Genomic DNA, 60,948 nt, shown 5'->3' on the forward strand with positions numbered 1-60,948 from the left:
ATACAAACATAAAAATTCAATAAAAAGTAAAATAAAACAAGCAATAATGACAGGAAGCACCACTCACATACTACTACAAGTGCACACCGCCACACACCAATATACACATACTACACAAACAACAGAGAGCAGGTGGTGTGTGATGTCAGCAGGGTGAAAACCTACTGCTATAAATAACACATGAGAATATAAAAGTAGCAGAAAATCAATACAAAATAAAGTTTATTATGCAAATGGAACGACAAACACCAAAGACTATTAAATATCACAAAAAAATGTCATAAAATAATGCAAAGGAATGCACGCAATGGTATCATAGCCCAACCCTTCTCCCTCCTATATGGGTCAAACAATAAATAGGATCTGACTACAATACACTACCGAGGACGTATGTTCTTAGGTTGAAAATGGACACATTGGCTAGTGACCCCCTGACAGAGACTTAAGCGGGCTTTACACGCTGCGACATCGCTAATGCGAACTCGTTGGGGTCACGGAATTCGTGACGCACATCCGGCCGCATTAGCGATGCCGTTGCGTGTAACACCGATAAGCGATTTTGCATCGTTGCAAAAACGTGCAAAATCGCTAATCGGTGACACGGGGGTCCATTCTCAAATCTCGTTACTGCAGCAGTAACGAGGTTGTTCCTCGTTCCTGCGGCAGCACACATCGCTGCGTGTGACGCCGCAGGAACGAGGAAGCTCCCCTTACCTGCCTCCCGGCCGCTATGAGGAAGGAAGGAGGTGGGCGGGATGTTACGTCCCGCTCAGCTCCGCCCCTCCGCTGCTATTGGGCGGCGGTTCAGTGACGTCGCTGTGACGCCGCACGGACCGCCCCCTTAGAAAGGAGGCGGTTCGCCCGTCACAGCGACGTCGCCGGACAGGTATGTATGTGTGACCGGTCTGGGCGATGTTGTGCGGCACGGGCAGCGATTTGCCCGTGTCGCGCAACAGATAGGGGCGGCTACCCACACTAGCGATATCGGGACTGATATCGCAGTGTGTAAAGTAGTCTTTAGTATTATGAGTGATTTTCAGCCCCCTTCTATGTGGTTCACGTGTTTTGTCCAAGTGTCACTTATAGTGTTTTTTATTGCACTTTATGTATGCTGTTGGAGGATACACCCTGTTTTACTATGTTATGCAATGTATATTGATTTTACCTGTTATTTTCCCTTATTGCTGGAATGTCTTTTACTGATGGGTGCAGGAAAGTGTGAGAAATAGTAAGGCCCCTTTCACACGTCAGTGATTCTGGGACGTTTGTGCTTTTTTTTAAACGTACCAGAATCACTGACATACGCAGACCCATTATAATGAATGGGTCTGCTCACACGTCAGTGATTTTTCACTGCACGTGTCTCCGTGCGGCGTACCCGCGTGTGCGTGATTGCCGCACGGAGACATGTCCATTTTTTTCTGGCATCACTGATGTCCCACGGACCACGCAGTGGTGTGGTCCGTGAGACACGTGCCAGAAAAAAACGTGCTTTTAAAATAATAAACATTTTTACTCACCAGTCCCCAGAGTTACCGGTATTCGGGTCTGTGAGGAATATGATGAGGAATATGACATTCATACATGTCAGTAAGCTGTCACTGTTCATTTACCCACTCCTATGGCAAGGTGACCAAATCCAGTCAAGACTAAGGAAGCCAGAGCAGCCCCCTGCTGTCAAGGGTATTCGGCCAGGAAGATGGGCGGGCAACTACAAGTTTTCAAACAGCTTCAATCAAGAATCTCAGACTTTGAGGCTCCTGTGTAAGAGCTACAGTATTAGGGAGCATTTCGCTCCCACATATAGACAGGTATATTTCTGGCTTCACGACGGCGAGACGTACTTCATACATATTTTATATTAATAGTATGACATGCAAATCAGCTCAAAATTAATAACTCTCTGAGGGAAGCCCACAGACTTATCATGTTTCCTATCCATAGATAGATCAATCATAACTAGAAATATGATGGTCATAGCTTCCACGTGGGACACTCAGGGGCGGAGGTATGGGGAAAACTGCCAATTCATAACTTTCTGAAACGTAAAGACGCATCCCATGTTCAGCCCTATCTTAGCTCACAAGTTGGGATGGGACATGGGAGGTACATAGCGTCATAAAAATCAGAGTGGAAATTTTGTGTGTGTTCTTCTCTGAAAGGTCATGTGCGGTACACATGTGAAGATTCCAGAAAAACAGTGGCTCCACAGTGCCTCCCCTGTGCTGAGTCAGCACCAAAGCCTAGTCATTAGGAACAAAAAAAGGTAACTGATTTATCTGTATCTACTTGCAACCATAACTTATCTGTAACTGTACTTCTGACATAACTGTAAATCCCATCTTGTATATAGTGTATTATCTAGTGTGCCTTTAAGGCAATTAAATATATAATTTAAACCAGGGTGGATTGATTTAAATCACGCCGATTTAAATCATGATTTAAATCACGATTTAAATCAAAAGATTTTTTTCTATTTAAATCGGATCGATTTAAATCATGATTTTAATCATGATTTAAATCACTGATTTAAATCAAAAGGTTTTTTTTTTAATATAAATCACGATTAAAATGAGAAGTGAGAGCAGTGTGCATGTGCGCCCATAGTTACACGGACGAAACTAGGGGCAACGATTTAACGCCAGGGTGAGGGGGGGGACCCCAAAGTAAGTAAAAATCTTTTTTGTTTTACTATATGGCAATAGGTAGGTGTTTAAAAGCAGCATGTCTTAATTGTATAAACTATTAATAGCCTCCACATTTTGTTCATACTGCCCCTTTAATTCCACACTTCTAGCTTGGTTTCAGTTTTGGTTTAGTTTCTTTTTCCCTGCATTCAGTTGACATGCCCAAACTTGTTGGATAGTCAGCAGTACTTGGCTCAGGCTGTAGTAACATCAGCAGTGCTTGGCTCAGGCTGTAGTAACAATCAAACTTCATAAGTGATCTGTGTGAGCCATGGCAGCAGGTCGTAAGAGAGACCCTATTTGGGTTCATTTTGTTGAGATGCCAGCAGCAGATCTTGGAAAGAAAGGTGCAAGAGCAAAGTGCAAATACTGTCAAAAGGATATCCAAGGACTTGTTTGCCGTTTGAAATCACATTATGAAAACTGCAACCAGAAGGGAAATGAAGATGTTGATAGTGATACAACTAATGTCAATGAACCCCCACAGCTTCTTATGCACCAGGAGCCTAGTACTAGTGGTAAGTCTGGCAATTAATTTACAACCTATTTTTTTAACAGACATTTTACTGGGATGGTTAAAGTCTATGAAAAGAAAAATTTCTAGCACTGGTAGTTCTGGAGTATAGAATTTAAATTTATGTTAAGGCAATATTTCACAAAAAATTAACGCTAAAGGACATGTGCACCTTTATTTTTTTAAGGTGCACATGTCCCCCCCCGCAGCGCTCTTACCTCCGATCCCCGCAGCGCTGAGATCCGTGGCTTCGTTTTGACCGTCCGCCTCCCGTCCTCCGGTTGCGCCCTACTCGCAGTGATCCAGCGGCGTGACGTCAGCGGGCCACACGCTCCATTGAAATGAATGGAGGCGTGCTCGCGGACGGGCAGAACGAAGCCACGGATCCCCGCAGCGCTGACATCGGAGGTAAGAGAGCTGCGGGGGGAGGACATGTGCACACTGTGACTGGCTGCACCTTAAAAAATAAAGGTGCACATGTCCTTTAAGTAAAAATAAAGTGTGTATACGCTTATTTTTTTTTTATTGTAGGCTGCAATTCACTTTTGAAGTCTGCCAAATTGACCATTTTAAAAAAAATCATTTTTAAAACTTTTGTGACATAATTTTTTTCAGTTGCTGAGGCTCTGATATTAGTTACCAGTATTACAGCAACCTCACCGGAAAACTTGAGTAGCATAACTTTTGAGACAGCCCTTATAGGACGAGGACCATTACATTGTTCAAAAAGTTTGTTTCAATATTTTCGTTATATTTCTTCAAATACGCAGTCTATTTATATTTTTAATTTCTGTGCTTTCAGGGTCAAATATGGCTTGTGCTGCACGTGACAATCAATATCTGGGTACAACTTCAACAAAGCAGCCCAAAAAAAAACTTTGCGTGCAACAAAGTGTAGAAAAATTCATCTTAAAGACTACGACGAGCCAGAAAGAACATTTTGATGAATTAATTGCTAAATTCATATTTGCAACCAATTCTTCTTTCCGACTAGTTGAGCACCCATTGTTTGTACAAATGATCGAAGGAATTAGACCAGGCTACAAACCACCAAGTAGATTTGATATCTCAGGAAAACATCTTCAGGCTGTATGCGACATAGAAAGAGCGGCTTGTACAAAATATTTGAAAGACAAGGTTGTTAACATGAGCTTGGATGGTTGGAGCAACATCCACAACGACCCCATAATTTGCACTTGTGTCACAACAGAAGATGGTGAAACTTACCTTACAGACACAATCGACACATGAAAGATACTGCAACCATAGCTGATGCCACAGAAGTTTGGAAAGATTTAGAAGGTTCTCTAGATCTCTTGAACCTCTCAAACAATGTAAAGGTTGCAATACAGCACCGTAAGGACCAAGCATTAAAAGAAGAACACTATTTAGCCAATATCTTGCATCCCATCTACAGAGGGAAAAAATTATCTGAGGCGGAAATCAACTCTGCAATGGAGTGGCTCGCCAATACTAACCATGACATTGTGGCAACTGTGCTGAAATTGAAGTGTGAATCTGCACCATTTCAAAAATACATGTTTGCAGATAACGTCGTTAATTAACTAAAACCACTGGACTGGTGGAAGTCGCAATCACTTGTTCTTCCAGCAAAGATAATAAATCTAGCTACTCAGCTACTGACTGCATCGGCTTCATCCGCAGGAGTAGAGAGATTGTTTTCTTCATTTGGTTTTGTGCACACAACAGTCCGAAACCGCTTAGGAACTGCTAAAGCAGGACAACTGGTTTTCCTATTAAAAGTCCTAAATAAACAGTAGGCTTAGGGTACCTTCACACTTAGCGATGCAGCAGCGATCCGACCAGCGATCTGACCTGGTCAGGATCGCTGCTGCATCGCTACATGGTCGCTGGTGAGCTGTCAAACAGGCAGATCTCACCAGCGACCAGTGAACAGCCCCCAGCCAGCAGCGACGTGCAAGCGACGTTGCGCTTGCACGGAGCCGCCGTCTGGAAGCTGCGGAGACTGGTAACTAAGGTAAACATCGGGTATGGTTACCCGATGTTTACATTAGTTACCAGTGTGAGCAGGGAGCAGGGAGCCGCGCACACTGAGCGCTGGCTCCTTGCTCTCCTAGCTACAGTACACATCGGGTTAATTAACCCGATGTGTAATGCAGCTACATGTGCAGAGAGCAGGGAGCCGCGCACACTGCTTAGCGCTGGCTCCTTGCTCTCCTAGCTGCTGTACACATCGGGTTAATTAACCCGATGTGTACAGCAGCTACATGTGCAGAGAGCCGGAGCCGGCAGCACAGGCAGCGTGAGAGCTGCAGAGGCTGGTAACTAAGGTAAATATCGGGTAACCACCTTGGTTACCCGATGTTTATCTTGGATACAGCTTACCTCAGCTGTCAGCTCCTGCTCCCTGCTCGCTTCATTTGTCGCTCTCTTGCTGTCACACACAGCGATCTGTGTGTCACAGCAGGAGAACGGCTTTGAAGAAAACGAACCAGGGCTGTGTGTAACGAGCAGCGATCTCGCAGCAGGGGCCAGATCGCTGCTCAGTGTCACACACAGCGAGATCGCTAATGAGGTCACTGCTGCGTCACAAAAAGCGTGACTCAGCAGCGATCTCGGCAGTGAGCTCGCTGTGTGTGAAGCACCCCTTAAAGCCAAGGACTGATGTATTCACTGAAGATGTTTGCTTACTTCAAACGTTAGAGATAGGCTATTGTTAAAAAGTACTTACTCTCTGTAGTTCAATTCTGAGTGTTTAATAGTGCAAATAAAAATTATTAGGTTTCATAATCAACTGTTTTAATATTTTTATTTGTGTAAAACAATTAGATTTGCAAAAAGACAAAGTTTTGCTTGTGTACAACTTGATTAAAAAATCTGATTTAAATCAAATGATTTAAATCAAAAAAATCTGATTTAAATCAAAAAAATCTGATTTTTTTGATTTTTTTAAAAAAATCAAGATTTTTATCCACCCTGATTTAAAACTTTGGCTGTTCTTTTATCTCGATCCCCATGTCCGTGAGTTTGGTTTAACATTACACGCTACCTGAGCTGGTTTCTGGCCCGATATAGTCCTGTTAACAGACCAGGCCTATAGCTAACAAAGAACTTGTGGTATAGTATAGTACTGTACTGTACTGGCAGAATCCTGTTCCACTGGGGCTAGTGGAAAGGTTCTGGCCGCCAATCGGAGTTGTGAGAAAGCTGGGTGCCGCACCAGAGTTTGTGCGCCCTGCTCTGTCTTCCTCCCCATGCCTATGGGGACAGGAAGTGTCAGTGTTACATTGCGCCAAGCGGACCTTACATACCCCTTGGGGGTGCGGAATATCATGTGTTAGCAGAAGTGACTAGGTCGTATCGCGGGGCTCCGATGTATTAGAGACATCAAGGTGGGGTGCTGTTTTGTCACAGATTGAGAGGTCCACGACTGAACGGAGGGACGTCTCTGTGACTCCACCAGCTCGGTTCGTGACAGGGTCAATCACAGTACCAGGTACAGCCGATACAAATGTTCACTCTATAAGGCCTGGGTTTCAAATAAATGTGGAACAGTAGCACAGAAGGCATGTACTGCCCCATGTTACAGGATGAAAAGCTGCCATAGACTTTCCTGGGCAGAAGAACTAAGGTCTGTTTGTGATTGGCATGAGAATCCATCACCGAGGAAAATGAAGACGTTTGCCATGTGACTGTACAAAGTAGTGTTGCGAGGGTATAGCAAAGAAAAGATGAATGATGTCAGAGCTTTTGATGGCAATGTGTGAGTGGTGCCACCTGAAGGAGCGTGCACGTGAAACCAGGCGAAGGGCAAAACGTGAAACTCACAAGTCCAGTGATTCTTGCAGGAGTAATGAGTGTTGCCACCATAACCTGCTGAAGAAATGACACCAAGAGTAGCCACTTCCCCCAGGGATGTATCTGTGGCGCCCTGGCCTAGCCAGGTTGTCACAGATAGCATACAAACACCCCCCCACCCCCACTAGACAAGGACATCAGCCAAACAAAAACCCTTGTTGCCTCCCTCCAGTGTCTGATGTCCACACCAGGTGGGGCGGAGCTAAGCGGTTGGCTCCACCCACCGAGGAGTTCACAGGCCTGGAGGCGGGAAAAGTGACAGTTCAGTTGAGGAGTTTGAGGAGAGAGGAGTAAACACTGGGGTGTCTGGGTTTGTGGCCCAGGCACTAACAGCAAGGTTGGCAGATGGTGGTGGCCGTCTGCAGGAGTGGTGGAGCAACGCGGAACCGTAGGACCGGGGACGGGCGACGGCCCGCCGGTACCGACCAGGGAGCAAAGTGAAGCCAGCACACACAGGCAGGGCCATCGGACCCCGACAAGGCTTGGAGCCGCCGACAATAGTCAGATCCGAATGTGACTGGAACCCCAGGGGTTTCACAACAGCAAACGTCCCGATTGAAGGCAACCGCCCACACCGTGAGGGTATACAGCTACCGCCTAAGGCTAGAGACCCAAGGGCCAGCGTCTGCGGGCAAATGGGCTCCTCCGGTACCCATACACCGGGGAGCGGACTACCGTTGGGAATCCATAGTAGTCAGAAAGAGAACATTAAGGTGCAGGGAAAGACAGCCACCATCACCTGTCCGGGGAGAAGCACTGCAGCCGGCTGCGGGACCCGTCCATCCAGCCGTTTGTTTTACCGAGGACTTTGTACCTTTTTTGCTGAGTGAGTACAGCCGTGCCATCCGGCACCACGCCGCGCTGTCCCTGCAACCCTGCACCTCACCGACCCTGCCTCCCCATCACAACATCACCGGGCCCCGGGACCACGACCCCTACCCACGGAGGGGGAAAACAACATCCCAGCTGCTCCCTACCATCGCTCCCGGGATCCCCGTCACCAGCAGCAGTGGTGCCCATCTTCACCACGACCCGTGGGTGGTGTCACGGACTAAATCCCCCAAACCAACCACCCCTTTCACTCACGGGCAAGGAGCGCCGCTCGAGTCCCCGGTTCCGGCCCACCGCTTGAGCCACCGAGCAGCCATCGCAGCAGCGCCGGACCCGAGCGTTAGTGAGAGCGCAGCAGCGACGGCGTCCTCCCCGCCCGCAACATATCCGGCATGTAGCTGTGGAGTAGCGTGGCGCCCCTGAGGCTCTGGTCGCCACAGGGTACTGCACCTCAATTAAGGTGCGGTATCTATCTCAGGTAAGGGGGGGTTAATCACCAGTGTTCCACATTCACATACTGCATACAGCTTAGAAGCCTTCACACAGGGTTGGATGGCTCAAGGTAGGCAGGGGGTGGCCATCATGATCATGGGACTTCCCCGGTCACTGAAGCCAGCCACCTGGGGGGGGCGGGTTCCATTTGGGGGTAGAAATAGGCACCACACACTCACATCAGGAGCAGACCCGTCAGGACCATAGTTCTGGCAAGACATCTCTGGAAAACTTGGACTTTACGAGGCCCGGGGCTTGGAGCGGGAGCTCTGCCAGGGTACCTAACTGCGGAGGGGGACACCCTAGAAATAGGACTCTCTCTCCTTCTCTCATCAAACACCGGTGGTGGCCCCTTACCGGATCTGTGATTGACCTGACCTTGACCATCACGGCAGTGACCAGTGTGACCGGGCTGGCAGCTGAAGTTGTGAGTAAACTACACCCTAAATCCGTAGAGACTGTGTTTGCTCATCCTTACCGATGCCAATGCCCAGCGCTTAGGCGCCAACTGCCATTACCTTCCCTCTTCATCCACCCGGGGCTCGCTCCGCCCGTGGGGAGCGACACCATCCCAGCTACCTTAACACCTGCCCCGGCGAGGAATTCTGCAGAGGCGGCTACTACTGGCCACATGCCACAGGTGGCGCCGCAACAAACTCTCCCAAATACTCTGCTACCCCCACCATTTACTGTACGCCTCGGAGCAACGGAACCGAGCAAGGCCACCCCGTGACATCGCCTGACCCGACCTGAAACGGCCCAGCAACGAGTAGGTTAACCTCCTGCCCCGTGGGGCGCTACAGTAGCATTGACTGATAAGTCGAGTGGCTAGTGAGTGAGTACACCCCAAACTGAAAATGGGCAAATTGTGCCCAATTAGCCATTTTCCCTCCCCGGTGTCATGTGACTCATTACAAGGACTCATTTATGAGTTATGTTTTTACTCATTACTTATGACTCATTGTCATGTTACAAGGTCTCCAGTGTCAATGGGAATTTGGTGTTCTCGATCACACACTCTCTCATACTGGTCACTTGGAGTTCAGCATGGCTCCTCATGGCAAAGAATTCTCTGGGGATCTGAAAAGAAGAATTGTTGCTCTACATAAAGATGGCCGAGGCTGTAAGAAGATTGCGTAAAGTGTTACCATAACAAGAATATACTGGGTATAATAAAATTTAAAAATGGTGAGGTAACAGCATAGAATAAAGAAGAAAAGAAAGAGAGAAAGAGAGAAAGAAAGAAAAAGAAAGAAAGAAAGAAAGAAAAGGTCAATGATGAAGGTAAGGACAGAGGCAAATACTTGGGAGATGTTGGAAAAGGTATCAAGTCGTAACACGCATTACATGGAAAATACCTCAAGACATTTTAGTCATATGTATCACTGAGATGGATGGATGGATAGATAGTCACAGGGGTGTAAATGGGAGTCCACTGGGCCCCAGGGCAATTTTTTTTACCTGGCCTTTCTCCTCCACCACCGTCACCAGCTTTTTTTTGCTTGGATTTTCCATTGATGCTGACAGAGTGTATATATGTTCCTACTCCTTCAAATACTATATATATATTGAGTCTACATACATTAATAATGCCCCCTCTCTGCCTCCATATTTTAATACTGCTCCCTTTGTGCTTCAATATATTATAAAAATGCTCTTTGGGCCTCTGTATATACTCCCCCCTCTCTGTTTCTACATATTAATACCTGTCTCCGTTTTGCCTCCATACATTAATAATTTCCCCCTTTGTGTCTACATATATTAATAATTTCCCCCTTTGTGCCTCATATATTGATAAATGCCCCCTTCGTGCCTCATATATTGATAAATGCCCCCTTTGTGTCTCTATATATTACTAATGCCATCCCTCTGCCTCCGTATATGAATTATTGTCTCCTTTTCACCTTTATATATTAATAATTTCCCCCTTTCTGACTACATATATTAATAAATGCCCCCTTTTTGCCTTCATGTACTAATAAATGCCCCCTTTTTGCCTTCATGTACTGATAAATGCCCCCTTTTTGCCTTCATGTACTGATAAGTGCCCCCTTTTTGCCTTCATGTACTGATAAATGCCCCCTTTTTGCCTTCATGTACTGATAAATGCCCCCTTTCTGTCTCTATATATTACTAATGCCATCTCTCTGCCTCCGTATATAAATTATTGTCTCCTTTGTGCCTCCATAAACTATGAAAAAACTCGCCAAACGCCGATTCCATAAATCGTGATGGGGCTTTGTTTTTTATTTCCAGAACCTGTAGCCTGTGCATTCGGCATGATGAAGTGATGTCTTTACGCCACCTGTTGTCTTCCATGTCCAAAGCAGCTTGTAACTTACCAAAGTAAGTGGTGGGGCAGGGAGCCAGTGGCTTTCTGCTCCTCCACAGATTTTGATGGTGTATAAGTTCTAAAAACACAGAGAGTTGTGTATCCTTCTCCTCCGGCCAGGTTGCATATGCATAGGGTGCACCACTGGATGGTCCGATAGGGGGCAATAGTAGGTTCTCACACTCCTTACATTACACTCCACCTGCTCTCTGGTATTACAGCATTTACTTTAAAGTGAACCTGTCATCAGAAATTTAGCTATAAAGCTAAAAGTTCCCCCCTCTGCAGCTCCTGGGCTGCATTCTAGGAAGCTTCCTATAGTTTTTGTGGCCCCTTTTATACCAAAATAAACACTTTATAAACTTGTACCTTTTCTTATGCAAATTTCGTAAATCTTCCATGGGAGCGGGCTGCCTGGGGTACGTTGCTGTCCTCCTGCCGATTACGCCGCCCCCGAACGCTGAATTTCAAAGCTCAGGACGCCGCCCCTGGGTGCCCATGGTCCCGCGCATGCGCTGTTCCACTGTAGCGGTGCCGTGCACTGTGTGCACGTGTGACCGCTGGTGACGCTTTGCGTCGCTGTGAGTGTCATGCTCTCCTGCTCCGTCCGCTCCTCCCATCTATTTCCTGCTGCTGAGCAGGATGGGAAGGAGGTGATGTCCGGTCATCGGGCCAGCGAGCGCTTGCGCATAACGCTGGAGTAATAGGGGAAAGTGCGGTCACGAGGTTATGGGCGGCACTTGCTGATGACACTCACAGCGCCGCCCATAACCTCGTGCCCACGCAAAGCATCACCAGCGGTCACACGTGCACACAGTGCACGGCACCGCTACAGTGGAACAGCGCATGCGCGAGACCACAGGCACCCAGGGGCGGCATCCTGAGGTTTGAAATTCAGCGTTCGGGGGCGGCGTAATCGGCAGGAGGACAGCAACGGACCCCAGGCAGCCCGCCCCCATGGAAGATTTACGAAATTTGCATAAGAAAAGGTACACGTTTATAAAGTGTTTATTTTGGTATAAAAGGGGCCACAAGAAGTATAGGAAGCTTCCTAGAATGCAGCCCAGGAGCTGCAGAGGGGGAAACTTTTAGCTTTATAGCTAAATTTCTGATGACAGGTTCACTTTAATAGGAGTGACATGTAGAAAGTTGTGCAACCAGACACAACCTCCACCAAAACTGCAGTCCTATGCCTGGTGAAGGGGACACTTCGTGGTCCCATCAGTCGGCTGAATGAAGTTACATGTCAACTATATCACGCTGTGAACGCTATCAAAAGCATCTACGACAGAATAGCTGTCTTATGCTCATCTCGCCTCCCCAAAAATGGTGTAAGAAGTGACCAAAATATCATATATAGCCTAATATTGTAGCAGTGAAGATGACAGCCCATCCTGCAGAAAACAAGTCCTAACAAAGCTAGAAAAATGAAACACAATTATACGCCTTTTTATTTTGCATAAGTAGGATAATTCACCTTGAACTTCATTTTGCAAATCACCTAAAGACATAAATAAAAAAAGGTGAGTAACTTATTTATCATGCACTGATTTTGAGTTTACAGCCTCTACAGGGGCGGCCATATTAGTGGTGCACCTCCCCGGAGGTTGGAGGGACCATTTCTACCTCCAAAGCAGGTGCAACTGTGCATTTTGTTGAGCTATTGGTGTGCAAAGGGCCCATATATTGTTCTCGCACAGGGGCCCTTTTATGTCTGTGTCCGCCAGTGCCAGGGGCGGGCATATGATTGGTGCAGCCGAGGCCCAAGAGTTTAGGTGGCCCATTTCTATCTCCAAAGCTGGAGGGATTGTGCTTGTTGATGAGCTCTTGGGCTACAAAGGGCCCATATATTGTTCTTGCACAGGGGTCCTTTTATGTCTGTGTCCACCAGTGCCAGGGGCGAACATATCATTGGTGCAGCCGAGGCCCAAGAGTTTAGGTGGCCCATTTCTATCTCCAAAGCTGGAGGAATTGTGCTTGTTGATGAGCTCTTGGGCTACAAAGGCCCCTATATTGTTCTTGTATAGGGGCCCTTTTATGTCTGTGTCCACCAGTGCCAGGGGCGGACACATCATTGGTGCAGCCGAGGCCCAAGAGTTTAGGTGGCCCATTTCTATCTCCAAAGCTGGAGGAACTGTGCTTGTTGATGAGCTGTTGGGCTACAAAGGGCCCATATATTGTTCTTGCACCGGGGCCCTTTTCTGTCTGCGTCTGCCAGTGACCGCATCTTTAGACCTAGAAAGGGTTTTCTGCTCTCATGGGGTATAAATCGTATTACGGAGATATTTTCTTCTTGGTTTATCCTTTATGGTGCACAGATCCATTCACATTCGACACATCTTCTGCTGCTTTGCTGACCCCTTCAAAGACTGGTCCACTGGGGAAAAAAAAAATCACACGTTTCCGACACTATGAAATGTTCATTACGTAAAAATAGTGCAATGTCACAAAAAAAGTAAGACATTTTCGAAGGAAATACTTCTAATTTTTGGATTCTACCCACATTGTTCCATTCTCTCCCACTAGGTGTCATGAGATGCCCATATTCTCCAGCAGGACAATTAGAGCCGCCGAGTGCATTCCTTTAGTGGGGTGGGCATCCAGGGAGTGGAATATCCCCCCTCGGAATAACTCATACATTCTCTCTATACAGCTGTTTTCCACTGCTTTTGGCATCATCCTCACTTCGGGGTTTGGGATAGTAAGAAGCTCCCATTCTATAATTGACCTATTAACACTCTCTGTGGAAACATAAAGGTGGTCCTACGTTCCCCACCCTACTATTTGCTCCTGCCTCCTTCGTACACACCCTGTTCCTGCCAGCCCTTTTTTTTTTCTTCCAGTCCTGTTGTTACGGGTTCTCTTTTTTTTGGGGTGGGGGGATAAATTTTGGTCTTAACTTCAGACTGACATCTCGGAGACAAGAGAAGGAGGCAGACTTAGAAGATCGGGAGGACTAGATTGTAGGGTCTTCTTATATTGTCCCACAAACCTACAGAGGAAGAAAATAAGTCGGGAAAAATAGAAACGTGAAAAAAATACTGTGAACATGTTCAGCTGGATGAAGAAGAATGAAAAGAACAAGAAGACCCCAGAAGTCATTCATACGGTCACTGAGGGTCTCAAGGACCTGTATAAGAAGAAGCTGAAACCAGTAGAAGATTACTACAGGTTCCATGACTTCCATTCTCCGGCTCTGGAAGATGCAGACTTTGCCAACAAGCCCATGGTGTTGGTCATGGGGCAATACTCCACCGGGAAGACCACCTTCATTAAGTATCTCCTGGAGCAGGACATCCCAGGGAGTCGGATTGGACCCGAGCCCACCACCGACTCTTTTATTGCCGTCATGCACGGCGAAACAGAGGGGGTCATCCCGGGGAACGCGCTGATGGTGGACCCCAATAAACCCTTCCGCAAGCTCAACCCTTTTGGGAACACTTTTCTGAATAGGTAAGTGAATGAGATAAAAGCCCCTGCAACTGGGGAGCGAGGACCTGATTACAGGGGCAATTCCTTAATCCTGGGAACACAAGTTACAGGGGAAAATTTGGGAGAAATTGTGAATTTAGCTTGGAAAATCTACTAGAAATGTGATTCTGCTGTAGCTGTTAAGGGTCTTGTCCAACATTAGCAAAACATGGCTGCTTTCCTACAAGTATAGTGCCACACCTGTCCACAGGTTGTGCCTGGTACTGCATCTCAGTCTCTTAAGCTTTGATTGATCTGAGCTACAAGGCGGCACAGAACCCATACACAGGAGTGGTGCCAATCTTGGCCAAAAGCAAACATTTTTTTCTAATCCTGGACAGCCAGTTTAAAGGGGGTCTTCCAATATCTAATATGCCATATGATTGGTGGTCATCTGATCCCTGGGATATCCGCCACTCCTGAAAATGAAGGCGTGGCGGCCGGGGAGCACAGGGGGGAAATACCACTAAATCAATGCTATGGCACCTTCATTCCCAGGATCTAAAGGATCCCTAATCATAACACTGGAACATGCTGTCACTTTTTAGAAATGGGAATATCCCTATAATGAAATGAGTTTTCCTAGTCATCATTTTTATCCTTTACCTTACCTATCCTCACCTCGCCGCCACTATCCCTGGTTTTCATTGACAGGCTGCAGCGGTGATGTCATGACTGCAGTGCATATGATGGCTGCAGCATATGATGGCTGCAGTCAGTCACTGGGCTCAGTAGTGATTCAGACATAGTCAACGCCTGAGCCCTGTGATTGGCTGGCAGTGGTCAAGTGTGCTGTAGTCATAATGTCACCGCTGCAGCTTGTCAAGAAAGTCTGACGGCAGCGACAGGGAGGAGGTGCTGGAGGTGCGAAGACTAACAAAAACTCTTTTTATTATTTCTACGAGTCTTATCAATAAATGTAATAATTTATGAAGGTTAGACGGCTGCCACTGGGCAACGAGATCTATACAGTAGAGGTGCCGATGGATAATATTAATCTGTCACCATTTCATAGGAAAAAATTGTCTGCCAGTTCCAAAAAGTGTGATTAATTTTTAATTTAATTTACTTAACTTTTTACATTTTTCATAATTTAATTCTATAATTGAAGACAGTCAGATGATGAGGGTTATGATGAGGAGTTGTAAAGGGAGTGTTTTAGCCCACACTGACACACTGACATAGCCTTAAAGGGGATTAGCCCCTAAAAAAAAAAAAATCACATATTTAGGGGCTGATTCATCATTGCTTCGCGCCTTTTTTTTTGCTTAATTTTGCACCTGTTTCTTTGTTTATGCCTGTTTAATTTTTTTTATTTGTGCCTTTTTTAATATCATTTTTTTTATATTTTTTTTATTTTAGTTCCCCAGTTTGGGCAGGGTTCATGCTTTTCAGATATTTCCGGCTGATTTATTGTTTGCAATTTTTTTTTAGCACCTTGTGCTACAGTCTCCCTCCCTCCCTGGAGTAATTCTATGCACTTCAGGAATTTTCACTCAATTTTTGAGGACTTTTTGGACTAATAAGTTCCAAAAAAAGGTTGAAGACAAAAAATAGCGATCATCTCATCATTTTAATTTTGGTAAAATTCATGAATCCCTTGCGCCATTTTGGCACAAAAACGGCAAACAATACAAAACAAAAGAAACAAAAAAAACCCCAAACATACAACTGTAGAACAGCTTAGCTAATGTTAAATCAGATATGCTAATTAGTGTGCTCGGTGCACTCTTGGTGCGCCCAGGAGGATCAGGGCATTGCTTCGCCCACTGGTTTTGCATGTTCCCACCTTCCTTACTGGCTGGCTTGCTGTCTGCAGAGGTTGCTCAGGCAAGTCCTGTCAATCACCAGTGAGAGAGGCGGGGTCATACAAAACCTGTGGGCGGGATAATGCACTGAGCCTCTTGGCCACACCCAGGGTGCACCGAGCACCCCAATTACCATATTTGATTAAATTAATTTCTGCAGTGATTACAACAATAAAGGTATGATATATGCCCTACAAGGCTCAGTGCTTACTTTAAATTGTCTAGGCTCCCTTTAAAGGGAATATGTCACCAGGTTTTTGCTCCCCCATCTGAGAGCAGCATAATGTAGAGACAGAGACCCTGATTCCATCGATGTGTCACTTACTGAGCTGTTTGTTGGAATTTTGATAAAATCAATGTTTTCTCTGCTGTTATACAGAGCTCATGAATATGCTGGACTACCTGCAGCACGCCAAGTAGTCCTATAATGATAATCTACTGCTGATTAAACAGTGATTTTATCAAAACTACACTAAGCAGCTCAGTAAGTGACACATCGCTGGAATCGGGATCTCTGCCCCTACATTATGCTGCTCTCAGATTAGGTGATAAAACCTGGTGACAGATTCCCTTTAAGAGGAATATCCCTGACCCCTCCTTCACATATTGGACATTTCCTAGTTGACAGGATCTGGAATATTATTAGCATTTCACTGTTTATGTTTGATGGGAATGGTTTCCTTACACGTATGTGCCCAGAGTGGTTTATAAACATCGGTTCCTAATGTAAGTTTACTGACGTGTTCAGTCTAAAAGGTTATTTGGAAAAAAAAAAAAAGGTACAAGGGCCAATAATATATTGATGATTTGAATGGGGCTGTGCAATACCGGACATGGCCATGAGTGGCGCTGTTTTCAAATAGCTTTAAATTTCTGATTATAAACTGGTGTTTCTTGCATCCAAGGAAGGGTCTAATACCTAATCTTTCTTGGAGTCTTCATACCAGATATCTTTGTTTTTACATTACTTCTTTTTGCTTCTTTTGGACAGGTTCATGTGTGCCCATCTGCCCAACAAAGTCTTGGAAAGCATCAGCCTTATTGACACTCCAGGCATCTTGTCTGGGGCCAAGCAGCGGGTGAGCCGAGGTGAGTGTAATACCCAAGACAGATAAAATGATTCCTAAGGTCACAATAACTTCATGATGGATCCAATACAGTCATGGCCGATAGTGTTGGCGCCCTTGAAATTGTCCCAGAAAATTATGTATTTCTCCCAGAACATTACTGCAATTACACATGATTTGTTATACACATGTTTATTTTCTTGGTATGTATTTGAGCAACACAAAAAAAAGAGGAAAAAGAGCAAATTTGACAATTTCACACAAAACTCCAAAAATAGGCAAAATTGCTGGCACCCTAAACTTAATATCTGGTTGCACACTCTTTAGAATAAATAATTGCAATCAGTCGCTTCCTATAACCATCCACAAGCTTCTTCCTCCTCTCACCTGGAATTTTGGACTCTTCTTTATAAACTCCTCCATGTATCTCATATCTGAAGGCGTCTTCTCTTCTCCCAACAGCAATTTTAGGATCTCTTCACAGGTGTCAATAGGATGTAGATCCGGGCTCATTGCTGCCTCTTCAGATCTCTCCAGCGCTTTGTTTCCATCCATTTCTGGGGGCTTCTTGAAGTAGGTTTGGGGTTATTGTTCTGCCAATGACCTAGGGCACAAACCCAGCTTTCTGACACTGGGCAATACATTGTGACCCCAAATTGTCAGGTAATCTTCAGATTTCATGATGCCTTACACACAGTCAAGGCCCCCAAGGCAGGAGGCAGCAAAAGAACCCCAAAACATCTTTGAGCCTCCACCATATTTGACTGTAGGTACTGTGCTCTTTTCTTTGAAGGCCTCATTCCATTTTCAGTAATCAGTAGAATAATAGGCTTTACCAAAAAGCTCTAACTTAGTTCCATCTCTCCACAAAATGCTTTCCCGAAAACATTTTGGCTTATGTACATTTTGACAAGCTGCAGACGTAGCTTTTTATGTCTCTGAGTCAGCAGTGGGGTCCTCCTGGGTCTCCTGCATAGCATTTAATTTAATTCAGATGTGGACGGATATTCTGACACGGATGCCCCGGAGTCTGCAGGACAGCTTGAATTTCTTTGCAACTTGATTGGGGCGACTTATCCACCTATCGGACTCTCCTGTGTTTCAACCTTTTTTTCCTGTCGTCCACATCCAGGGAGATTAGCTAAAGTGCAATGGGTTGTAAACTTTTTGATCATGTAGCACACCATGGAAAACGTAAAATCAAGATCCCTGTAACTTGTAACCTTGAGATTGTTGATATTGTTTAACAATTTTGGTTCTCAAGTCCTCAGACAGTTCTCTTCTCCTCTTTCTGTTCTCCATGCTTAGTGTGGCACACACAGACACACAATGCAAAGATTGAATGCACTTCTCCCCTTTTTATCTGGTTTCAGGTGTGATTTTCATATTGCCCACATCTGTCACATGCCACAGATGAGTTTGAACGAGCATCACATGCTTGAAACAAAGTTGTTTATCCATAATTTTAGAAATATGCCAAAAATTTTGACTGGCCCATTTTAGGGGTTTTGTTTGAAATTATGTCCAATTTGCCTTTTTTCTCTATTTTTTTTGTGTAGCTCCAATACACACAGATGAAATAAACATATGTATAACAAAACATGTGTAACTACAATAATATTCTGGGAGAAATACTTCTTTTTGTGGAACAATTTCAAGGGTGCCAACACTTCGGTCATGAATGTACATGGAATATAACCCAGGATCATATAATGTATACCTCCACTGACCATGGCCAGGTGCCATCCTTGCCAGAAAATATTTGAAATATTTTACATTGCAGCCAAGAAACATGACAAACGGCACGTCTCATCTCATCTCAGGGCTAATCCAACCATAAATTGAATCATCCCATTAACTCTGCCCGTTGCGAAAACCTGTGCTCTCTTAAGTCAAGCAAACCCAACTCATAAATTAATGGGCACCAAACTGCGAATGAGAGCTTGCACAGTATTGCCCTTGTCTGGATCACTTGACCTTTAGTTATTGATTGCATAACTAATATGCAATATGGTAAAAGAAAAGGTTTTAGCAGGTGGAAGAAGTTGACTTTTAGGCCAGTAGGAGCTCCTAAAATACAGATTCCAGAACTCATACAAAGCCTGCAAGTCCTGATCCTTCTGCATATTTACAGAGAGAGCCTGTGAGTCCTGATTCCTCCAACCACTCATCGAGAAAGCCTGTGAGTCCTGATTCCCCCAACCCACTCATTGAGAAAGCCTGTGAGTCCTGATTCTCCCTCCTACTTACAAAGAAAGCCTGTGAGTCCTGATTCTCCCTCCTACTTATAAAGAAAGCCTGTAAGTCCTGATTCTCCCTTCTACTTATAAAGAAAGCCTGTGAGTCCTGATTCTCCCTCCTACTTATAAAGAAAGCCTGTGAGTCCTGATTCTCCCTCCTACTTATAAAGAAAGCCTGTGAGTCCTGATTCTCCCTCCTACTTATAAAGAAAGCCTGTGAGTCCTGATTCTCCCTCCTACTTATAAAGAAAGCCTGTGAGTCCTGATTCTCCCGCCTACTTTATAAAGGAAGCCTGTGAGTCCTGATTCTCCCTCCTACTTATAAAGAAAGCCTGTGAGTCCTGATTATCCCTCCCACTTAGAAATAAAGCCTATGATTCCTGATTCTCCCAGCTACTTATAAAGGAAGCTTGTGAGTCCTGATTCTCCCACCTACTTATAAAGGAAGCTTGTGAGTCCTGATTCTCCCACCTACTTATAAAGAAAGCTTGTGAGTCCTGATTATCCCTCCTACTTATAAAGAAAGCCTGTGAGTCCTGATTATCCCTCCTACTTAAAAAGAAAGCCTGTAAGTCCTGATTATCCCTCCTACTTAAAAAGAAAGCCTGTAAGTCCTGATTATCCCTCCTACTTAAAAAGAAAGCCTGTGAGTCTTGATTATCCCTCCCACTTAGAAATAAAGCCTGTGAGTCCTGATTCTCTCACCTACTTATAAAGAAAGCCTGTGAGTTCTGACTCTTTCTTCTACTTAGAAATAAAGCCTGTGAGTCCTCATTTTTCCAACTACCTATAAAGGAAGCCTGTGAGTCCTGATTCTCCTTCCTATTTATAAAGAAAGCTTGTGAGTCCTGATTCTCCCACCTACTTATAAAGAAAGCCTGTGAGTCCTGATTCTCCTGCCTACTTATAAAGAAAGCCTGTGAGTCCCTTCTATATTAGTGGACAGGTAAAGCAAGACCCATTAGCTTTCTTTATGATTGAGCAAAGGAAGCAGGACTCACAGGCTTTCTGTCAATGAGCGGTGGAAACAGGTTTTTTCCTACGAGTGGTTTGGAGAAAAAAAGGACTCACAAGCTTGCTATATGACTGGGGACGAACAAGACAGACTTTTTCAATAAGTGGGAAGGGTAATTTGGACTCACAAGCTTTCTTAATGAGTCCTACAGGAGTGAAATTTTTTAACATGATTCAACAAAAAATAAATAAAAATTAAAAATGGGTCCTCACGCTCAGCACCTCACCCTAATCATATGCTGCCTCTAGATAGGGGAATTGATAAGGAGTTTAAGCATTGACCCATAGGTATCGGCAGCATTTTCTTCTCCCTAAAGTCATCTATAGACCTTAATGAATTGATGCTAAATTTGCAACCTGCGACTAGGAAATAGGTAACTTTTAGGAACGCTGTCCACTGAGCCGGATCAGACGTAGTCCAGGATGTCCCATCCTGTGTATTTGGGGAAGGGAAGGGCAGAGGGCAGCAGGAATCTGCAGCCATTAACTGATCTAAACATAATCCGCTATTGTTTATGGAAATATCCCTTCTCTCTAGGAGCGGCTACAGCTACGCTCCTGGCTCTGTGCCTACTGGCTCCAGTATATAAACACCCAGTAATGGGAGCCTAAAAACCAGCCATGCCCTGGAGATATCATAGATAATAAGTTACCTCTATATGATGGCTGGGAAATGTGTGTCCAAGTGGTGCCATGATGAATTGTACCATAAGGCAAGTCATAGAGTGGCAACAATTATACAATATGTCCATTATGCTGATTGGAGGGTGTCCCGCTGGTCTATCAGGGGCAGTTGACCCATTGCTGTGAGTGTTGGCCCTGTGATTGGCGAGTAATGCAGCCAGCAGCTGCTTTGACATCTTGGTTGGTGCGGCTGCGCCAAAGGTCCCTATGCAGAGCGCAGCAGTCAAGATAGGTTTGTCATCGGCTTCTGCAATTTTCATAGGGAGCAACCAAGTTGACAAAGCTCACAATATGATGAAGTGAGCTTTGTCGTTCGAGTTCCTGCTTATGCAGGAGACAAACTCAACTTGGCTGCTGCGCTCTGCATTGGCAGCAGCAGAGATTTCAACGGCTGCACATTGCTCTTCCGTAGTCCCCTGCCTCCCCTTTCAATTGTAATTTTCTGACATGAGAGACAGAGAGCTGTCCAAAGGTTAAAAAAGTGGACCTTGTATAAACCCCCCCCCCCCCCCACTAGCAATATAATAAACTTTATTCTTTACATACTCTTTCTAACCCTAAACATAGGACTAGGGTTAGGGAAAATGGTAGGGTCAGGTTTAGGGCTAGGAGAATATAATCGTTACACAAAACAAACAAAAATGTAAAAAAAATTTAAAAAAAACAAAAACAGAAAAAGACATACCAATGTGTTTAGCTAAAATACAAAGCATGTGCTTCGGGGATGCTATACTGAACTGGTAGAAAGAACTGTCACGGGGACCGAATGATGGATGACAGGACCAGGATACCTAAGATGATAATCAGCTGTCCCTCAGCTCAGAGGTACGCTTGATGGTAGCGAGGTCTGAGTCACCAGCATGTCCCTGACTCCTGTCCAAGCCCTAATGTAATTCCTTTCCCCCACCTCCACTCCAGGGGTGAGCCGGGACCGTAAACACAAACCCCACAACGAGACACGGACAGGGGAAAACAAGAACTCGTACACACAACGAGAAGATCATGACAGGAACTTGGAGAGGACAGAAAGTCCACAGATTAGGGGGTTTCAAATACATGCCTAACCATGGGTGCTGGTAACCCACACTATGACGCTGCTGCCCGGTCCTCAAGTGGTCAACTATAATCAGTGTGGAAGCCCAACCGCAAGTGTTCCACTTTCCTGCAGTGCCCCCACAGGTGAAATGAAGCATATGGTTCTCATTTAAGTCAATAGACTGTCACCATAATGCACAGACATAACAGGTCCTCCAGAGTATGAGACAATCTTTGCACCAGCTCTCTTGCCTGGAGGGTGACTCGGGACTAGAATATATATATGATGGTCCTTTGTGACTGCTGACTAATGTATTTTATGTATAACGGTGCATTCACACTGCCTTTAGTGGTCCTGTCGGGATTTATGTCCAAACCCCTCGCAAAATGAGATTCAGACGTAAACGCCGACAGGGCAGTTAACTATGATGGTGCAGATAGAGTCAGTGTGTGCTCGGTTGGGCATCACAGAATCATAGAATGGTAGAGTTGGAAGGGACCTCAAGGGCCATTGAGCCCAACCCCCTGCGAGTGCAGGCTTTTCTAAATCATCCCAGCTATATGTTTATCCAGTTTACAGGCGTCTACGCCTGTTGGAGGCGGACACCCAGACGTAGTAGACTTTCTCTGGGGTTTCGCCTCCGGTAGGAGTATATGCCCGAAAATGGTGCATGACAGAGCACACAATGACTCCATCTGCTCCATTATAGTCAAAGGCCCCGTTGGCGCATATATTTGAATCCCGTTTTGTGGGGGGGTTCAGACGTAGACCCCGACGGGATCACTGAATGGGAGACAAAACGCAGTGTGAAAGCGCCCTTAGGAGGACAGTTTGACACTGTACGACTATGGGCAGGGCATCCTGGCACTGTTATACAATGGGAGGGTCTGAATTTTGGAACTATCGCACATTTTTTGTTAATACCTACGAGGGCAGCCTGATCCTAGCAGATGATAGTAGGGTGTTTGGCGCTATTACACATTGTTTTACATTACATAAGAGGGCACCCTGGCACTGGTACACTCTGTACACAGGTCAGCATTTTTTTGATAGTCCTGGAACATTTCTCCATTTTTTTCCCAGCTGTCGGGCCTCCGCTTTCTGTTGCTATGTTTTGCAGTGTTGTGTTAGACATGAATCAGGGCTCTGTGCAATGTTCATTGTTGGACCTTGCTGTGTCTGCAGCTGGTTAACTGTTTGCAAGCTATGGGGTGAAGGGATCTCTCCGAATCCTCCATTTGTGCGCGGAGTGGAAAGGATTGTTTTTCTTTTCCGTGAGATAATAATACATTCCATGTGAAATTCCTTTCCTTAATAACTCGGCTTGTGCCATGTATCTGCATATATCTGTGTGTGGGTGTATAGAGGAGGTGGGGGGCTTCGCTGGGGAAGCCCAGAGGCGATCCTGTGCCTATCCTACTCCCCCCCTCAGCCGGGGTATCCCTCCCGTACCATGTTTTGGATGGTTGCTTGGGAGCGGCAAAAACAGAGGTGTTCCCCAAAAGGGAGGGGGCTCAGTTGGAGGAAAACTCTAACGTTCAGCTATGACTGTTTTTCCTGTATTCACAAAACATATACTCAATTCATATATTTAGGCTTTTGGAACTGAAATTATGACCTCATAGCAGAGATGGTGTCCTCAAGATCCTAAACTTCTCAAGCACGGGATGGCAGCCTTGCCTATATAAAAAAAAAATCAAAGATGGAGAAGTCAGTGTGCCATACAATATGAATTTGTTCAAGTGGAAGACGTCCTATGATGTTGAGTGTATTACCAGGGCTGGCCACTGTCATTTATATCCTATATGTAATTAGTTAGCAAGGAGCAAAGGTATCACGGGGTGTGATGGGATAACCGGGGACCAGGGCTCATAAACTGGCTCCCAGTCTAGAGGGGCCCTAACTGTCCCTGATCCCAGAGATATGTCTGATGGTGATGATGTCTGGGCCGCCTTCCTTTCCCTGCTCCTGTACAGCCCTGAACCAATATCCCCTCTCCCACACCCCAAGTTAGGCCTGGGACAGAAGTGGTAGAACCCACGGATAAGGACAAACAGGGGAAACCAAAACTCGATCACTCAGCACGCTCACACAGAGGTATTAAACAACAAGTGATAAGGGCGAAAATAAGAGCAAGGGGGAAACAACGAAATGACGAGAGACCTCCACAACAACTCCATGCACAAAGCAATACAATCACCAGCAGCACTGGGATACAACAGCACATGGACCAGTGTAGCAAAAGCTATAGTCAGCATGGGAATACAGGCTCCTCCATCTTAAAAAGGCAGGGAGTGACTGTGATAGGTCTACCACAACATGTGATCCAGCAGACCAGCAGAAATGTATTACTACAAGCCCAATCACTAATGAACACACAGCTGGTCAATGCCCGAGCCTGTCTGTGCAACTCAGAAGCACCAAAGGAGGCATAGGACTGTCAGACTCTGCAGTGTGAACAGCGTCAGATGCCGCCATGACACTTGATGAGTTTAGAGCCAAACACCATAGCTTTAAACGGGCACAGTGCCCCCTTTTTGGATGGACACCGCACACCCCACAAGGACTTACTCGGCCACACTTGCTCAGTACATACCATCACATTCTCTTCTTAAATCTATTTGGGCATATGTAACTTGCTTGCCTAGCATGGTACCCGCCTGGCAATCCTAATGATAAACGCTGCCATCTTAACACATGGGTTGACTATTGCTATGGCCGAAACCCACGGATCCAGGCTAAATTTTCGAAACTGTGCTCTTGTTTGTGCAATCATGGTTGCTCGATGTGCACAGTACCCATTGTGCCTTAAACAAGACCATTAGGCCTGCTGTGGCACAAGATGGTAGCAGCAGATTCTATATGGCCTCTGCGTTGCACGGTGCGGCCTCCGTGGATCGGACTTGTTTTTCCAGCACATCCTATGGATCAGATTGAGATCAGAAGAATATGGAAGCAACTCATCAGATCACATTTTTTATCATCATTTTTAAAATATTCCTGGATAATTTTTACAGTGAGGCATTATCCAGCAGATATGGGGCATTGTCATTGCGGAACATCGTCACCATAACATGGGGCGCATGGGGTCTGTAAAATATTTAGATAAGTGGTATGTGTTGTGTGTGCATGTGTCGCCCAGGGATAGGGGGTACTCAGATCCGGGTCAAGGGGTCGCTTCTGAAGGTATCACGGTGGAGTGACCCGGTCTATGATCCCAGGCACCACAACAAAAGGGGCATTATGTACAGGGGAGATTTGGTAGTCTATGTTCCGTGACGCCACCCGTGGTGTGCGGTGAGGTAATGCAGCACCGCCGCTGCTGGTCACAGGATCCCGGGGATGGTAAGGGGCAGCAAGGTGGTGATTTTCCCTCCACGGGTATGGTGTTGATGTCCCGGGACCCCGGTGTGATGGATTGGGGAGTAACGGGTGCAGTCCACAGCTTGGACCGGGTGGTGCAAGAGTACTCACAGTATAAGGCAATAACTGACACGAGTCCAAGAATTAACCAAGTTGCTGGTAACTGGTGCCCATGGCTGCAGAGAGGACTGGTCCCACACCCGTGTGTGTAATTCGGGTGTTTTTCTCCTGCCTGGTGTTTGTGTCTGCTCCGTACACAGGAAGCGGCTGGCCTATTCCTGAGGCCCTCACTGCCACTTCTTATAGCCCCACACAGGGGCTGCTTCCAGCCCTCTCTCCTCCTGCAGACTGCCTGAAACTACACTCTGCTCTCCCCAAGCTCCTCTCTCCCCCTCCCATTTACCTGAGGAGGGGGCGAGTGGGGCCTGATTGGCTGGTGTGTATCGGTGTGGGAAACTCCCCAAGTGAGAGTGAGATTTGCACCATAAAGATGTATGCAGACCTCTGTGACACCCTGGTTTTGCCAGGGCGGCACATGCACATGATGGCAGGATCTAAGGCAGTGTTTCTCAACTCCAGTCCTCAAGACCCACCAACAGATCATGTTTTTAGGTTTTCCTCAATATTAGACAGGGAATAATTCCATCAGGAAAACCTGAAAACATGATCTGTTGGTGGGTCTTGAGGAGTGGAGTTGAGAAACACTGATCTAAGGTTTCCCAACCGAACATCACAGCGCCTCCGCCAGGTTGTTTTGTTCTCAAAGTTCATCCTCGAGCCATGTCTGCTCCAAGTAAGTCATACACACTCATCTGGAGGTCCATGATGGAAAAGAAAAAGTGATTTATTAGACCAAGCCGCCTTTCTCCCCTGTTCCATGGTCCAGCTCTGATGCTTACCTTCCCATTGTACGCACTTTTGGACTTGAGCAAGGGTCACCATGGACCCTCTGACAGGTCTAACAAGATCCAATGCTCTGTGTACTATGAGAACTTCTATTATAGCCAGCAGTAACGTTTTCTGCACTTTGTGCTACAGTAGATTATGGGATTGTACCTGGCGGGCTAGCCTCTGCATCCCTTGCACATCATTGACAATTGTCACCAGTTACCTGGTTTCCAGTTGTCTTTTCTTGGTTTACGTTTGGCAAGTACTAATCAATTCATTTTGGGATCACTCAAGGAACATCCCTGGGCCACGCGCCATACACTGGTATAGTACTGTGTCTGATTTTTGCCCAGATTGTTCACTTAAAGGAGTTATCCAAAAATCTACTATTCCTTTTCAAACTCCTTGTAATCTTATAACTTCTCTAAAGTAACCCAAAAATACCTTCACATACCCACTGGTCATTTTCTTAGTCCTCCTGTTTCTGTCTCTGCTCAGTGTGAATGGGCTCTTGTTCAGTGCCACCCATGTGACCGCAGAAAACTAAAATTTTCAAAAGTGCCATGTTTCTTCTCCATGCTCTTCTACTTGTGATGAATCTAAGAAAAGGATATCTACAATAGAAATAGTCGGCAGCACTGGCGTACACTGAAGGAGCCACTGTTCAAGAACAATATACTGTATGTGACACAGGTGATAGACAGTCATGTGGTTTTTGGCAAAAGAAGGTCAAAGTGTTTGACTGTGCAAAATGCTCCCTGACTTTCTATTGTTCCTGCTGTTAATATTCATTAGTATAGGTAGCTTTCCTGCTGGATTCATCTCTTCCCCTTTAGGACCCAGTGAAGCTCTCCTTCCGTCCAGCTGCTGAATATCAGTATTCTCTTTGTGCTTTAATACTCCTATCTTCCCTGGACTGATGCTGGTGATATCCAGTTCGTTGTAGCTCTGGTTGCAAGCAGGTGGCTTGCACTCATCTGTAGTATTGTTGCTGAAATTTTGCTGAACTTCTACCTTAGTCATCTGTAGATAAGTAGTTCATGCATTTCCCCCTGTATGTCCCCCTTGTGTCTTCTATAGTGTTTTGTGGGGTTGACGAAGAACTCATCCTATCCATTCCCTAGTTAGGGCCCAGCACTAGGGATACCTTGGGACAGGTATCCGGCTCAGGGCATAGGTCCAGAACCTATCTAGGGTGGTGAGGGACCCCAGGGACCACCAGTTGGTTTGGTCAGGAATCATCATCTCCCCCTTCCCTTTCGCCTTTCACTTGGTACTTCCCTTACTTACTTTAGACTACTGAGATATGATCGATGTTGCAGGAATTAACCCTTTAGATGCAATTAATGGAGAATAAAGAATGTAGTTCTGCTACACATTTATGCCAGGCATAAGACGGCACTGCAAAGTGAAAACAATATACTTGACCTGCCAATGAGTTAATGTCCTACAGAGCAGTGAGGGTAGTAGGACGAGTTTGTGGCTGTTACTGAATCCACGCAGAATCGTCTCTTTCCAAGATCTCAGCCCCGCAGGCTCCCTTGGGCACCGCTCCCTCCCAGTTTTACATTTCCAAAAAAGGCTCTTAGTTCTATGGGTTTGTTGGAAAGTTTGAATCTTGGCAAAGGGGGAGGCAGCGGAGATCCAGTGGAACGGGAGGAGGGAAAGATTTTTGCTGCCAGCAAAGAAAATAATGAAATCATATCCCAAAGTTTCTGCTAACAATGAAACTGACTCTTATCTTTGGCTGCCAGAGGGTGCAGAGCACGGGTACATGGATGGCCAGATCATGCACAACAAGACAGGGAAGGAAGGTGGTGGACAATTCCTGACCCAGAGGGTGCAGAGCACGGGGACATGGCCGGCCAGATCATGCACAACAACATGGTGAGGGAAGGTGGTGCACAATTCCTGGACCAGAGGGTGCAGAGCACGGGGACATGGCTGGCCAGATCATGCACAACAAGACAGGGAAGGAAGGTGGTGCACAATTCCTGACCCAGAGGGTGCAGAGCACAGGGACATGGCTGGCCAGATCATGCACAACAAGACAGGGAAGGAAGGTGGTGCACAATTCCTGACCCAGAGGGTGCAGAGCACGGGGACATGGCTGGCCAGATCATGCACAACAAGACAGGGAAGGAAGGTGGTGCACAATTCCTGACCCAGAGGGTGCAGAGCACAGGGACATGGCTGGCCAGATCATGCACAACAAGACAGGGAAGGAAGGTGGTGCACAATTCCTGACCCAGAGGGTGCAGAGCACGGGGACATGGCTGGCCAGATCATGCACAAAAAGACAGGGAAGGAAGGTGGTGCATAATTCCTGGAGAAAGGGTGCAGAGCATGGGGACATGGCCGGCCAGATCATGCACAACAACATGGTGAGGGAAGGTGGTGGACAATTCCTGGACCAGAGGGTGCAGAGCACGGGTACATGGCTGGCCAGATCATGCACAACAAGACGGGGAAGGAAGGTGGTGGACAATTCCTGGCCCAGAGGGTGCAGAGCAAGAGGACATGGTGGACCAGATCATGCACAACAACATTGGGAGAGAAGGAAGGTGGTGCACAATTCCTGGCCCAGAGAGTGCAGAGCACGGAGACATGGCCGACCAGATAATGCCCAACAAGATGGGGAGGGAAGGAAGGTGGTGGACAATTCTTGGACCAGAGGGTGCAGAGCACGGGAACATGGCTGGCCAGATCATGCACAACAAGATGGTGAGGGAAGGTGGTGGACAATACCTGGACCAGAGGGTACAGAGCACAGGGACATGGTTGTCCAGATCATGCACAACAAGACGGGGAAGGAAGGTGGTGAACAATTCCTGGCTAAAGGGTACAGAGCAAGAGGACATGGTTGTCCAGATCATGCACCATAAGGCAGGGAGGGAAGGAAGGTGGTGCACAATTCCTGGACCAGAGGGTAGAGACCACGGGGACATGGCCGGCCAGATCATGCACAACAAGATGGGGAGGGAAGGTGGTGGACAATTCTTGGACCAGAGGGTACAGAGCATGGGGACATGGCCGGCCAGATCATATACAACAAGACAGGGAGGGAAGGAAGGTGGTGCACAATTTCTGGACCACATCACTAGGAAAACATGCAAAATAGTAATGTGTGCCTCAGTATGTAATTATCCATTAAATAAGGGGTGGCTCATATATGGGAGAAGAGTTAAGCTGACTAATAAGTATCAGAATGCTCAATCTCAGACACATACTGTAACTTGCCCCATTTGCAAATCTGTATCAGTACCCTCTGCCAATATATGCCCCTTATAACATCACTGTTTTATGTTAGGCCAAAGTTTGAATATTTTCCCCGTGTGTGTGGGCTTCCTCCGGGAACCCGACAAGGAGATGGGGGAAGAGGGGGATGCAGCTGCCGATTATCACTTACTGTTTTGGTGAAAGCATAAGAAGTTCAGTAATGAGTACAATTTTTCTTGTGGCCCAAAAGGAGTCAAAATATCCAGAAATATTCTAAAAAATACCAAGTCTCGGCAGGTTCATATGTGGTTTGTGCATGACACCCATCAGTGCTGTGTAATGGGGGCTGTCTGTCTGGTTTACTTCAATAACTAACCTAGCCCCCATTTCTTTCCTAAACAGCAGCTGTGACAAAAAAAAGAGGGCTGGCTTAGGTAATAAAATGAGCCATTTAGCCAGCCCCTTTACATTCAGCAATCCTGACAACACAGCAGGCGCTCTCCGGAAGTAAAACATTCAAGTTCTAGGAGCGGAAGACCAAAAATGATTGGGGCACCTTTGATAATTGAACTATATTAGTAAGTTGTTTACCTAGGTCTTTGAAGTATATTTTAGCAATTCCACCACCTACTGATAGGTAAAAGTTAAAACCGCTAAATGATTACACCTCCCAACCCAGGCAGCCTTTGCATTACTTTCCATAGAAGCAGGTGTCAGATACTGTATGTACCAGACGTCAGAGAAGAATGTGCCAGGATTCTTAGTTTAAGACTTGCACCGTGTTACCCTGATGAGACGTCTTGGAAGAGGATGAAAAAAATGTGCAAATTAATACAGGCGTATTTACAGTAAAATAAACTGTTCTTCGCTCTCATCCATCACAGAATTATTTGCTGTCCTGTTATATATAAACTAGAAGGTGGCCCGATTCTACGCATCGGGTATTCTAGAATTTACGTATTGTGTAGTTCATGTATGATTTTTGTTATATATATATATATATATATATATATATATATAGAGAGATGTTGTTGTCTGTAGTTACCAAGTGTTTGTGTAGGCGCTGTACATGTTCTGGGTGTTGTCTGGGTGTGACGGGGGGTGAGAGCGGTGTTGTATGTGTGTTGCGTGTGTTGCGTTGTTTGTGGAGCGCTGTGTGTCTGTAGCGTTGTGTGTGTGTTGCGCGGTTTGTGTGTGTGTGGTGTGTTTTGGGGGGAGGTATGTTTTGAGCAATGTGTGTGTTGTGCGGTATGTGCGTATATTTGTGTGTGCCGCGGTGTTTGTGTGTGCAGCGTTGTCTGTGTGTGCAGCGTTGTCTGTATGTGTGGGTGTCTGTGTAGGGCAGTTGTTTGTGGTTCCCAGTGTGTGTGTGTGTGTGTGTGTGGTGTGTTGTGCAGTGCGCGCGCGCGTGTGTGTGTGTGTGTGTGTGTGTGTGTGTGTGTGCATCAGCCTCCCTCCTCCCAGCCTTCCTCAGCATCAGCCTGCCTCTCCCAGCCTCCCCAGCATCAGCCTCCGCCAGCATCAGCCTCTCTCCTTCCAGCCTCCTCCAGCATCAGCCTCCCTCTCCCAGCCTTCCCAGGATCAGCCTCTCTCCTCCCAGCCTCCGTCCTCCCAGCCTTCCCCAGCATCAGCTTTCCTCTCCCAGCCTCCCTCAGCATCAGCCTTCCCCAGCATCAGCCTCTCTCCTCCCAGCCTCAGCCTCTCTCCTTCCAGCCTCCCCCAGCATCAGCCTCTCTCCTTCCAGCTTCCCTCAGCATCAGTCTCCCTTTCCCAGCCTTCCCCAGGATCAGCCTCTCTCCTCCCAGCCTCCTTCCTCCCAGCCTCCCTCAGCATCAGCCTTCTGCTCCCAGTCTCCCCCAGCATCAGCCTCCCCATGCATCAGCCTCCACCAGCATCAGCCTCTCTCCTTCCAGCCTCCCCCAGCATCAGCCTCCCCTTCCCAGCCTTCCCCAGGATCAGCCTCTCTCCTCCCAGCCTCCTTCCTCCCAGCCTCCCTCTCCCAGCCTCCCTCAGCATCAGCCTTCCGCTCCCAGTCTCCCCCAGCATCAGCCTCCCCAAGCATCAGCCTCCACCAGCATCAGCCTCTCTCCTTCCAGCCTCCCCCAGCATCAGCCTCTCTCCTTCCAGCCTCCCTCAGCATCAGCCTCCCGTTCCCAGTCTTCCCCAGGATCAGCCTCTCTCCTCCCAGCCTCCTTCAGCATCAGCCTTCCCCTCCCAGTCTCCCCCAGCATCAGCCTCCCCAAGCATCAGCCTCCACCAGCATTAGCCTCTCTCCTTCCAGCCTCCCCTAGCATCAGCCTCCCCATGCATCAGCCTCTCTCCTTCCAGCCTCTCTCCTTCCAGCCTCCCCCAGCATCAGCCTCCCCTTCCCAGCCTTCCCCAGGATCAGCCTCTCTCCTCCCAGCCTCCTTCCTCCCAGCCTCCCTCTCCCAGCCTCCCTCAGCATCAGCCTTCCGCTCCCAGCCTCCCCAAGCATCAGCCTCCACCAGCATCAGCCTCCCTCGTCCCAGCCTCCCCCACCATCAGCCTCTCTCCTCCCAGCCTTCCCCATGATCAGCCTCTCTGCTCCCAGCCTCCTCCAGCACGCCGTGCTCCTCTGCCGACACTCACACACCCGATCGCATCCACTCACACACACCCGATCGCATCCACTCACACACACCCGATCGCATCCACTCACACACACCCGATCGCATCCACTCACACACACCCGATCGCATCCACTCACACACACCCGATCGCATCCACTCACACACACCCGATCGCATCCACTCACACACACAGACACTGACGATATCGCACATACGCGCTGATACTCACAACATCCGGGGATATCACATGCTTCTGGCCATGTGATCCTCCGGCAGGTCCTGGAAGATCACAACAGCACAGTATCGAGGCCGAGAAGCAAGCGATATCCCAGGATATTGTGAGTATGTGGATGCGATGTGATGTGTGTGTGTGAGTGTGATCTGATTTGTGTGTGTGTATGTGTGTGCTGTTATGTGTGTGTGCTGTTATGTGTCTGTATTTTCCGGCGCTGCAGGACCTTGATGTGTGGATGCGATGTGATGTGTGTGTGAGGTGTGTGTGAGAGTGAGTGGGAGCCGGTGTACACTGGTAACTATGATACACATCGGGTAACTAAGGGACCTTAGTTACCCGATGTGTATAATGGTTACCAGCTTTCACGGCCTCCGTGAAGATCCCAGCATCGCAAGGTTATGTCTGGCGCTGCTGGGATCCTGACGGAGCCGGTGTAGAAGCAAGCGATAGCCCAGCATGTTGTGATGTGTGAGGTGTGTGTGAGGTGTGTGTGAGAGTGAGTGTGATCTGATGTGTGTGTGTGTACTCACCTGGGAATCGGGGCTCCGTGTCAGTTGGGCCAGAGCGAGCGTGGATTGCGTGAGGGGGGCGGGGCCTGCAGAGAGCCGGGGCGAGAGGCCAATCCGTGTGGGGGGGCGGGGCCATGGCGAGCCCAGCGGCCAATCAGCTTTGTGTCACCGTAAGGACACAATTTCGGAGCATGACAGACAGACAGATAGACAGACAGACAGACAGACAGACAGACAGAATAAGGCAATTATATATATAGATTGTTTATATCTTTCTCCAATCTGGATATTTCTGTTCCACTCATAAATCCCTTTAAATGTCACTAGAGCTTATCTAGAAAATTCGGAATAAACATTGAACCATGACAGTGGTAACAGGTGGAGCCATGAAACGTATTCTGGTGAAAGAGTGCAACTGTCCAGAGACCATAACGGCCTTAACGGGGAGTCAATACTTTAGAACTAATTTACATTGCATTGTTCTATTTTAAAGAGGATCAATCACTTGTCATAAATATGTATTTTTTTTTACCTGGTGTAAACGCCGCTGTTCTCCTCAATCCGGCGATGTTTTTCTTTTGTTCCTGCGACTTTCCGTTCCTGAGATATGGCCCCTTCTTCCTTGTATATTAATCTAGTCTTTTATCCAATTGGGTGTGGTTCATCCACATTGAAGACTTGAGGACTACACCCACTTGTCAAAAGAGACTAAATTTATTTAAAGAGAAGAAGTGGCCATATCTCAGGAATGGAGAGGAGCAGGAAAAAAAGGAAGACGACGACGGATTCAGGAGAACAGCGGCATTCACACCAGGTTGGTGATGGTACGACATCCAGCACCCTCACTGATCAGCTGTCTACAACACCCCAGCTCTATAGACTGTGTACTGCCCGTTCTAGGGTCTTGCATCATTGCTCACATTGTATTAAATAGGAGCTAGATCTACTGACAGCTGATCAATGGTGGTACCAGCTGTTGGACCCCCATAATCCAATACCGATAACCTATTTTAAGGAACTGTAATCTGTATCCAGTCTATAGACTTCATCTTCCCCCAATGTTCGAAGCTATTGAGACTAATGAGAATATTTTCAATGTTCCTAGAGTGCAACTGTCCAGAGACCATAACGGCCTTAATGGGGACTCAATACTTTAGAACAAATTTACATCGCATTGTTCTATTTTAAAGAGGATCCATCACTTGTCATAAATATGTATTTTTTTTTTTACCTGGCGTAAACGCCGCTGTTCTCCTGAATCCGGAGATGTTTTTCTTTTGTTCCTGCGCCTTTCCATTCCTGAGATATGGCCCCTTCTTCCTTGTATATAAATCTAGTCTTTTATCCAATTGGGTGTGGTTCATCCATTTTGAAGACTTGAGGACAACACCCACTTGTCAAAAGAGACTAGATTTATTTAAAGGGAAGAGGGGGCCATATCTCAGGAATGGAGAGGAGCAGGAACAAAAGGAAGATAACGCCGGATTCAGGAGGACAGCGGCATTTACATCAGGTAGAATAGGAAATCAGTATCAGGTTGGCGGTGGTAAGACATCCGGAACCCTCAGTGATCAGCTGTCCAGTCGGCGACAGAACACCCCAGCTCCACAGACTGTGTACTGGCCATTCTAGGGTCTTACATCTTTGCTTACATTGACGTTAATAGGAGCTGAGATAGCTACATCTACTGCCAACCGATCAGAGGTGGTACCAGCTGTCAGACCGACATAATCTGATACTGATGATGTCAAGGAGAAATTCCATAGTTTTCGGGAAATCTCCTTCTTCTTAACAGTGAATGTCTGCTGTAATCTCTGATTAATAGCCACTGAGAGCCGGCGGAGGAATCCTCACCACACAAATTAGCTGGTACGAATTCCTTCTCAGTGAAGGTGCACAAGAGAGTGCTTTATTTATTTTTTTACAAGCCTTTTATAGAGTAGTAATGAGTAAATCTTTCAGTAAAATGTCTAAGTATGCCATTGGCTATATTAAAGCATATGCAGAAAACCGGTGACACTTATGCATTTTTTTGGGTCTTACCATCTAGCACCTCCTGTGTCTCCAACTCCATATCTTGCAAAGTTTTTGGCACGTAGCACCTCAGGCCATAAATTTAGACTTGCGCAGATAGCCAGTCTTTGATATCAACATCTGCATTCCGTTCCTTTGTATCGGTCTTCAGCTGCTGACCTTGGAGTAGACATACTTGCTTTCCTGAGACCAGCAGTAATCAGAAAACAGGCTCTTCCTTCTTAATGACCTATTCTAAGAAACTGCCATCTGTATCAAATCTATAGAATACATCTTCCCCTAATGTTCGCAGCTATTGAGACTAATGAGAATATTTTAATTGTTCCCAGGTTACGATTTTCCATCCGTCCTACAATGGTTTGCTGAGCGAGTTGATCGTATCATTCTCCTCTTTGATGCCCACAAGTTGGAGATTTCAGATGAGTTTTCCGAGGCCATTAGAGCCCTAAAGGGTAACGAGGACAAGATACGCGTTGTCCTGAATAAGGCTGACATGGTGGAGACCCAGCAACTGATGCGCGTGTATGGCGCCTTGATGTGGTCCTTGGGCAAAGTGTTCAATACCCCCGAAGTTCTACGGGTCTACATTGGCTCCTTCTGGTCTGAGCCGCTGATGATCTCCGACAACAGGCGTCTGTTTGAACTTGAGGAGCAGGACTTGTTCCAAGATATCCAGAACCTGCCGAGGAACTCGGCTCTGCGCAAACTCAATGACCTGGTGAAAAGAGCGCGGCTGGTGAGGGTAAGTCACAGCTTTGTCCTTTTTGTATTATTTTTCTTAGATTTTTTTTTTCAGGATGATTTTTGTTATGATAATAATAATAATTTTATTCATTTATATAGTGCTGTTAATTCCACAGAGCTTTACATACATTGGTAACACTGTCCCCATTGGGGCTCACAATCTAGAGTCCCTATCTGTATGTCTTGGGAGGAAACCAGAGTACCCGGAGGAAACCCACGCAAACACAGGGAGAACATACAAACTCCTTGCAGATGGTGTCCTTGGTGGGATTTGTACCCAGGACCCCAGCGCTGCAAGACTGCAGTGCTAACCACTGAGCCACCACAAGACTACAGTGCTAACCACTGAGCCACCATGCGTATCTGTCATTGTCAAATGTCCAACCTGTCCAGCCATAGTTAGGACTTGGGAGAAGGAGCCGATTTGCTTGGCATGTAAAGCAACTGTATCATCACAAGGAAAGAATGGAGAGGTCACACTCCCCAATCTAGAGCGCCACCTGCTGTCTGCTTAACACTGCCCCTCTATAGTATAAGCCTGCAGCTGTTGTATACTCCAATAATACCAGCATTTATGGCTGTTACCAAACTTTAGGTGACATATTGATGTTACATCCTTTACGTAAAAAGTGACAGATTACATCATCTCAAGGTTTTTGGGTTTTTTTACATATTTTTTTGTGCATATCTGGTGATGTTTTTGATATGTTCTCTTAAATTTAATTTCAACCTTATCTAATTGCAGCAGATTTTTGGTGCAGTTTCTGCTCTGAATATCTGCAGCAATCAGTATGTCAATGAGGATAACAAATTTTGAAAAAAATCAATACATTGCTGAAAAGTCTGAACCAATTCATATTAGCAATTTAATTGTATCCAGAAAATAGTAGAAAAATCCATGCAGAATGTAGGGATGCTGCAAATCAGCCTGTAAAATTCTAGTGCAATGCAAGGGGTAAAATTATGAAAAAATCTGCTAGTGACGCCACTAACATTTTTATAGTGGATTGGGTTCATTTGTGTAAAAATCAGTTCCCTGAGTGGAGGAAAATAAGTGCTCAGTTACTTCAGTAACATCATACACTTATGCGCTCATTCCCCTCCGCAGGCAGCAATAGGACAGATACCTTATGTGTCTGGAGCTTAGTACCACTCCCTTTTGTTTATCTATTTTACTCATTTATACAGCAACATGATATTATGCAGTGTTATAAAGATATGATCATCACTGTCCCCATTGGGGCTCACAATCTAAAGTCCCTATCAGTATGTCTATGGTGTGTTAGAGGAAAACAGAGTACCTAGAGGAAACCCATGCAAACACAGAGAGAACATACAGACTCCAGGCAGATGTTGTCCTTAGTGGGATTTGAACCCAGGACCCCAGCGCTGCAGTGCTAATGGCTGAGCCACCATGCTGCCCATATATAGTACAGAGCTAACCACTGAGTCACCGTGCTACCCATATATAGTACAGTGCTAACCACTGAGTCACCGTGCTGCCCATATATAGTACAGAGCTAACCACTGAGGCACCGTGCTGCCCATATATAGTACAGAGATAACCACTGAGTCACCGTGCTGCCCATATATAGTACAGTGCTAACCACTGAGTCACCGTGCTACCCATACACAATACACAGCTAACCACTGAGCCACCGTGCTACCCATATATAGTACAGTGCTAACCACTGAGTCACCATGCTGCCCATATATAGTACAGTGCTAACCACTGAGTCACTGTGCTTCCCATATATAGTACAGTGCTAACCACTGAGCCACCGTGCTGCCCATATATAGTATAGTGCTAACCACTGAGCCACCATGCGGTCCATATAAAGTATAGTGCTAACCACTGAGCCACCGTGCTGCCCATATATAATACAGTCCTCACCACTGAGCCATCATGCTGTCCATATATAGTATAGTGCTAACTACTGAGCCATCATGCTGTCCATATATAGTATAGTGCTAACCACTGAGCCACCTTGCTGTCCATAGATAATACAGTGCTCACCACTGAGCCATCATGCTGTCCATATATAGCACAGTGCTAACCACTGAGTCACTGTGCTGTCCATATATAGCACAGTGCTAACCGCTGAGCCACTGTGCTATCCATATATAGCACAGTGCTAACCACTGAGCCACCGTGCTGCCCATATTAGCATGCTCTGTACAGCTTTTTAAAAGGCGGTGGACAAAATGACTCCCAGCATGCTCTACTATAGAGAATAAACAACAGTTTGCAAATCCGAACAAAACTTTTTGAATGTACAGAGGAAAAAGCAGGTGACATCCTGTACATGGATGTGTATGTATAGATACATGTATGTACATGTGTATGCAGCGTGTGCAATCCGTGATCTAATAGAGGCCCAGTGCTCCTATTTCAGACAGTGCAGGGCCGCACCGTGTCATAGAGCGCTGTATTTGGAAGGGAAGTGAATATGCAGACCCCCATAGTGAGGATATTTAAGAACATAAACACCCAGCAGGGGTCCAGTTATCGAGGTGACACGATCACTCAGCAATAGGATGGGAGTCTCCTGGTGCAGGGGTCCAGGAGTGCGGCCATAGGGGCAGAGTTACTGATGTATTGGTGTATAGACATTGGGGAGAAATTAACTAAAATTTGACTTATAATATCACATCAAGCTTCCGATCTATGATATTTAATGTGTATTTTACAGACTTTTTTCGCAGCTCATTTGACAAAGGGGAGTGGTCCAGTGACTTTAATTGAAAAAGGGGTGTGGCTTAAAATATTACTCTGTGCGCCAAAACGTAAGCCATCCAATAAGTGGTGCAAAGTTTTGCAAAAGTGACTACTTTTATTGGGGCAGAGACCCTGATTCCTGCGATGTGTCACTTACTGGGCTGCTTGTTACAGTTTTGATAAAATAACAGTTTAATCTTTTGCTGATCTACCAGCTCTCTGAATACTGAGCTCTGTATAACCCCGCCCACACCACTGATTGGCAACTTTCTGTGTGCACTGTGCATAGGCAGAAACTGCCAATCAATGTTGGGGTTATGGAGGATGACATGGAAACAAGTTTACTAGTCCTGTAGTGATAATCTCCTGCTAGTTAAAGTGACTATCAAAACCACAGCAAGCAGCCCAGTAAGTAACACATCGCTGGAAGCAGGATATCTGCCCCTACATCATACTGTTCTCATAATAAGTGGCAAAAACGTGGTTACAGATTCCCTTTAAGAATGTTGTAATATTAATTTTAGAGCGTCTTCTCTTTGAAACTCTGTTTTGCTGTTCCTCTGTTACTCTTCCTGGTAATGTATGAAGAAACTGACAATTGTTTTTTTTTTTTTCTATAAGATGTTTCACTAAAAGTGTTTGACCCTGTCCAATCCTTAGGCTATGTGCGCACGTTGCGTACTAGCCCTGCAGAAATTTCTGCAGCGATCTGAAGAGCACATGTGCGCTTTAGATCGCTGCAGAAATGTCCGTAGTGAGCGCCGATTCCATGCGCTCTGCCTGCAGCTCCTCCCATAGACAGAGCAGGAGCTGCCGGCAAAGCGCAGGAAAGAAGTGACATGTCACTTCTTTTTGCGCAGCGCTTCGGCAGTAGCCGAAGCGCTGCGCTCTGAGACGCCACGTGCGCACGGCCCCTGCACAATCTCCATAGACTGTGCAGGGGACGCAGGACGCATGCAGTTATGCTGCGCTGCAAAGCGCAGCGTAACTGCATGAATTTACGCAACGTGCGCACATAGCCTTAGTCTAAGGCTATGTGCCCACGCTAGAATGTCCCTGCGGATTTTTTTGCCTGAAAATCCGCGACTTTCGCGGCAAATCCGCACCCGCGGATTTGCCGCGGATTTACCGCGGATTTGCCGCGGATTTTGATGCGGATTTTTTTTTTTTTTTTTTTCCCATTCAAAGCCAAAAATCCGCACCAAATCTGCACCAAACAATTGACATGCTGCAGATTTTTCCGCATCAAAATCCGCGGCAAATCCGCCGCGGAAAAATCCGCAGCATGGGCACAGCATTTCCAAAATGCCATTGAAATGGCTTGGAAGTGCTGCTGCTGCAGATTTTCGGCAAATCCGCGGTAAATCCGCGGCAAAATCCGCGGTAAATCCGCGGTAAATCCTGTAGCGTGGGCACATAGCCTAAGGCCTAATTCACATATCAGTATTTTGCATCAGTGTTTTTATGCCAAACCCAGGAGTGGAACTTACAGAGAAAAACTATAATTGAAATATTGACGCCTGTAATTTGGAGACACCCTGGTTTTATACACCAAATACTGATCAAAAATACTGTCGTGTGAACAATGCTTAACTATGTAGGCACATGCTATTGACAAGATAAGTGGTAATGCCCGGTTGTCAATTTATTCATATTTACAGGAGGAACAACTGAAGGGACACCCCTACACAGATTTCTATATCTCCAGGAGGAATAACTGAGGGACAGCCCTACACATATTTCTATATTTCCAGGAGGAACAACCGAGGGACAGCCCTACACATATTTCTATATTTCCAGGAGGAATAACTGAGGGATATCCCTACACATATGTCTATATTTCCAGGAGGAAAAACTGAGGGACACCCCTACACATATTTCCATATTTCCAGGAGGAACAACTGAGGGACAGCCTTGCACATATTCCTATATTTCCTGGAGGAAAAACTGAGGGACAGCCTTGCACATATTTCTATATTTCCAGGTGGAAAAACTGAGGGACAGCCCTACATATATTTCTGTATTTCCAGGAGGAACACCTGAGGGAAAGCCCTCCATATATTTCTAGATTTCCAGGAGGAACACCTGAGGGACAGCCCTACATATATTTCTAGATTTCCAGGAGAAACACCTGAGGGACAGCCCTACATATATTTCTAGATTTCCAGAAGGAACACCTGAGGGACAGTTCTACATATATTTCTAGATTTCCAGGAGAAACAACTGAGGGACAGCCCTACACCTATTTCTAGATTTCCAGGAGGAACACCTGAGGGACAGCCCTACATATATTTCTAGATTTCCAGGAGGAACAACTGAGGGAAAGTCTTACACATATTTCTAAGAAAAGACATTCATGGGGAGTAGAAGCCTTTATGAAAGTAGACGTACTTAAAGGGAAATTGCAATATTTATGTGAGAGCTTTTGATGATGGCGGCCGCACATTAGCGCTGACTTTTGTAGGACCTCCTTGAGGTTTGCTCCTGAGTGTCACGCGAGGACGCATATCATAACAATACTTTATAAAAGATAAAACCCCCTCCGGGTGTATGTGCAATATTCTATATTTGGGGATGGAGGAGAGGGTGGCGGGCCGTACATGGGTGTCGGGGCCTGTCCTGACAGTAGATGATTTCATTTGCTTCTCTTTCAGGCTCTGGCATCCAGGCTGGGAAAATGGTGTGTGACCCAAAGCCAGCACATTCCAGGGAGTTTACTCACCGGGGAGCGAGCGGGAGAGAGGGGAGAAAGAAGGGAGCGAGGGAGAGGTAAGGCGGGAGAGAGAGGAGAAAGAAGGGAGCGAGGGAGAGGTAAGGCGGGAAAGAGGGGAGAAAGAAGGGAGCGAGGGAGAGGTAAGGCGGGAGAGAGGGGAGAAAGAAGGGAGCGAGGGAGAGGTAAGGCGGGAGAGAGAGGAGAAAGAAGGGAGCGAGGGAGAGGTAAGGCGGGAGAGAGGGGAGAAAGAAGGGAGCGAGGGAGAGGTAAGGCGGGAGAGAGAGGAGAAAGAAGGGAGCGAGGGAGAGGTAAGGCGGGAGAGAGGGGAGAAAGAAGGGAGCGAGGGAGAGAGGGGTGCGAGGGAGAGGTAAGGTGGGAGAGAGGGGAGAAAGAAGGGAGCGAGGGAGAGAGGGGTGCGAGGGAGAGGTAAGGTGGGAGAGAGAGGAGAAAGAAGGGAGCGAGGGAGAGGTAAGGCGGGAGAGAGGGGAGAAAGAAGGGAGCGAGGGAGAGAGGGGTGCGAGGGAGAGGTAAGGTGGGAGAGAGAGGAGAAAGAAGGGAGCGAGGGAGAGGTAAGGCGGGAGAGAGGGGAGAAAGAAGGGAGCGAGGGAGAGGTAAGGCGGGAGAGAGGGGAGAAAGAAGGGAGCGAGGTAGAGGTAAAGCGGGAGAGAGAGGAGAAAGAAGGGAGCGAGGGAGAGGTAAGGCGGGAGAGAGGGGAGAAAGAAGGGTGCGAGGGAGAGGTAAGGTGGGAGAGAGAGGAGAAAGAAGGGAGCGAGGGAGAGGTAAGGCGGGAGAGAGGGGAGAAAGAAGGGAGCGAGGGAGAGGTAAGGCGGGAAAGAGGGGAGAAAGAAGGGAGCGAGGGAGAGGTAAGGCGGGAGAGAGGGGAGAAAGAAGGGTGCGAGGGAGAGGTAAGGTGGGAGAGAGAGGAGAAAGAAGGGAGCGAGGAGAAAGAAGGGAGCGAGGGAGAGGTAAGGCGGGAGAGAGGGGAGAAAGAAGGGTGCGAGGGAGAGGTAAGGTGGGAGAGAGAGGAGAAAGAAGGGAGCGAGGGAGAGGTAAGGCGGGAGAGAGGGGAGAAAGAGGGGGGCGAGGGAGAGGTAAGGTGGGAGAGAGAGGAGAAAGAAGGGAGCGAGGGAGAGGTAAGGCGGGAGAGAGGGGAGAAAGAAGGGTGCGAGGGAGAGGTAAGGTGGGAGAGAGAGGAGAAAGAAGGGAGCGAGGGAGAGGTAAGGCGGGAGAGAGGGGAGAAAGAAGGGTGCGAGGGAGAGGTAAGGTGGGAGAGAGAGGAGAAAGAAGGGAGCGAGGAGAAAGAAGGGAGCGAGGGAGAGGTAAGGCGGGAGAGAGGGGAGAAAGAAGGGTGCGAGGGAGAGGTAAGGTGGGAGAGAGAGGAGAAAGAAGGGAGCGAGGGAGAGGTAAGGCGGGAGAGAGGGGAGAAAGAGGGGGGCGAGGGAGAGGTAAGGTGGGAGAGAGAGGAGAAAGAAGGGAGCGAGGGAGAGGTAAGGCGGGAGAGAGGGGAGAAAGAAGGGTGCGAGGGAGAGGTAAGGTGGGAGAGAGAGGAGAAAGAAGGGAGCGAGGGAGAGGTAAGGCGGGAGAGAGGGGAGAAAGAAGGGTGCGAGGGAGAGGTAAGGTGGGAGAGAGAGGAGAAAGAAGGGAGCGAGGGAGAGGTAAGGCGGGAGAGAGGGGAGAAAGAAGGGTGCGAGGGAGAGGTAAGGTGGGAGAGAGAGGAGAAAGAAGGGAGCGAGGGAGAGGTAAGGCGGGAGAGAGGGGAGAAAGAAGGGTGCGAGGGAGAGGTAAGGTGGGAGAGAGAGGAGAAAGAAGGGAGCGAGGGAGAGGTAAGGCGGGAGAGAGGGGAGAAAGAAGGGAGCGATGGAGAGGTAAGGCGGGAAAGAGGGGAGAAAGAAGGGAGCGAGGGAGAGGTAAGGTGGGAGAGAGAGGAGAAAGAAGGGAGCGAGGAGAAAGAAGGGAGCGAGGGAGAGGTAAGGCGGGAGAGAGGGGAGAAAGAAGGGTGCGAGGGAGAGGTAAGGTGGGAGAGAGAGGAGAAAGAAGGGAGCGAGGGAGAGGTAAGGCGGGAGAGAGGGGAGAAAGAGGGGGGCGAGGGAGAGGTAAGGTGGGAGAGAGAGGAGAAAGAAGGGAGCGAGGGAGAGGTAAGGCGGGAGAGAGGGGAGAAAGAAGGGTGCGAGGGAGAGGTAAGGTGGGAGAGAGAGGAGAAAGGGAGCGAGGGAGAGGTAAGGCGGGAGAGAGAGGAGAAAGAAGGGAGCGAGGGAGAGGTAAGGCGGGAGAGAGGGGAGAAAGAAGGGAGCAAGGGAGAGGTAAGGCGGGGAAGGACGGAATACATGGAAAGGCTGGAAAAGCCGGGAAGTCAGGATAGTCACACTTGGAGCTAAACCTTATGGAAAACTCTCTGCCTTTTCCTCCGTGCAGAAAATCTGCCAAATAGTTTGTTTTCCACCGTGGCTCAGAAGTGCTCCCTTCCAAGTGTAGTTAGGTAAAACTGCCCCTGTCCTGAAATGCATTGTGTCTATCCTGCCTGGTATCAAGCACAAGCCTCACCAGCGCCCCCTATAAGAAACGTCTTACCACTGCTTTGTTCACTAATGCAGATCCGGGGGTGTTGTTCGTGGCTCGAGGGTCTCCGGACCCAGAGGCTTAGGGTTACACTCAAATGTAAAAGGGGGTATTTACAGGGGATTGTTATAGTTCGTGACGCCACCCGTGGTGTGCGGTAATTGGGAGTACCGCTGCTGCCGTTGGGAGTACCCGGGATGATGGAGTGGGGCAGCAAGATGACGTTACCCTCCACGGGTAGGGGTAGGCCCCAGGACTCTGGATGGTGATGCGGGGGTGCAGTGCAGGGGTCATTTGGGTACTCACTCAGCAATGAAGCAGACGCTGACAACAGGGTAAACCAAGTCTCTGACTGCCGCTGTCTCCTGAGGGGAGCTCGTCCGGGTCCCGTCCCTTGCAGCACTGCCTGGTGGTCCGTAACCTGCCTCCTGGCACAAAAGTTTAGATTGTCTGTTGTGGCCCGGTAGCTTGGAGCTTTCTGGGCCCCGCTCCCCACTGTGGCTAAGTGAAGGAGCCTGCTCTCAGGGGCTCACATTTGGGATTTCAGTGGGCCGCTTGTTTGGAAAGCCCTATCCCCCTCGTTGTGCTAGTGCCCCCAATCTCTGAGCTAGGCGGGAACAGTCCATAAAGGCCCTGTCCTCCGCAGGTTAATTGCCGGGTCACCTGAAGCTTCGCCCCAACCTAGGGTCCGTGTACCCCGACGTGCCTTCGGTCCCGGACTGGTGATAGGACCAGGCTGCTGACTGTCCTCCTTGATGGGTTCCAGGCACCTAGCCTCAATCCCCTGCGACCGGGAGTCTAACTCCTCTAGATCCAGACCACCGTCTGCGACCTAGTCTGCTTCTCCCCTGGGAGCTACAACTCCCAGCTTCCTCAGAGCTCCTCTCAGCTGGAGGGCTACCACCCAGCTCAACTGACACCTCCCATCTCCCTGCCTGACCCCTAGGTGGGCGGCCCTATTCCTGCTTAAGCAGCCCACTGGTGTGCCTGACAGGTGTGATAGCACACGGAGAGCAGGAACTTTTTACTCACCTGTCCTGGTGCTGCAGTCTCAGGCGCTGCTGCTTCCGGGTCCATGGTGCAGTGAATATTCATGAGCATAATGAGTGGGCCTGGAAGCAAGTGACAGCAGGCCATATTGGTCTTTTCATATGGGCCAAGTGGGCTTTTTGGGCCCCCTAAGCTCCAGGACCCAGGTGCGATTGCAACCACCACACCTGTTGCAGTTACGCCCCTGCATACCGTATGTATAACACTAAAGTCAGCTGAACACACCAATATCGAGTATCAGTCTGAGTATGGGCGCTCCCGAAGAGAAGGATCCGACCTGTTGGACTCCACTTGGCCTATACTTTTGTACTCTGGGAGATAAGCCAGAGGAGTCTGAGGAGCCGAGCGTTCCGGTTTGTGCGGAGGTCGGGATAGACAGCCTTGAGCCAAACGATTGTTCCACCGGCAGATATCTAACGTGTATGGGGTCTCTGGTGGTCTATCTACTTCTCTGTCTCTATCTTCTTCCTTACAGATGCATCTGGGTTTGACATTTTCATCTTCAATAATTTATTGTTGCACAGGATCTTTCGGAGTTGGAACACTCCACAAAATAACAATAATTTGGGGGTCTGTTTGTTGCCGGAGGGGTGGGGGCACACGGTAGGTACGTGCTTGTATGATTACATTGGGAAGCTAGCCGACGGCTCCAGAGACTGGCTGGAAACATTAGAACCTCCTTATCTCTTCCTGTCACCTTCTCGCCGTGTCCCCCCGCTTTGTCCTGTTAATGAGAGCAGTGTATGGGATTTCCTCACCGAGGGAGGGAGGTGTATATTATCCTAGTATAGGGACATCTGTAAAACCATTGCCTGGTGGGAGCTCGCCAGCCCTGTCTGCACTAAAATGAGGTAATACAGTCCTAATCAGTCAGAACTAAAGACGGCAAAAGTCGCATATAAAGTAGGTCCTACATTACATGAACCCTATATGAGGACTAGTCCGGGCTGGGCCAAGCAAAAACGTTATTGCATTACTTCACCTATAGCATACAGTAGATAGAGTGACTGTGTCATGATGTCTATGGGGGAATAGCAGGAAACTAGGGCTCCTAAGCTGACCCTTAGGCTAGGGAGTCCTATGCTATCCCTAGTCTCAGGGATACCCCTAAAGCTGAGGATGCCTTAGTCACCTTCCTGGCCCTGCTACTGAGCAGCCCTGATCTGATACCCCCTCCTCCTCCCCCAGGGGTGACCGGGACAGGAGTGAGATTAAATTCACAAAAGTAGACAAGACGGGGAAACCAAAACTCTGTAGCACAGCACGCACTCACAGAGGTATAAGACAATAAATGATAAGGAGGAAAACAAGAGCAGGTAGGAAACAACAAGACGATGGGTAAACTCCACAACCAGCAGGAAACTAGTGCTCCTAAGCTGACCCTCAGGGTAGGGGGTCCTATGCTATCCCTAGTCTCAGGGATAACCCTAAAGGTGAGGATGCCTGAGTCTCCTTCCTGGCCCTGCTACTGAGCAGCCCTGATCTGATACCCCCTCCTCCTACCCCAGGGGTGACTGGGACAGGAGTGAGATTACATTCATAAAAGTAGACAAGACTGGGAAACCAAAACTCTGTAGCACAGCACGCACTCACAGAGGTATAAGACAACAAAAGATAAGGAGGAAAACAAGAACAGTGCAGAAACAACAAGACGACTCCACAACCACTCCAGGCAAAAAGCAACACTTTCCAGTTAGTCTGAGACACCACAACACACAGACCAACACAGTATAACCTATAAATGGCATGGGTAAAAGATTTCATCCAGCTTAGATATGAGAGGAGCAGATGTGATTGGCTTCCTCACAACATGTGATCAAACCTAACGAGCAGGCTGGCAGAGGTCAACTCTTGCTAGCCTGACTATGACTGAGCACACAGCAGGTCGACGGCCGAGTCTGCCTGTGTTGATCAAAGAAACCATTGGGCGGAGTGTCAGAATATGCAATGTGAATGGAGCTTGATGCTGCCATGACAGTCGGAGAAGTTTGTGCAAAACTCTGTGTGACACTTTGGCATAAGTAAAGATAAAAAGCATGGACAGCGTCCAAGGGGTATCTAAAATTTTCTTTATTCATTCCATCAAGTTATGTTTCACCCTATGGGCTTTAAAAAGCATGTGACAGGACACAATTCTGACCCAAATTGTCAGTGGGTCCCAATCTAACGCTGTGCACATTTTGACAGGGCCAAGATTTACTTTTGGCTTCCATTGAACAGCCAGTGAACTTCATGGCAGGAAACATGATATCCACGATACCAAAAGAGTCTTGATGTTATGGCTTGTCCCTTTTTTCCCTGAATCTTCTGTTTAGGAACCATTGGTCTTCTTCACGTCTTACCTTTCAATGCGTGAATAAAGAGTTTTTGGACGGCTCCCACTATGAGTTTGTCACGTCAGGATATGGAGGCTATTTGAAGAGCCACACGGATTTAGTTTGTTTAGGGATCTCAACATCTCCAAGGGTTTTGTTTAGGAGTACAGTGCAGGTCAAAGAATTACAAGTGCAGGAAAGAAGGCAGAATTTATGGTCCTGTTGAGGTTGTTCTTCAGGACAAGGTCTGGCAATAAATTAGATCTGAGTGCTGGACAATAATCCTGGAGCTGGAAGAAATATTTTTCCTTCCACACATTAATCATCCATGTTTATAGCAAAAGAACTGGGACCAGAAACACAGACACATAGCCCGGTGTTGGGTTGTCCTCTTTGTGTAGAAACCTAGCTCAAATGAGCTTTTTCTTCTCAATACCATTCCTCTCTAGTAGTCTGATGGTACCCAGTGACCTAGAACTTTGCCCAGTTCTGTCCAAAAAGAGACCCTCTTACATTTCTTAGCTTTCGCTTGGCACTTAGTAGTCTTCCTTGCTCGGACAATGGTAATTAAAAAAATAAGTTATAGCAAGGACTGAGTAATGTTGCCAATTGGCCAATGATAATGGCCGAAAGATTAACTGCGACCACCTATAGTTCACATAGTCAATGGGTCCCAAGTATAGACCCCACCACCACCTTACAGCCGTCAAGGAATTTCTTATCATTTCATAATGCACCTGCTCTGTAATAAATAGGCAAGACCCTTGGAGCTGCACAATTTGCCAATTATTAGGAGCAAATATGACCCTAATTGATATTTTTCCATCTACTTTATGGCCCTCCCAAATACGTGCCTCCAGCCTCCGCTACCCCGGTGGCACTTGCTATACCAGAGACTTGCCTGTCCAACCCGGCTGTGCCTCCAGCCTCAGCCATCCCGGTGGTTCTACATTGCTAGTGACTCTGCCTTTCCGGCCTGCCAGTGCTGTCTGCCTCAAGCTAACCTGGTGGTCCCTGTCTACACTTGAGACTTAGCCCCGTCTGTGCCTTTCTAGTGACTGTGCCTGTCCGTCTCGGTTGTGCCATCTGCCTCAGCCATCCCGGATGTCCTAGCCTTGTAAGTGACTGCCTGTCCATCCTGGCCACGCCATCTGCCTTGCTAGTGACTCTGCCTATCTGTCCTGCCAGTGCTGTTTGACCCAAGTTACCCTGGTGGCCCCTGTATACATTTAAGACTCAGGTTGTTGGCACCTGTGTCCATTCCTGCCCTGAGGGTCAGCTGCCACAGTCCCGGAATCTACTCCATTAAAGGGTAGGTCCGGGGTTCCCCTGTGGTCCAGTGGGTCCACTTTTGCTCGACGCAGCACCATTTCTGGGGATGAGCGTTACACCCATACACTATAGTGCAAAGTCATCAATTTCTGCCTGTTTATGGGGGTTCTTGATCAACACCCTATTTCTTAGTTCTCAGGGAAGCTAGGACACCAAACGTTTGAAAGCAGCTTCCTCCACCCTTCCTTTCGGAATAGGTCAACCAAACATGCATGTGTATGTGTAGTGCCCCACGGGGTAAGCAGTTAAGTCTACTTGTCGCCGGGCTCTTTCGGGTCAGATCAGGCGGTGTCACGGGGTGGCCTTGCCCAGTTCCGTTGCCCCGAGGCGAACAGTTCAATGGTGGGGGAAGTGGGGTATTAGGAAAAGTTTGTCATGACACCACCTGTGGTATGCGGCCAGGGAATAGCCGCCGCTGCTGGGTTCCTCTCCAGGGCAGGTGTTTAAGGCAGCCGGGATGGTATCGCTCCCCAAAAGTGGAGCGGGCCCTGGGTAGATAATGAGGGTAGTAATGGCCATTGGCAACTAAGCGCTGGGCGGCGGTGCCGGTAAGGACAAGCCAACACAGTCTCTGCGGGTTCACGGTGTAGTTTACTCACAACTACAGCTGCCAGCCCGGTCACACTGGTCATTGCTGTGATGGGCACCAGTCAATCACTGGTGTTTTGAGAGAGAATGAGTGAGAGTTCTAGTTCTAGGGTGTCCCCCTCCACAGCTAGGTACCCCGGCTGAGCTCCCGCTCCAAGCTCCTGGGGCCGCTGAATTCCAAGTTCTCCAGAGATGTGTTGCCAGAACTATGGTCCTGACGGGTCTAACTGGCCATGATGTGCGTGTGTGGTGCCTATTTCTACTATAAAGTGAACCCCGCCCCCCCAGGTGGCTGGCTTCAGTGACCGGGAAGTCCATGTTCATATGAGCACCCCCCTCCCTGCTTACCCTGAGCCAACCCACATAATGTGAATGTTCCTAAGCTGTGTCCAGTGTGTGAATGTTGAACACGGGTGATTAACCCCCTCCTTACCTGATATAGATACCGCACCCTAATTTGGGTGTAGTACCCTGTGGCGACCAAAGCCTCAGGGGCGCTACATATGCAGGGTCTGAAAGAATAATTGTTGGTTGCATTAACACATTTGACCAACGGCTATTGAATGGACATTTTAAGGGTCCCTTACACTTTTTCATGAGGAACCCAGAAACTACTGATGGCAGCATTGAAGCGAGATATCTGCAGGATATAGTTATGCATATGCATTCAGGGAGAAAGTAACGATAGGAACGGGTGGTATCTTATCTCATCAATTTAATGGTTCCTGTCTCATCTTAAATAGATAAGCGGGTTGGTGTCAGTAATGGTATCAGTCCCAAAGGAAACTAAGAGCTTTTCTGTTATCCTGTTCCCCTTGAAGTGTTAGATGTCTCACGCTCCCGCCGGGCCCTGTCTTCCTACCATTCTCTCTATTGATGTTGTGGTCCGTATTATTCTCTGCCAACCCCGGAGAATTCTGTTGGCTTCCTTAGCAGGAAGAGAGCAGGATGCTGGTAGAAAGACCATGACGTGGATGGAGCAGACACCACAAGTGTCAGGCACATGTTTTTTCTTTTCTACGCCAAAAGCAAGGTTATCAAAAATGTGAAGACAATAAACGGGGCCGTGCCTGAGGGAGGAGGGTGCAAATCACAGTAATGACTTTTACATATGAGTTACATGGCGTTATTACAGGCGATTGTAACAGAACGACTTATGCAGCTTGTGTAGCTCACAGAGTTGTTATGAGGCCCATCAGTAAGGGGGACCTAGCTCAAAAATTCTCCATCTACCTTAATCATGGGTGATGTGAACTAAGGGGATCTCTCTCGGCCCCCAAATTAGCAAACCCAAGACAAGAAGAGTACCCTGATGACTACGCCATACTTACCCTAAAGTCCCCCATACACATTAGACTAACCTCGACCAAACCTGCCGCGATCAACGGGCTCGGTGCTATTTATTGGGGCCATGGATAGATGATATCAGGGGAATTAAGGATTCAACTTCCAATCCCTTTATCTTCCTAAAAATAAGCCACTGCTAAAGATGTCTGACAACACCTCTCTCATAGAGAACACAAGAACGCTCTTCCAAGGGAGGCTGTGTATCGGAGAGATGACCAAGATGAACCATAGTTTGGCCGATAGCCATCTAAGATGTATAGGGGAGTTGGGTCATTGGTAAAGGCTGAATTGGATGTAGTGTACTCCTAGTCGAGGGATGGTTGCATGAGCTATCTCAAGGATGTAGAACCATTTTAATTTTTGCAATTGGTTATTTTTGCCGAAACGCGTTGTCCGTAACGAACTATTTCCTGCAATTTATTATTTACAGCTCTGCTATGTATATATTTTAATTTTTCTATCAATAAATCCATTGTTTTTTGCGAACCGGACCTCTTGATATTTGCTGGATCACTCTTCCTTTTCTACATTGCTCAAGACCCACTCCCGGTCTGGATCCATGCAATATTCAGGATAACAGGAGGAACCATTCATTCAGAGCTTTCACGGGTGAGCTGGTCTACATCTCTCCATAAGGCTTCGATTCAACATCTGCAGCCACATTTATCTATATGAACACTGGAGAGAAGACGTGGCTCTATCCTTGAAATCTATTAATTGAACGAGCCAAGAAATTATTCATGGCATATTTTGCAAATATTCCATAAATTAATGAAATAAAGGGGTATTCTTAGGTGACATACTATAAAGTCTTACGTGGTTGAAAGCGGTTGCTACCAATTCTCATTCCATGTTTACCTTTCAGGTGCATGCTTACATCATCAGCTACTTAAAGAAGGAGATGCCTTCAGTCTTCCGGAAAGGAAACAAGAAGAAGCAGCTGATCAATGAGTTACCTGTTATTTATGCCAAGATTCAACTAGAACATCACATTTCTCCTGGAGATTTCCCCGATTGTGCCAAAATGCAGGTACAGTAGATAACTCTCTGATGAAAGCATTGTGGTGGCCACGTGATTATTTCCATTGTCTTTAACTTTGATATTTAAGATTTGATGGCTGGTAATGGCATCAGTACCATGTATGAGAATAAAGGGTGCTTTACACGCTGCGACATCGCTAGCGATTGCTAGCGATGTCGCGAGCGATAGCACCCGTCCCCGTCGTACGTGCGACATGTGTTGATCGCTGCCGTAGCGAACATTATCACTACGGCAGTGTCACACGCACATACCTGTTCAGCGACATCGCTGTGACTGCCGAACAATCCCTCCTTCAAGGGGGAGGTGCGTTCGGCGTCACCGCGACGTCACCGCGACATCACTAAGCGGCCGCCCGATAGCAGAGGGGCGGAGATGAGCATCCGGAACATGTCACCCACCTCCTTCCTTCCTCATTGCCGGTGGACGCAGGTAAGGAGATCTTTGTCGTTCCTGCGGTGTCACACATAGCGATGTGTTTGATGCCCCAGGAACGACGAACAACCTGCGGCATGCACCAACACCGATATTTCGTAAAGGAGCGACGTGTCAACGATCAACGATTTTTGCCGTTTTTGTGATCGTTGCTCCTTGGTGTCACACGCTGCGATGTCGCTAATGGCGCCGGATGTGCGTCACTAACGACGTGACCCCGACGATATATCGTTAGCGATGTCGCAGCGTGTAAAGCACCCTTTACTGCTTTTTAATTGTTGGCAATGACTGTAAATGTTTTTTTCTACAACTATTCAGTGTGGTCTATCGGAAAGTAGCACGATATCCATTTAACATACACAAAGATCATATAGATAAGATTCCGGGAAACTGAGCTCACTTTTACTCGCAGTACTCAGGGTTGAAAACTATTTGTGGCATCTAATTGCGCCACTGGCAAATTTCTACAACATTCACGTCCTTTTTCTTAAAATATCCCTCCGTACTCAGTCCCTACCTCGCCATTCCCCTTTGGTGGTCTTTCTATGTCCCAGTCTCTGCCTCCTTGAATTAAGAAACCTCCAAGAAACCAGTTATTCTAATAAGAGTTTTCAGACAGGTCTGGCATTGCATGGGAGATTTTCTGACTCTTCCAGTGGTTTGGGACGTTTCCCCTTATTCCAGAGTTGGCAGGTATACTTAAAACATATTAGATATACACTACAGTTCAAAAGTTTGGGGACACCCAGAAAATTTTGTCTTTTCCATGAAAAATCATACTTTTATTTATCAAACGAGTTGCATAATGAATAGAGAATATCGTCCAGACAGTAACGAGGTTAGAAATAATGATTTTTACTTGAAATAATAATTTTCTCCTCCAAACTTTGCTCTCGGCACAGCATTCTCCTTTGCAGCAATTCCAACTTTGCAGACCTTTGGCATTCTAGCTGTTAATTTGCGGAGGTAATCTGGAGATATTTCACCCCATGCTTCCCCCCCCAAGTTGGATTGGCTTGATGGGTGCTTTTTGCGCACCATGCGGTCAAGCTGCTCCCACAACAGCTCTATAGGGTTGAGATCTGGTGACTGGGCGTCCATTACATTACTCCATTACAGATACCAGCTGCCGGCTTCTTCCCTAAATAGTTCATGCATAATTCGGAGGTTGCTTTGTGTCATTGTCCTGTTGTAGGATGAAATTGGCTCCAATCAAGCGCTGTCCACAGGGTATGGCATGGCGTTGCAAAATGGAGTGATAGCCTTCCTTATTCAAAATCCCTTTTACCTTGTATAAATCTCCCACTTTACCAGCACCAAAGCAACCCCAGACCTTCACATTACCTCCACCATGCTTGACAGATGGCGTCAGGCGCTCTTCCATCATCTTTTCAGTTGTTCTGCATCTCACAAATGTTCTTCTGTGTGATCCAAACACCTCAGACTTGGATTCATCTGTCCATAACACTTTTTTCCAATCTTCCTCTGTCCAATATCTGTGTTCTTTTGTCCATATTAAAGGGAACCTGTCATCAGAAATTTTGCTTTAAACCTAAAAGTTTCCCCCTCTGCAGCACGTGGGCTGCATTCTAGAACGGTTCCTGTACTTTTTGTGGCCCCTTTTAAACCAAATTAAATACTTTATAAACTTGTACCTTTTGCTATGTAAATTTTGTAAATTGTCCATGGGGGTGGGCTCTCTGCTGACCGTTGCTGTTCCGCCAGCAGATTTACGCCGCGCCCCAACGCTGAATTTCATATCTCAGGACGCCGCCCCTGGGCGCCCGTGGTCCCGCGCATGCGCTGTGCGACTGTAGCAGGACTGTGCACTGTGTGCACGTGTGACCGCTGGTGACGTTTTGCGCAGGCACGAGGTTATGGGCGGCGCTGTGAGTGTCATCAGCAAGTGCCGCCCATAACCTCGTGACCGCACTTTCCCCTCTTCCTCCAGCGTTCTGCGCAAGCGCTTGCTGGCCAGATGACCCGACGTCACCTCTTTCCCATCTTGCCCTGCTGCAGGGTAAGATGGGAAGGAGGTGATGTCGGGTCATTTGGCCGGCGAGCGCTTGCGCAGAACGCTGGAGGCAGTGGGGGACAGCGCGTCCACGAGATTATGGGCGGACACTTGCGATGCAATCACAGCGCCGCCCATAATCTCGTGCTTGTGACACACGTCACCAGGTATCCTGGCATGGGCGGCACCTCGGGCGCAGTGGGCGGCGTCCTGATGGATGAAATGGAGCGTGGGGGGACGGCGTCAATCTGCTGGAGGAACAGCAACGGTCAGCAGAGAGCCCGCCCCCATGGACGATTTACAAAATTTACATAGCAAAAGGTACAAGTTTATAAAGTATTTAATTTGGTTTAAAAGGGGCCACAAAAAGTACAGGAACCTGCTAGAATGCAGCCCAGGAGCTGCAGAGGGGGAAACTTTTAGGTTTAAAGCTAAATTTCTGATGACAGGTTCCCTTTAATCTTTTCCTTTTATTAGCCAGTCTCAGATATGGCTTTTTTTGCCACTCTGCCCTGAAGGCCAGCATGCCGGAGTCGCCTCTTCACTGTAGACGTTGACACTGGCGTTTTGTGGGTACTATTTAATGAGGCTGCCAGTTGAGGACCTGTGAGGCGTCAATTTCTCAAACTAGAGACTCTAATGTACTCTTCTTGTTTCTCAGTTGTGCAGCGTGGCCTCCCACTTCTCTTTCTACTCTGGTTAGAGCCTGTTTGTGCTCTCCTCTGAAGGGAGTAGTACACACCGTTGTAAGAAATCTTCAGTTTCTTGGCAATTTTTCGCATGGAATATCCTCCATTTTTAATAACAAGAATAGACTGTTGAGTTTCACATGAAAGTTCTCTTTTTCTGGCCATTTTGAGAGTTTAATGGAACCAACAAATGTAATGCTACAGATTCTCAACTAGCTCAAAGGAAGGTCAGTTTTATAGCCTCTCTAATCAGAAAATCTGTTTTCAGCTGTGCTAACATACTTGCACAAGGGTTTTCAAGGGATTTTTAAACATCCATTAGCCTTCTAACACAGTTAGCAAACACAATGTACCATTAGAACACTGGAGTGGTGGTTGTTGGAAATGGGCCTCTATACACCTATGTAAATATTAGATTAAAAACCAGATGTTTGAAGCTAGAATAGTTATTTACCACATTAACAATGTTTAGAGTGTATTTCTGTTTAATGTAATGTTAGCTTCACTGAAAAAAAAATGTGCTTTTCTTTCAAAAATAAAGAAATATCTAAGTGACCCTAAACTTTTGAACTGTAGTGTACATTTCCCTCCGGGGATCACCTCTAAACTGTAAGAAAGCCCTGTAAGTAAGGGTTCAGTTTCCCCACTGTGCCCCCCAAGTGGTAATTAAGTATTAAATGGTGTTCAACCAATAGGTTATTACTTTTTGTACTGTAACCAAAAAGATGAGGATCCTCCATTAACTCAGAATTCTAAAATAGGCTATATGAAAAAGGGTTTTCTATACTGGATAACTGTTTCAAGTAATTTTCTAATGTTTATATTTTTCTTAACGTCCTACAGGAACAGCTCATGATTCACGACTTCACCAAATTTCACTCACTGAAGTTGAATATGATTGATATTCTTGACGAAATGCTAACAGTCGACATTGCCAAATTGATGCCCCTTCTCCGTCAGGAAGACTTGGAGACCACCGACAATGTTGTACAAGGAGGAGCCTTCGATGGGACTCACAATGGTCCTTTTGTTGAAGGTTCCTTCGATGGTATCTTAGAAGGCATTGATGATGAAGATTGGGTGGTTACAAAAGACAAACCCAAATACGATGAGATCTTCTTCAACTTAGCCCCCACTGATGGCAAGTTAACTGGCACAAAGGCAAAGAACTGGATGATAACAACCAAGTTACCCAACTCTGTCCTAGGCAAGATATGGAAACTTTCCGATGTTGACCGTGATGGCATGCTGGATGATGAAGAGTTTGCTTTAGCCAGTCATTTGATTGAAGTCAAACTGGATGGGCATGGGCTTCCTCCTGAGTTGCCCAGACATCTAGTCCCACCGTCCAAGAGGAGACAGAAGGGTTCTGCTGAATAAATGCTCTCGAGCTTCAAAATTCTTCTCCTTAACCCCAACCTATTGCACACTCACAAACTTGATGTCCTTCATAGGAACATTCCTCATCATAAGATACTAACCTGAGCAACTTATTCTAATGGCACAGTCTCTGCTTCAATATATCCAAGTTATTCATCATGTTTTAGAAGCTCAGAGCTCCTCAGGAGGGTGGCAGGAAATGTACATGGTTGAAGATAAGAAAAAGAGACCTGTTCTACCAAAGTATGGGCATAGCACCACACAGAACAACCCATGTTTACCCCACAGCCTTAAGTTACTAAGACTGTACATAAAATGTAGAAGAGCCTGGAACCACACACATTTCAGTAGGATAGATTAGCTGAAGCCATAGTGATGCTTCCTATACCCAGGGCCAAGGTTGAGTTTTCTGTTCTCGTCCTGTATTTCAAGCTTTAGCTATGGTAAAGTGGCTTGTTGGCACCCACCTGGCACTCAACACCCAGGGCAAGTACTATGCCCGTGACAATGCTTGTACTGTATGTTAGCCGTCTTCTCTGTGTTATTAACAGTGGCCATTTTGAATAAAGCTCAATTGGGTTGGTCATGTGAAAGAGTTGGGTTGAATTGGTCAGCTTGAGAGCAATCTGTAATGTATGTTGTTGCATAATCCACACTAGAAACGTAAAGTTGGTATATTCTGCTTTCCTCACTGAATGGAACATAAGCAGCAGGTCACCGTTATGTCTTATTGCTTTAATATATATATTTGTATACGTGTTTGCTTTAATAATATCACAGGCGTTCTGAATGAATTATGAAAGAATGTATGTAATTAATAGAGAATGCATGGCAAAATTAACAAAAAACGATCCGGAGTCTGCAGAACTGAGATTTACATTATTGCTGTCCTCAAGATAGACTGTGCTGAATTAGACCGGATAGACAATGTGTGCAACCCAGGCAGCTACATACGGGCCCTTCGGACATGGGGGATGTGAAAATTGATGGCACTTAAGGCCCTCCATATATATTAGACTAAAGTCAGCCGAACCCAACCACAAATGTGATGAGATGTTCCTCAACTTAAGGGCCATTTACACGCTGCGACATCGCTAACGATATATCGCCGGGGTCACGGTGTTAGTGACGCACATCCGGTGCTTTTAACGACATCGCAGCGTGTGACACCAAGGAGCGATGATCAACGATCACAAAAACATGAAAAATCGTTGCTCGTTCACACGTCGCTCCTTTTCCAAATATCATTGCTTCTGAAGGTATGATGTTGTTCCTCGTTCCTGCGGCAGCACACATCGCTATGTGTGACACCGCAGGAACGGTGAACATCTCCTTACCTGCGTCCACCGGCAATGAGGAAGGAAGGAGGTGGGCGGCATGTTTCGGCCGTTCATCTCCGCCCCTCCTCTGCTATTGGACGGCTGCCGTGTGATGTCGCTGTGACGCCGCACAAACCGCCCCCTTAGAAAGGAGGTGGATCGCCGGCCAGAGCGACGTCGCAGGGAAGGTAAGTCCGTGTGACGGGTGTAAGCGATGTTGTGCGCCACGGGCAGCGATTTGCCCGTGACACACAACCGACGGGGGCGGGTATGCTCGCTAGCGATATCGGTACCGATATCGCAGAGTGTAAAGTACCCTTTAGACCTCATTGATCTCAAATTAACTGGTACCAAGTTAAAGAGGTTGTCCATTACTTTAACACTGATGGCCTATACATAGGATAGGTCATCAATGTCTGATCATCCGCGGTCCGACACTTGGCACCCACATCGATCAGCTGTTCTCGCCACCAGATGATAGATAAACAGAGCGGCTCTCTAATATAGGTGCACTCGGGCAAAACGAGAATCGAGAATGAGAGTTCTAGTTCATGAGATAGAGCTCATTGCTGGAGGAACGATTGTTAAGCCAACAGCTATCGAGTGTGTATGGGGGCCATTACTGTCTTCTTCTTACTACACGGTATTTTTTTACCCTGGTGTCTTCCTATATGCTAGAAAGGCCTTTAGGCCTGTCGGGCACCAGAGTCTGAGGTGAAAGCTCCTCTTATATTTGTGAAGGATTTCTAGTAGCACTATGATAGAGATTACCCAAAACCAACACTTATCAAATTAGCATTTGGGGCCTATACAATGTGACCACCTGTTATAAGCTGATCATTTCGGGCAGTGCTCACCGCCTACTTCTAATGACCCGGATCTTGTCTGTAAATTGGAATAACATGCACACTTGACTACTATGTAATTCTGGTGCTCAGAAAGCAAATAAAACGGCTATTGGATATTAATATATCAGTCTATGCATTACTGAGCTGAACACTATACATGAAATAAATATTGTATATACTTTACGATGTCTAGTATTGCCATTTTGTTCAATGTCATGGTTAACAAACATGTTTAGATACATCGATCCTTCCACCCTGCTTTACCATTGAGTCCGTGGAGAGAGGCCTGCCTCATCCCCATTTTTATGGGTAGTGAGAACTTGGATGTCCTCTCCACCTGAAACATTGAGATCCTAGGGCTTTTCTTACAAGGAGTTTAGGAGTGTGCTGTGTCAAGGAACTCCTGTAGAGAGGCCTGTTTCAAATTTTTGCCATGTGACCCCCTCTTTTTCTATGTACTCCTCTGTATGACGTGATCTTGGGAAGGACATACCATTGGTGCAAGTTGCGCAGCCAAACAGGAGCCCACAACCACCTCCAAGGGCGAATTGTGCATTATGATCAGCTATTAGACTGCAAATGGCCTATATATTGTTTTTGCACAGAGGCCCTCTTCTTTCTGTGTCTGCTCCTGGCTTTATCTATTAAATGGATAAGAAATGTGTTGAATATGGGTAAACACCTGATATTTGGGGGGGTTAGAACCCTTGGTGGTGGTGCCTACAAGTGTCCATATATCTTCAATATTTCTAGGGTGAACATTTCCCACTTCCAAACACTCCCTGAGCCCCCCACTTGTCTCTGACATGGGTCTTTCATTGGGAATAAGCGATGTTAGACACTGTCTGTGTCTTACTATCCCCTGATCAAAAGCATTGGGCATGGAAAACGTCAACATGTCTCATCCTTTTTCTCCATACATATAAATCAGATGGTGCCACCAAAATCGTCCGACTTGACAACTTTGCCCTAATATGTATAGACATCTTAGGTTCTGCAAATGGCTTTGAGGAGCTACAGTACATATATTATAATAATTCTGATTTATAAGCCCACCCAAAATGTCTCCTTCGCAGACATAGCAGTCAAATACTTGGCCAGATGTGACATCCAGTTAGATGGTAGTCCTCAAAATCACTATGATATTAGTTTCCAAGGCCAGTTGGCTACATGTTTTCCGACCAATATAGCAAACTTTGCCAGATGGGTAAGAAATATCAACCACCGCTTTGGTCCAACCTGAAGGCTGAAAGCAAGGACCATTTAAGAATTCAGCCCAATTAGGCCTTTCCTAACCTATTTTTGGGGGGTGTGAGGGCTTTAACCTTCTATATATTTATACAAGATGCCCTATCCAGAGTGTAACCTTGGCCATAGGTGAATTAAAGCCATCTCTATCCTCAGATGTGCCGTTAAATCTACATTGCATTGCCATGACCCATCTTTGAGTCCTCCTGCAAGGTGAGAAGAAGATTTACACCCTTTCACTGATGGAAAGTAGGTTAAAGATTACGAAGGTTCATATTTGACACTCTCATTGTAAGCCAATGGCTCCGTCTAGGGAACACATGAATACCGTGCTCGGGTATGTAGAGGGAAATGCAGAGTAGGGAGGAGAAGGCTCTGGGTGTATCCATTCTAAATATTACATCCAGACGTTTTTTATGTGATCCTGATCGTTTTATTTTTACCACATATGAAGTTCTTGGCTTGTGTCCATAAGAGCTGACGCCCAGGCATCTTCACATTTACACCATTATCTTCTATTAAAACCCATCTGAGATGTCGCTCTGCACAGAAATACTGCCGACTGCTCGGCATAACCTCTACACGACCACAGTGGGGGATAGGTATAAGGCTATGTGCGCACGTTGCGTAAATACATGCAGTTACGCTGTGCTTTGTAGCGCAGCGTAACTGCATGCGTCCTGCGTCCCCTGCACAGTCTATGGAGATTGTGCAGGGGCCGTGCGCACGTGGCGTTTTAGAGCGCAGCACTTCGGCTACTGCCGAAGCGCTGCGTAAAAAGAAGTGACATGTCACTTCTTTCCTGCGCTTTGCCGGCAGCTCCTGCTCTGTCTATGGGAGGAGCTGCAGGCAGAGTGCATGGAATTGGCTTCACTACGGACATTTCTGCAGCGATTTAAAGCGCACATGTGCTCTTCAGATCGCTGCAGAAATTTCTGCAGTGAACTGTACGCAACGTGCGCACATAGCCTAAAAGTAGGGTAAAATACCAGCGGCAGGAGAAATCTGGCATCAGAGCATTTGGGGAATCCATGGATATTCACACACAGAAGATTAGTAGCAGAAATGTTTGAATCTGAAAATCAATGCATTGTAATATGGTATGTGGAATTTGGCACAAGACCGTCTATAATTCACATTTAGGCCGGGTTCAGAGAGGAGTGTATGAAATATCATCTGATTTTCATCCAGAAAAAAAACCTGACTTTTTTTTCCGTATTGTCATCCAGTTACAATAGTTTCTTATATTAAAATTCTCAAATAAGCAATACACTTGCATTGAGTGAGGCCGCACCCATCTAGTCGGAATCTGCATATTGCATACATACGGCCACGTGCTCTGACAATAGAGAATACACACAGCGCACCGTGCGTGCTATGTGAGGATTCACAAGTCTGCAGTCACATAGAGTCAGTGGCGTACAATGGCGGCAAATCAGATAGCCATTATGGGGCCCGTGATTTGGGGGGGCCCGCTGCCAGCGCTGGGCCCCTCCAGCCCAGGATTGCACTTTCAACTGTATCGGCAAAACAGATGCCGATACAATTGAAAGCAATGGTGAAAGAGGAAGCGGACAGACACTCCCTCCTCCATCATTCTCCTGCTGTGTCTGCACTCTGACATCTCTGCACAGTGGACGCGATGACGTCGCTACTGTGCACCCGTTGTGCAGAGATGCAGAAAACATGCCACTGCAAAGAACGGAGCAGCAGGGGAAAGAGGAGAAGTGAGTATTTATTTTATTTTTTTAAATAAG

General features: G+C 46.9%; 1 protein-coding gene across 1 annotated transcript; it reads left to right on the forward strand.

Moving 5' to 3' along the window:
- The first annotated feature begins 13,339 nt into the window (after positions 1-13,339).
- EHD2 (EH domain containing 2) lies at positions 13,340-58,126 on the forward strand. Its single transcript, XM_075323538.1, has 5 exons — positions 13,340-14,149; positions 16,967-17,064; positions 35,185-35,597; positions 51,085-51,249; positions 55,240-58,126. Exons 1-5 carry the CDS (start codon positions 13,746-13,748, stop codon positions 55,774-55,776), a joined length of 1,617 nt encoding a protein of 538 aa, XP_075179653.1. The 5' UTR covers positions 13,340-13,745; the 3' UTR covers positions 55,777-58,126.
- Positions 58,127-60,948: the final 2,822 nt, after the last annotated feature.

This window comes from Anomaloglossus baeobatrachus, chromosome 9 (genome assembly GCF_048569485.1).
Source record: "Anomaloglossus baeobatrachus isolate aAnoBae1 chromosome 9, aAnoBae1.hap1, whole genome shotgun sequence".
Classification (NCBI taxonomy): Eukaryota; Metazoa; Chordata; class Amphibia; order Anura; family Aromobatidae; genus Anomaloglossus; species Anomaloglossus baeobatrachus.

Bases quoted from the DNA above. Each gene is read 5' to 3' on its own strand.
- EHD2 (XM_075323538.1), top strand. From the start codon at position 13,746: ATGTTCAGCTGGATGAAGAAGAATGAAAAGAACAAGAAGACCCCAGAA. The intron at 14,150-16,966 runs GTAAGTGAATGA...TCTTTTGGACAG, and splicing joins GGGAACACTTTTCTGAATAG to GTTCATGTGTGCCCATCTGC. The intron at 35,598-51,084 runs GTAAGTCACAGC...TTTACCTTTCAG, and splicing joins AAAGAGCGCGGCTGGTGAGG to GTGCATGCTTACATCATCAG.